Source organism: Ursus arctos, unplaced genomic scaffold (genome assembly GCF_023065955.2).
Source record: "Ursus arctos isolate Adak ecotype North America unplaced genomic scaffold, UrsArc2.0 scaffold_11, whole genome shotgun sequence".
NCBI lineage: Eukaryota > Metazoa > Chordata > Mammalia > Carnivora > Ursidae > Ursus > Ursus arctos.
Window position 1 is genome coordinate 45,448,607 of NW_026622775.1, and position 72,089 is coordinate 45,520,695.

Sequence of the window (72,089 nt, forward strand, 5' to 3'; positions counted from 1 at the left end):
CAGAGAATCTAGCGCAAGTTCTCTATATTGTTACTCACCTGCTGGAGAGATGATTTCTGACATTATCTTTGGAAAGACTGCTGCCAACTATAGTTGCTTGCTCAGTCTAATCACTACAGATAAGCCGGAGTCCAAAAGTTTCTGGGTTTTACTCCTGTCAACCATATAACCGTATTTGTCAACCATAAAATAGTTCAAGTAGGCAAATAGTATTATTACAATGGTGAATGACAAACATATCTCAGAATGCTACATATCATCTGAAATAATGTTGCTTGCCCTTAGAATTCATGTAGAAGTAAATACAAAACTTGAAGTTGGGTATGAGTATGTATTTTGAAGGAAATGAAACAGAAAACATTACTTCTGCAGAAACATTGAGAATATTCTTTCTTTGTTGCTAGAAACCATGCCTTGTTTGTCTTTGCCTCTTCAGAAATGAGCAGAGTAATTCCAACTTGAGAGATGACCAATAAGTGTTATATGGACCAACTTAAGTGATCACATTAAGGGAGATGAATCACATTCCAATGGTTGGTATCTTTCCCACAGTAGATTAACCAGTAAAGCTTATTACTTTACTGGTCCTTGATTGTGGTTTTATGTTGAGGCCACCTGGGAAACTGAAAAAATGTTGAGCCCCAACTCCACAAAAGGTGGGAGTTGGGCTTTAAAAGCTTCCCAACTGATACTAATGAACAGTATGGGTTGAAAAAGATTTTTTGTTTAGTTTAATTATGGTAATAAGTCAACGTTTAAACATATTTCAGAGTCAAACTTAATCTTGACTCTAATTTATAACCTTAAAATATGCCAAAGAAGATTATAACTGGACTGATGAAAACACCTTATCACTAATAAAAATAGAAAGATTAAACTCTACTAATATTTAAAACAAGCAGAAGACAATCAAAGACAAAAATCTGTGAATTCTATTTCATTGAGGTTTCATGTACCCAAAGATATGCCTGAGAGACTAGGAAGTCCTATGGACACAATCAAATTTTCACAGCATATAATGTGAGTTGTAAGAGAGAAATCACTCTTAAGAATGAAACAGAGAACTGGACTTCACAACAGGACTTTGGCAGAAGGGAAGAAAGAATATGCATATGTATGAAGCTGGTATTTGAATAATAACTGCACTTGTTAATAACTACTGTCATGTATATATGTATATATGTACACACACATTCATATAAGTCATATATATGTATATATATATATATATATATATATATATATACATATATATACATATATATATATCATGCATACATGCCTACTACAAGTCACACTATTCCCAGGACTGCAAGGGTGTTTTCCTTCTTATTTCAGAGAACTACTGGATCATTTTAGTGTCGGGATTGGAAAGGATCGAACTCCTCGATAGCCATGATAATTGGTAGGAATCAATACTATTAAGAGGCCAATTTTGGAGAAAGCAATAGAACTTAAAATGGTTTGTTTGTTTAAGTGAGATTCTTTCCTCCGTTCCTGCTTATCAAAATCCTTTCTATTCATCAAGGACAATTGTGGAAATAAAAAAAAATCTCAGATATGTTAATAAAACTTTAGTTAAAACTTTAATTGAAAATATAGAGCTCGGTGGGCCTGAGTAGCTCAATGGCTTAACACCCAACTCTTGGTTTCAGCCCAGGTCATGATCTCATGGGTTGTGGGATGCCCTACTTGGGGCTCCACACTCAGCAGGGAATCTGCTTAAAGATTCTCTCCATCTGCCCCTCTCACAACTCATGCTCTCCTCTTTCTTTCTCTCTCTGAAATAAATTAATTAATTTAAAAAATGAAAATATAGGCCTCAATTCTAAATACAGTTAATGGTAATATCTGAGTTAAAAAAAAATTGTTGATATTGACTGCAAGAACTAAGGTATCCATTATCCTTTACTTGTAAAGCAAAGAGAAGTTAGAAAATATTTACTTACTACTTATAAAATTTACGTAAAGACTATAATTATACTGTATCTATTCATTACAAAGTTGAGCTTCTGGTGGCCCCTTAAAAAAAAGATTTTTTATAATTTGCATAGATATCTCTGAAGAGTCTTCTACTCTAGACTGTTTACTTATTACTTTGAGATTATATTTTATATAGAAAAGTATATTTTTGGTAGAAAGTTGTATTTGTTCACTTAAAATCAAAGTAATATACCCCCTAAATCTAACTTAAAACCTTGAATATATATGTGCATGCAATAAATATTTGCTGATTGATTTAGATGAAAAATAAGGACATTTTATGGCAAGTTGAAATTTGAGGCGGCTTGGTAGCTCAGGAATATAATTCCCATATGAGAGATTGTGTGTGTGTGTGTGTGTGTGTGTGTGTGCATTTACAGATTTGGGATTCAAAAAAAGTTCTTAGCTTTGGAAGTAAGAAATCATATAGATGATAAATTTTTATTTTCTGGGTCTATTATGAGCAAAGTAAACAGATACAGAACAAAAAACCTCATAGAGCATGACTGTGGTATCTACTGAAACACTTTATGAAGACCACTCAATAGGAAAATTTAAGGAAATTTACCAGATATAGACCTGAGGATTCTGGAAATAAAAATAAAGGTTAAAATTGTTATTTACAATCACTAATCTTTTCATCATTTGTAAAAAGGAAAATTTCTTCTTAAAATATGGTCAATCAGCTTCCTTTCTAACAGACTCTGCAGTCCTTGGTGCCAGTTGGAGTACTGCATTACAAATAGAAGCTCCATTACGTCATGGAGAGAAGGGAGTTTGATGAACAATTGTGAGAATTGTAGAGTGGATTTCTCCGTTCTCCAGACTCAGGAAATAAATTTGACATTTAAGTAAATGTACATAATCCTAATTTTAGAATTTTATTATCAGTGCAACGTGATGTAAGATGTTATATCTTTACAAATAAAAATGAATGAAAATATTTAAAAAGGAGACAATAGTTGAATTCTTTCTATGTGTAGGAAGAGACAGATTAGAAGTCACAAGGGTCTATTTAAAACCCTGCATGGTGTTTTCATTTTCAGAGAAACAAACTAATGCAAGATAAATCCTCTTTCAAGTCTGATGAAAAATATCATTGCTCTATTTGCATTTTAGATTATAGATGGAAAAGGAAATGATATATTTGCCTAAGATTTTCCAAAGAGTAAATGTAGAGCCAGGAATAAAATGTCTTTTATTCATGATTCCAAATCTCTTACTTCCTCTGCTTGACAAGATGACAACATCCTTCTGCAGAAAAACATACTCCAATTATATAACCATCGTTGAATCAGATAAGCAATGGTCTAAGAATTCATTATACTACAAACTAAAAGTAGCATTATTCCAAAACCTGTGTTCTTCATTTTTTAGAAATAACATTGGCAAAAAGTTACAGAATCATACACCAAATTAGACTTTTCTAAATAATCAAATGATTCCAGATGCAGTAACCACTGCCTTGATTAAAGAGCACACTCTAAACTTCAAATTTCACTGCTCTTAAATAACCTTCCTGGCAGTAAACATTATGCAAATACAGGCAATGAGGGAAAACCACTTCTGAAAACTGCAGTGTGCATTTAAGTAAACAGCTATTGAACACAGAAATGTGCTTTCTGATTCTACTAAATGATTTCTTTCGAGAAACTCCAAAGTCAGGATGCTGATACACTTAAGAACATTGACTGCAATTCAAAATAAACTGAGGTAGCAAATGGAATTTTTACAGATTTGTACATATTTTAATTGAATAATTCACTGTCATTTTAAAATATATTTTTTTTACTTGCTTCATTTTCTGAAAAATTTTGTAATTCTAGAGAATGATTTCGTTCTTCTTGTTTTCTTGTGCAGTAAGCTCATGTCTAGGGCATTCCTTGTCACTGGGGTGGGAAGATAGACTCCCCCACTGGGGAAGCTGAAGGAGCTACTACTCAGAAAGTTGGAGCCCCATGGGAAGAATCTCCTATATTGACCTTAAAAATCACATAGGAGATGCTATTATCACCATGAGTGTGCTCACCCAGTTCCCTCAACTCACCAGTCCTGGCTCAAAGAGCTATGTTTGGCTTTTGAATGAGTGCTCCATAGAGGGAAATCTTTGCATGTGGAAAAAAAATTCCTTTCCTTCTTTGTGAGGCTAGAAAAATTCATGGTCTCCCTCAGAATGCAACTGCAACATCAGTGTCATATAATTCTGGAAGTAGTGGTTACTGTAGTGACCTACCTAAAACCATTCATATTTGGAAAAAAAAAAAAATCTCAATCAGCATATTGTTAAAAACCTGACTTGAAAATTTTAGAACAACTGGATATAAAGTTTCCATATTTCTTTTCAGACCTCAGTGTATCACCTCCATCTCCCTACAGGTCTGTATCCCACTTGGGGGAACATTGTTCCAAATATCTCCATAAGGCTAGATATGCTACATGTGACTTCTTCTGACTAAATTATTCTGTCTTTGGAGACTACCCCAAAGGCATACATGAGACAAATACAGGCATTTTCAAGTATGGGCACTGGGTAACATAACACAATTTGAAAATCAGTGTTTTACCTTAGGCCACTGATCCAAGAAGTGGTCTCTGTTCTTATTTCCACAGAACTCAGAGCAGTGTATCATCTATGGTAGACACTATAACCATAGAACACAACCTTATTTCTTCATTTCACTCATTTCATCTCACTCGTTTCCCTTTATTTCTTTTATCCATTGCTTCATTTTTGGGTGGAAGACAAAGTCATGTTTACTGAGTTTTCATTTTTTTTATATGGTATTTGACAACAGCAAAGGAAATATATTCTGATCCTTACATCTGTTATAGTGTAAACTCAAATAGATTTAGGTTTTAATGACCTTGTCTTTATTTTTTTAAGGATATCCAATGTCTTTATTTTATTTATTTGTTTGTTTATTTATTTATTTATTTATTTATTTCTGAGAGAGAGAGAGCACGTGCGAGCGTGCGCTGTGGGGGGATTGGAGGATCTTCACAGGGAAAGAGATAGAGAATCTTATACTAAGTGTGGAGCGTGACACAGGGCTGGATTTCCCAACCCTGAGATTGTGACTTCAGCCCAAATCAAGAGTCAGAAGCTAAATGCACTGAGCCACTCAGATGCCACAACCTTGTCTTCAGAATGTAGATTTCATATTCTTTATTCTTAAAGTTAGTATCTCGTTTTTTTGATTTTTTAAAACATTTGAATACTGAGAAAAATCTTCCAGTGATTTTTTTTTTTAACTTCATTCTGTTGAGGCCTACTTTATACAAAATAAAATACATTCATTTTAAGTGTACGGATGGATGGGTTTAACACTGAATACACCACAATCAAGATGCAGAACACTTCTCTTATCCTCTTTGGTGGTAAATATCCTCACCCTATAACCCTGGCTCCAGGTTAGCACCACCGTTCTGTCACTATAGATTACTTTTCCATGTTATAGAATTTCATACAAAAGAACTTATAAACTATGCGTACTCGTGTCAGCCTCTTTTTTCTTGGCATAACATTTTTAAGTTGCGTATATTGTTGTGTTTATCAATAGTTATTCTCTTTTTATTTGTGAGTAGTATTTCACTACATAATCACCATTTGTTTATCCATCGTCTGTATAATAATTTATCCATTCACTTATTGATGGATATTTGGCTTGTTTTTATTTTGGGGTTAATATGAATAAAATGGTTAATCCATTCAACTGTTGCTTTCCAGTTCTGGATAAAACATGTGTGCAAACATATGTTATCATTTCACTTGTGTATAAACCTAGGAGTGGAATGGTTAGATTGCATGTTAAGCATACGTTGCCAAATTGGATTCCATAGTGGTTTTACTGCATTCTCTTCCACCAGCAATGCATGAGAATTGCAGTTGTTCCATGTCTTCTCCAATACATGGTATTGCCAGTCTTTCTCATTACAACCATTCGACTGGCTGTGTATTGGTATCCTATAATGGTTGTACTTTATATTCTTAATATATAATGACGTTGAGCACCAATTATGTGTGTAATAGCATATACATTATTCTTCCTAGAAAGTTAGTAAATACAACCTAAGAATATTAACATAGGGCAAGGAAATTAATCATAGGTAGCAATGCCAAAAAATATTTTGACTTTTCACTATTTTTCCATGATGCAACATCATACAGAATATATTAATTATATCGTACTAATAAATCATTTAGAGGTTTACCATTTGGATAATTTATGCCTTTCTAATAATTTTATATAGTTGTCATATTTATTGGCACAAAGTCGTTCATAGCATTACCTACTGTCTTGCTGATATCTGTAAAATCTGAAGCTCCCTCTTTCATTCCTAACATTAATAATTTGTCTTTATTCTTTTGTTTTTTATCAGTCTAGCCAGAAGTTTATTGATTTTGACCTTTTAAAAAATTGGTTTTATCGGTTTTTCTCTATGAATTACTTGTCTTCTAGGGACACCTGGGTGGCTCAGTCAGTTAAGTGTCTGCCTCCGGCTGGGGTTATGCTCCCAGAATCCCAGGATCGAGTCCCGTGTCTAGATCCCTGCTTGGTGGAGAGCCTGCTCTCCCTCTGCCCCTCACCCCACTCGTTGTTCTCTCTCTCACTCTCAAATAAAACAGTAAAATTAAAAAGAAATTACTTGTGTTCTATTTCATTGATTTCCACACTTATTTTTATTATTATTTTGATTATTTTCTTCTTTCTATTAACTTTGAATTTCTTATTTCTTTTCCTCAATTCTTTAGGTGTTAGTATCGATTATTTTAGACCTTTTTTTTCTAAGTGTTTTGTTAGCTGTATCTCACAAATTTTGACATGTTATATTTTTATTTTTATTCAAATGGGGATATTTTTTAATATCTTTGTGACTCCCCCTTAACTTGTGGTTATTTATAAGTGTGTTGATTAATGTCCTTGCTTGGGGAAATTTTGTAGATAGATTTCTGCAGTCAATTAAAAATTTAATTCTATTAAATGCAAATATGATCTTTATAGTTTCAGTTCTTAGTTTTATTAAGACATGTCTTGGTGAATGGTCAATAGCTATTGAGAATATTTATTCTGCTATTGCTGAATAGAAAATTCCACAAATATCAATTAACTCCTGTTGGTTAGTACCATTAATTAAGTCTTCTTTACAGTTACAGAAAAAGAATTCTAGGTTCCACATATAATTCTAGGTTTTTCTATTTTGCTCTTCAGTTCAGTGAGCTTTTGCTTTGTGCATTTTGAAGTTCTCTTATTCGAAATATGCACACTTAGGATTGTAATACTTTAATTAATTTCCTGCTTTATCCCTTGAAATATCCTTTTCCAGGTATAATTCCTTGTCCTAAAGTTTACTTTCTCTGGTATCAGTATAGGTATGTCTGCTTTCTTATTATTAGTGATATATGATGTATAGATATATATTTATATTTATTGTGTTTTTTTTTTAGATTTTAGATATTGCGTATTTATTTATTTATTTGAGAGAGACAGAGAGGAGGCAAGTAGAAAGAGGGGAGGGACAGAAGGAAAGGGAGAGAGAGAGAAGGAGATAAGCAGACTCCCTGCTGAGCATGGAGCTGCATGTCAGGACCCTGAGATCATAACGTGGGCTGAAATCAAGAATCAGACACTTAACCTAAACTGAGCCACCCAGGTGCCCCTATTTATTGTGTATTTATTATAAAATTTAAATGTGTCTTGACATTTGAAATACATTTCTTATAGGAAGGATATGATTGGGTCTTGCTATTTTATGTCTGATAATCTCTCCCTTTTACTTGGAGTCTTTATATCATTTTCCTTAAGCTGATTATAGATATCATTAGGTTAAAAGCTATCATTTTGTTGTTTGTTTTGTATTTGTACCTCTGCTATTTTTCCTCTTCTATGCTTGACTTCTTATTGTTTTTTTCATGTTTCTTTTCATTTTTTCTGTTGCTTTATAGCAATGGCTTTCTCTTTTATTTTTTGCTGATATTGTAGGGTTTTTTGTATGTGTCTTTAACTGGTTGCACTCTGCCTTCAGATAATGTTATACTACTTCACATAAAATGTAAAAAAAAATTACAATAATATAATTACACCCTCTCATTCTTTCTACTTTAGTTTTTATACATGTGATTTATAAGATATGCTGCATATATATGACAAACTCCACAACATATTTTCATTATTTTTGTTTTAAAAGTCATATATGTTTATAGATATTTAAAATAAAAAGAGCATATTGACTCAGCATTGTATTTACTCATATATTTACTATTCCCAACATCATTACTTTGAGTAAAACCAAGTTTCCCTCTGTCATCGTTGTTCTTTCACCTGAAGAACTCCCTTAAACACTTCCTGTAGTGCAAGTCAGGTAGTGATAAAGTCTGTTTTTGTTTGTTTAAAAAATCTTCATTTTACCTTTCTTTTTGAGGTACATTTTTGCTGGGTATAGAATTCTGCATTGACAAATTTTTCTTAGCACTTTGAAGATGTTAGTCCATTTTTTCTGGCCTCTGTGATCTTTGTCCCTCTAAATAATTTGACTTTTGCTCTGACTTGTGTAAGGGATTTTCATTTATTGCTGGTATTTAACAATTTGAATATGATGTGGCTAGGCAGCATTTTTTTCCTTGGTGTTTAGCCCAATCAGGACTCATTCCCGAACTTCCAGGATGTGATATATATCCGTTATTTACCAAATTTGGTAAAATTTTGGCCATTGTTCCCTTAATTTTTATCTGCTTCCCAATACTCTTCCTGGAACTCCAATTACACATTTGTTAGACAGTTTGGTATCACTGATACCTGAGACACTGAGGCAGTATAACAGGTCCCAAGGGCACTGTTTATATATTTTTTAGTCTTTTTACATTTTTCCCTGCATGGCGGGGGGTGATGTCAGAGAAATTTTACTTCCATGTCTTCAAGTTCAAGTTCACAGATCTTCTCACTGCAGTGCCATGTCTGCTGTTGAAGCTATCTAATGAAGTTTTAATGTCATATAGCGTATAAGATATACAAAGCTCCAGATGTTCCATTTGGCCCTTTTATGTAGATCTCTGATTCTGTCGTTATGATGTTCATGTTTTCCTTTAAACACTTGAGCTTTTTTTTTTTTTTTAATTGTTTTAAAGTCCTATCTAGTAATTCTATGATTGCTGTCACTGTTGGGTCTGTTTCTGTTCACTGAAATTTCTTCCTTTTATGGATCACATTTTCCTATGTTTTCAAATAGTTAGAAATTCCTAATCAGAAGTTGGATATTGTGAAATTTACACGGTTGACTGCTAGCTTTTGTTGACTTCCTTTAAGGAAAATTGGACTTTAATCTGCTGATGTGTAAGTTATTGCTAATCAGTTTGATCCTTTCAAGGCTTGTTTTAAGCTCTGCTAACAGTCTATAGTAGCTTTTACTCTAAGGCTAGCTTACCCCTTGTATTAATTATCTGTGCTTCGGTATTTATTATGGTAGCTTCCCACTACCAGGTAGTTATCTATTCTCTATAAAGAATTGTCTCAAAGCACTACAGCTTTAAAGAATACACATTCATTACCCTGCAGTGTCCACTGGATGGGCATCCCAGCACAAGTTCCTGGCTTACTGCCTCTCATAAGGCTATAATTCAAGTTTCAGCCAGGGGTGCAGTCATCTCAAAACTTGTCTGTGGGAAAACCCTCTTCTCAGCTCTCTCAAGTGGTTGTTCACAAGATTTAGTTGCTCATGAGGTATTGGCTGGAGCTCTCTCTTATTTCCTTGCCACATGGTCTTATCCATAACACAGCTCACAATGGCAACTGGCTTCCATTCGAGTAAGCCAGAAAGAAAGCAAGAGAGAAGGCAAGTAAGATTTAAGCCAGTATTTTTTTTTTCTAATTTAATCTAAGAAGTAACATCTCACCAGTTTTTGCTCTATTCTATTAATTATAGGCAACTCACTATGTCCTGCTCACACTTAAGAAAAGAAGATCATGAATCCCTGGAAGAGTGGATCATGGGGAGTATCTTAGAATATTAGCACATCCCTGCTGTTAAGGCATAACTTGTTACATATATCCAGAATGTCCCCAGTGTTCAATGAAGACTCTGAAGTCTGAGTGGTCGACTTCACCACCTCCCAGACCTGAATGAGCTCTGGGAATTGTTTAGTTTACAGGTTCTTGAACACTGCCTGAACTCATGGAGTTCATCCTTACATAAGTTTTGTTTAGTATTTAACAACAGGCTCAAGGGGACACTTTTATGGATTTTGGGAGCTCTATCTCTGCATAGCTCCCTTTTCTCCGATACTATGCTCTCTAAATTACAGCCACCTCAGCCTCCCCAAGCTCCGCCCTCTGTGTCTTTTACTCAGTATTACTGTTATGCTTTGTTTTGTTTTTCCTTTCTGCACTGTGGTCTGGACCATGCCTCTAGGCAGAAAGTTGGGGCAATTATAGGACTCATCATGTTTGTTTCCTTTATCTTAGGAACCATAGTTCATGCTACCTGTTGTTTCATATTTGGGCATAGATGTGTCATCTACTATGCTTAATTGTGTAGAAATTCATCGGAGAATGGCAAGCCTGGTCCCAATTACTCCATCATGTTCAGAGGCAGAAATCTTCCAAGAATCTTTGTATCAGCTTTATTCTTCCTCAGATGTTGTGTATAGTATTGTTAAAATATCTGTTCCTATACAAATGTTAGCCTTGCATAAGCAAATACTAAAATAAGGCTTGGAAGTAGAAAAGAAACTAAATTAACAGGAGTTACAAGTACCCTACCAAAGTGATTTCTATAAAGTTCCTTAATACAACAATATTTTTTAAATACAATTTATAAAACCTTTCAGGAGTACATTTTATCTATTTTTAAAAGTAACTATGAATGTCAATTTAACCATAATATAATTCATTAAAAATACTTACCCATGAAATATTTAATAGGGCTTCAAATTGTTAATGTTGCCCATGTTTGTACATTTTAAATCCTAAAAATGTCTTCTACAGGAATTTTTTCCCCATGCTTCACTTTATGGTAATATATTTTCAAAGGTTACAAGTGAAAAGTTCATCAGATTAATAATAGCTGATGCTGTACTCTGTTAAACTCCCCAGCATTTTCCTTTTACTGTCATTCGTTTATCACATGGCTACCTATAATGCCCTAGATTTGAAACTAATTAACAAAAGAGCAAAATTTCCTTTGCATTTATTTGTTCCTTGCCTTTGTGTCTAGGAGAACATTTATAGCCCTCTTTCCCCCTAGCTCCCTCCTGAGGCTGTTCCTGGGAATGAGCAACCATTGCAAAGGGTTATCTAGTTACTCTAATTTCTACACTGCTCATTGCACAGAGACAATGTTTCTTCTAGGTACAGGTTTGATGTGTACACAAATTCAGCCTGATTGTGTGTGCAGCGGGAGGAACAGTTACTCAAAAACTGATAGAAAAATAAAATTTCATATCCACCCCTTCTTCCCCTTACTATAATTCAGGCTAAGCCTGCACAAAAGTTCTAAAAAGTACAGAGGTTATTCAGAACCACCAAGCTGCATTCAATAAGACTTCTTAAGATATAGTTCACATATTTCTAATGTTAAGATTGCATATTAGACAGTTTACAGGACTTTTTAACATTGTTTTGTGTCCCTTTAAAAAGTGAGTAAAAAAGATGAGTGTTAAGAAAGAAGATATTTTGGGGTGCCTGGGTGGCACAGCGGTTAAGCATCTGCCTTCGGCTCAGGGCGTGGTCCCGGCGTTATGGGATTGAGCCCCACATCAGGCTCCTCTGCTATGAGTCTGCTTCTTCCTCTCCCACTCCCCTTGCTTGTGTTCCCTCTCTCGCTGGCTGTCTCTATCTCTGTCGAATAAATAAATAAAATCTTTAAAAAAAAAAAAAGAAAGAAGATACTCTATGTGTCATAATATTTGTAAATAATATTTGTTTTGGGAAATAGTATTTGTATTGGGCTATTGATAATATTGATAATAGCCCAATACAACCTCTCTTTTTCATTTATCTGGCTCCTTTCTCTCTGTCCTATATCCTCTTTCCATTGTCTGTTTTTTGACCCATGCTCTGCTGATCAGAAGAGTGTTCTAAAATTTAACTTTTTGTTAAGAAGGCTAATTTTCAGTTTTGGATCTGAGCTAAAAATAGTTTCCAAATTGCCCTGAAATTATGACTGTCAGGATATTTCTAATGTAATATTTGTAAGCATGCTTCTGGTCTAGCAATGCTAACTAAAGGTTTAACTGCATAATCCGTTTGGACTCAACGTCTAAAAGACAACTGTGGTCTGTTGGCATAATCTAAAAAAGAAGACACAATGTCCAATTAGTGGTGAAAATGTTAGCAAAATTTCTTCACTGATTAAAAGTGAGTACTGTAAGTACTATGTTTGAAAACTTGTTTTGGTTAATAAATTCTGATTCCATTATTAATAAAGATCATATCTGTAGTAAATGAGTTGAGTTCAACTAGGAAATCTACAAAGCTAAATAGACCCTGTTTATCTTCTATATTTTTTTGCAACTTGCAAATGGAAATGTTTGCATATTTTACATATTTCGACATTTTACAATTCTAAAGTGGAATATTAAAAAAGAATCTGCAGCACAGAATTGGGCAACTGTGTTTGACAGTATCTAATCCTGCCTGTTCTGGGAGTTACTGAACTCCTGGCTAACTGTGGAGGAAGCAGACAGCTGCTTCTGTTGTTTCTCTTTCCACAGCACAGCAATGAATTTAAACATGAAGGTGGCATTTGAATACTAAGGCATATACATTCTTCTCCTGGCTAAAAGTGAAGTACTAGCAAATATATAATGTTGTCAGATTCAATCAATTTTAATTTAATTAACATATCATTATTCAAAATGGGAAGTACTTGTTTTCAAAGATAGAGTTAAATCTTCCCTAACAAATAATTTTTAATCAAATTTAGGCTAAAACAATTTCTATTTCTACACAAAAACCTGGAATTGTAAGGGTTACATTTGCTATTTGTTTTAGACAATTTTTAAAACAAACATTGACAAAATATTTTGGTGTCATAAATTCTGCTGAATTTCCAAATTTACCCAGAAGTTCTAAAAGTAAAGTTCTAAAAATGTATCAATTGCTCAAATGAAGAATAAAATTACCTGGGGAAATCTCAAAATGGGAATCTAGAGAGGCTAATTTCATTATGAGGAGTTTCTTATTCATCAATTTTAGACAGATTCTTAGCAAGAAAAAAATGCAACAGAATGCAGTTTACAAAAATTCATTTTTAATACTGTTTTGGTAAATAAAATTTTGGAAAGTTATCTCCTTCTTAAATATCTACAGGTGGCATTAAATATAAGCTATTTATAATGAAACATGGGATCTCTTTTTTTTGTACTGGTATAGTGATACCCATGTAATAATTTAGTCTGCTTTTCTATATTTCTAAGGATATTTGCCAGTGATTCCAAATTATGAAGAAGAAAAATTCAGACAGAACCCACAAGGGATCCCAACCAAAAGAAAAATATAATTTTCATTTGACAGAGTTCTCTCTGTACAAGATGAGAAATTACAATTATTTTTTTACCTGAGTTAACCAATGTTTTTCATTTGGGTTTCTGATATGAGTTCTTGTATTAAGCAAAACTAAACAGCAGACCAGAAAAGCCTTCAAAAATCAATGTCTAATTCATGCTGTTGTGAGAGAGCTCATGCCTGCTAGAGTGAGCCTCTATGAATGACCCTGGACTGTTCTTTTTTTTTTCTTTTTTTAAGTTTTATTTATTTATTTGAGAGAGAGAGAGAGAGAGAACAAAAGCAGGGGGAGTGGTGGGCAGAGGGAGAAGCAGGCTCCCTGCTGAGCAAGGAGCCTGATGTGGGACTCGATCCCAGGACTCCAGGATCATGACCAGAGCAGAAGGCAAACATATAACCGACTGAGCTACTCAGGTGGAGACACTTAACTGCTTGAGCCACCAGACACTTAATGGACTGACCCTGGACTGTTCTGTTCCTCTTTGCAATAAACTCTATTTATACTTTCCATCTTGTAGAACTTCATGATTGGATGTACTTGGGCTTTTTCAACATTTGCGATTAGACTGTGCACAGCTAGCCCCACATTCATGAATAATTAGCCAATGTTATTCTAGCTTTCTAGTAGAGTGACTTGAGGTTGACTAGTTTGTTTATTTAATAATTTGTTTTTTATTTATTTGTACCCTGCTTTCTTACATAAAAAGGTTGTAAGGTGACTTGTAAAGATGCATACAATACACATACATAAAGATGTGTGTAAAGATGCATACAAGATAAAATATATTAAAAAGGAGAATGGTGACAAAAGGGGACAGGTGGAGGCAAAAACAGGAAAACAGTTTGGAGCCAGGAGTATAGTATGGAAAAATAAATCCAGAAAATAGTTTAATTTAGTACAGGTGAGTCACAATTATGGTTCTAGGTTTATTTAATAAGCAGTTTAGGAAAGGAAGAGGGTAAATTACAGAATTTCCAGGAGCAAAACAAACAAATGGGACAGCTGTGGCTAATTTGAACATCTACTATAAAGGCAACGTGCTTCGGAGGCAGCAATCTGGGTTCAAATTCTGCTTTGTCATTCACCAGTGAGGTAACTTTGGACATGTCAGTTTACCTACCTGTGCCTCTGATTCTTCATCTATCGAGTAGAAATAATAGCAATGAAACTATTAGTGAGTTGCTCTGAGAAGGAAATGAGTTAATCTACAACAAGTGCTTTCCACAGTGACTGACCTATAACACTTACTCAATACATAATGAATGGGATGAATTACAACAAAAAATAATTTTCAAATCCAAAAACATGGGAATATCATTATAAAAAGGATTTATCAGTATTTGTAAGACTACATTCAAAAGTGATCTTTAAGGATTATAAAGCAAAAGTATTGGACCATGAGGTAAAAAACCTAGTTCTTTTCCTGTTGCTTCTAGCATCTGATTGACAATGAATCATTTGTTTAATATCTCAGAGTTTTAGTTTTCTCATCCCCAAATATCAACTGCACAATCTCAGGATTTGTTCCAGCTCTAGAATTATCTTGTTCAGACAAAGCTTTTTTTGTTGCTGTTGTTGGAGATAGTTTAACAGGGATAATATTGATTAAAATCAAGCTAAAAGAAAGAAAATGAAGCTCACTCTCAACATATTATTGAGATAGGGAACTTGAAGTTCAGTGTTCACACAAGCAGCAACCTGCTGGAAACCAAGGGAAGGAAACGAAGAAAATTATAGCACAAGCCCAACTGGAGACACTGGCCTCACTTATGACAAACTTATCCATCATTTCAGCTGGTATTGTTATTTTCCTATTTAGAGCAAGCTCGTCTAGGATTATTATAAGACTCTACACAAGTTTTATTCATGACTAACTGTCAGAGCAAAGTAGATCCAGTACAACGATGTGACTCAAATATGAAAGACTTAGCTTATGATGTTAGGAAGGCAAGGATTATTTAGCTTCTTCAGAACTGCTTGGGGCTTCTTAAATACAGTTGACAAGAGGGTACCAAAACATGTTTCTAGGGGCACCTGGGTGGCACAGCGGTTAAGCGTCTGCCTTCGGCTCAGGGCGTGATCCCGGCGTTATGGGATCGAGCCCCACGTCAGGCTCCTCCGCTATGAGCCTGCTTCTACCTCTCCCACTCCCCCTGCTTGTGTTCCCTCTCTCACTGGCTGTCTCTATCTCTGTCAAATAAATAAATAAAATCTTAAAAAAAAAAAACATGTTTCTGATGATATTATATTTTTGGGGCTTGTTGTAACAGTCATTTGCAGAAGGAAAATATTCATTGATATCTAACAAAACATACATCCATATAGAAGATCCTAAATTTTACATATTCACCGAGTACTTCATTGCATTAGCATTCCCATCATGTGTTTTAGCCTAATGAAAACGATTTGAGGTTATCATCAAACTATTTTTTAAAGATTTATTTATTTATTTTAGAGACAGAGAGAGCGAGCATGAGCAGAGGGAGGGGCAAAGGCAGAGAGAGAGATAATCCTCAAGCAGACCACCCCCATGAGCACAGAGCCTGAGACGGTGTTCAGTCCCAGGACGCTGAGATCCTGACCTGAGCTGAAATCAAGAGTTAGATGCTCACGCAACTGAGCCACCCAGGCGCTCCATCATCTAACTATTTTTTAAATATTCTTTAGCCAGAACATTTCAAATCATCTCCTCTTTCTCATTACCTCCTTTCAATGGTTTAATCAGTACCCTGTCACATTGAACAGAATGAAGGCAGGTTTGGCTTGTTTCTTCCAGGAGACCTCTTGTGGGATTGAAAGCCAGATGCCTGCAATGGGATTGTTGTGCTTGGCCATTGATGGATGTGGCAGACTCAGGAAAAATGAATGGAGACCAAGTCAACAAGGAGTTGCCAACTAACCCTGACCGTCTACAGAGTAGATGCACAAGTCCACCTGCCAGGGCATTAGCAGCAAATGTATAGGAGATGCCCAGTGATAAGATACAATGACAGGCATCCACCTGCTTAAACGTAGATTGAAGGATCCCTCCTCAACACCAATGAGGATGCAGGAGTTACCCAAATCCAGATATCATCTTAGAAAGTAGAGGAGGAGGAAAACAATTGGAGAGGGAGCTTGATTTTTAATTGACTAAATATTTATCCAAAAAGAGACCATATAATTTGGAAGAATCCAAAACATTTTTCTGTAGAAAACTTTAGCAACATGTTCATTTTCAACCTGCCACAAGTTATTTTTTAAATTATATCCAGTATATACTTATTATTAAACTAGAGAGAAGTACTATTCCAATTTCAAGGAGTATAAAGGCATTATTGTCAATGAGTCCAGTGAGACGATAGTTACAGTGTCATACTATCTTGTCTTAGTCAGCTCGAGCTGACATATAAAATACCATAGACTATATGGCTTAAACAACAGAAATTTATTTTCTCACAGTTGAGGAGGCTGGGAAGTCCAGATTCAGGGTTCCAGTGTAATCTATCTCTGGTAACGACCCTCTTCCTGGCCTGTAGATAGCCACTTTCTTGCTAAGTCCTTACAAGATGCAGAGAAAGAGAGACAGCAAGTTCCTTGGTGCATCTTTTTACAAGGGCACTAATCCCATCATAAAGGCCCCACCCTCACAGCCCCATCTAAACCTAATTATCCCCCAAAGGTCCTATCTTCAAAAATCATCACATCAGGGATTCGGTCCTCAACATATAAATTTGGAGAGGACATAATTCAGTCAAAGCATAGCCTAACCAAAAAGATACCAAAATTGCTGCATTTCTGTATTGTCAGTAAAAATAAGGAAGGAAGGAGACTAATCATTTACAAAGGAAGATTAAAAGCAGCTACGTATTAGATTATCCTGAAGTATAGACACACAATTACTTCAGTCTGTCTGCTATGTGAATCCCCATGTGAAGTTTGACAAGGGACCGCTGAAGTCAGCCAGTGTACAAGAACCAGTTCTGCTCACCCAAGTTAAAGCCCACAGCCTCTTTAAGCCATCTCAGGAGCATGCTGTGACCCAATTTATAAAGTACAGCATTAGTTCCAGCAGTATCAAAATGATGCTTGGCCAGTCTCCAGATTCTCAAAGAAGATATAGAGGAGTTTTAACAGTGCCATTTTAGGAACTTTGTCCTGTGTCTTGAATAGACAAGGAAAAACACGTTGGAAAGCAATCAAGAACTCCTGTGAGTCATACTGCACTATCATTTTATATAATTTTTTTCTTACTTGTTGACATGATATTTGTGGAATACCAGGCATGGTTTTTATATAACATCTATTTAAAAAGAAATTATCCTAGGGGTAGCCTAGTCAAATGATGACAGTTACTTTGCAGAGTCACTGTCATATAGTGGAAAAATCACTCAGCTAAGAATCTGTATTCTAGAGTCTAATCCCTCAGCTGTCACTAAATACCTGTGTGACAATGATCAGTCACTTAATCTCTAGTTTTGCCACCTGTTAAATGGAGGCCATAGTAACCCCTTTACTTTCTTCTCTACTTGTCTTATGTAAATACTCAATAAGATAATGTCAGGCAAAACAACAACAACAACAACAACAACAACAACAACAACAGCAACAACAACAACTTTAAAGCCAGGAGATAGTATATAGGTGCAAAGCATCTTGTTTTCTTTTATTTTTTTCTCTCTCTCCTTCTCTTCTTATTATGCCACCTTGAAATGCTCTGATTGCTCTCAAACTAGGACAAGGATGAGTAAAATACAAATAAAAGTTAGAAAAAGAATGTGGATATGTGAAAGCCTAGCTGCGTATGTATTAAATGGTTTGAGGTACTGTAGTTTTACTGTTTTAAGATTTGCTAGAATGAATGTGTAACTCCTAGAGACTCTATCTTGTATCTCTGCCCTCTAAAATGCCAGACTATTTCATGAAGGGCACTCCATCCTGGTTAGTAATATTTCTGTCTGAACTATTTTGCAATCTCCAGTGGGCCTCTTTTCACAAATAAGAAAACCCAATTCTAGAGTGGATGCCTTAGATATCTTGAAATTAGCATGCTTAAAACTTAAAGTTTGTTTTGTCCCTAGCTCTCTCTTCCTCCAGTGGCTGCAGCTTTAATCGTTAGAGCATGAGCAAATCCACTATCCCTTATCCCAAAACCTCTTGACCAGACATGCTTTATAATTCAGTTTATTTTAGATTTATAGGCAGGTAATACTGCATAAATTGTGTAATGTTGTAACATTCTACCCCCTTCACCTCAAGAAGTCAATGCAGCACCTCTCAGCCAAGTACACTAGTATTTTGGCAGTAAAGCAAATGAGTATTCACAAGTACGATAAATAAAGACTGGAAAAGGTCTCACATCAGTTCAGGTTAGTATTTGCAGCCAAGTTCAAGTCGGGCCAGATGTTGCAGCCAACTACGTTTGAGAAGCTTTGGTTTTCAGGGTTGTTTGGCTTTTAGAACTACAGATAAGAGAATATATAGATCTGTAGAAGGAAAGACCCGAGGCTCCCTTTTTACACTCAGCCTTAAATCCAGAAAAATTGCCAACTTTTCCAAGGTGGAAAAAACAGATCAACTCTCAGTTTCCATAACTGCTTCTCAAGTCTGTGTTTGATGTTAATTTGTTGTTAATGTCAAGATTGGTCATGGATTTCTTAAATATACTTTTATTTAATTTGGAAAGGACCTTAGAAATCACATGATATACCCTTTTATTTTCTTAATAATAAACTTGGCTCAGAGAATTCTCATGAAACTTTGTGCATGGTGAATCAAAGCATAAATGTTGGAGTCCATTAGATGGATCTGTCTTCAAATCCTTCCTCTGCTTCTTGCTGGTAGTATAAAATGGAATAAGTACTCCATTTTCTTAGCCTCAGTGTTCTCATCTGTAATGTAAGGGTTATAATACCTCCATCACAGGCTTTCACATTTGTTACTGAATGTTTATTGAGTGCCTGCTTAGCAGGCACTGGCCTAGGCAGTGGGACTACATCAGGATTATTTTAGCATTAAGTGTGACAGTATGTAAAAAACTTAGCACAGTGGCTGAAACCTTATAGATAGTAATTACTATGATCAGTTATTTTTATCATCCAATGGTAGAGTCATTGAAAAAAATCTCAGCACTCCAGGATCACAATTCATTTATTCTTTAAGAAAAATGGGGAGTAGGGTGCCTGGGTGGCTCAGTCTGTTCAGCTTCCAACTCTTAATTTCGGCTCAGGTCATGATCTCCGGGCTGTGAGATCAAGCCCTGTGTCAGGCTCTGCACTGAGCGTGGAGTCCGGTTGAGATTCTCTCTGTCCTTCTCCTCTGCCCTTCCCCCCACTCACACTCTCTAAATAAATAAATAAAATCTTGAAAAAAAGAAAAAAGAAAAATGGGGGGAGATGGATATAGACGTGGACATTGTGGTTTGTTCCTGTCCAAATTCCTAGGGGTAATATTGGATTTGGAATATTACAATATTTGTGTTTCAATATTAGTGATTTCCTGGTTCATGTTAGAGATTACTCAGCTTTATGGTGCCATTAAAACATCCCATTCTTGGGAAATGTCTTTCTAAAGGGGTAGAATCTCAGACATTGCCTATGTTCTGGCTACGCATGTTTATTGGTTTGTCAGGGATCATTCTTTTATTTCTTAGGTACTTGAAATACAATTTTATAGCTAAATGGTAACATAGCTATTTCTAATAATAACCAATGTTCCACTATTTTTATTATTGCCATGATGCAATCGCATTTTCTTAAGAAAAGAAAAGAACATAATGCAAACATTTTGAGCTAATGAAAAAGGTTGTTAGAATACCACTGCCAATATTCATAGCCAGCAGCTTACATGTTTTGTTGAGTTAAGTGCTATCTGAAGATGACTCGGCAAGATATGATTGTTGTTTTGTATGAAATTGAATGCTTGTTCCTTATTTTTTTTGCCTCTTAATGAATTTTATAATTGTTAAACTTTTCTGGGCAAGTCTGTTACTTTAGCTTTCAGTTTAATTTTAAAGAAAGCATGAGGGACCAAAAATATTTTTTACCCCAGAAGATATAGTGTATGCACTTTGCTTTTCACTGGAACTTTTCTGTAATTGAATGCTAGTTGCGGAGTTTTTGAAGTATGTGGGAGCAAACTGGCCGTCATCTTAGAAATGTTGCCTGCTTTCACTCAAATCATAGAAATGACTAAACTGGAAGCATTTCATTCCAATATAGAATAATGATATATTTAACATTTTGGATGGAGAGAATGAAATACCTGTGAGTCATAGGATTCTGGCTCATTACGGTGAAACAGCGCTCAACAAATTGATTTGAATGTGTGCTTGTGTGTGTATGTGTGTGTGTGTTTAGTAAAAAAAAAGATGTAAACCAGTTAATGTTTTAAAAATTATTCAGATTCCTACTAAGGACATACATTATAATATGACTGATACATAAGTTCCATTCAGTTTATTGAGTCATATTTATAGAAGCTCCACTTTTTATATATTTTTAGGATTTTAAAATTTTTGAGGCATTTTGGTGGGATGGAAAAGACACAAGTATTTTGAAGGGAGTGAATCCTTTTTATTTTCAAAATCCTGTAACAAGGTGTTTGTTCTAAGATGAGTTTTGTTTTAGAATTGGGCAAATGACATATTTTCCAGGGAATTTTCCAGCTATTTCTGAAGATTGTAGAAATTATCACACCAGGTTTCCAAAATTTTGACAGCACAGGTTTGAAAGATGGAAGGTTATAAAAACAGTTTGCAAAGGGGCTTTCAGTGCAGAATGGTAAACTGGAAAAAAATAAAATAAAATGTAAACAAAAATGCTTTTCCTTGGCCTTGTCTTTGAAAAACAACATTCTGCATTGACATGATAAAACACTGGGAACTAGAAGTTCTACAGGCAGAAGGAATAGCAGCAGCTGACTATAGTACTCACTCCTCTGGCCCTCTACATGAGTTTGCAAACAGCATAATTTTAATTATGGCTACCAATTCCATGTTGCTTAATGTAAAGGGAGTCTAGACAGGGAAATGTGGTCTAAGTCAAACAAAGCAAGTGAAAACCTCAGAAAACCACTGAGATGATTATTTTTTAAGGAACATATATAATTCCTAAAAATAAGTTTGATAAATATTAATATTTAAAAAAGACTATAAGCTTCTCATTGCAATTTCCCAAATTGAACATATGCCTTACCTTTTATGATATAAAAAATGTCATAAAAATTTGGAGTGTAATATCAATTCCTTGTTTTCCAGTTTCATAATGGCGGTACTGGGGGTGGAAAGGGAAGGTAGATAGGTGATATAAACCTAACTTTTTCATACTAAACAGTATTGTTTATTCATCCAGATAAAATTCACCAAGTGATTTTTTTTTATTTGTATCACAATTTTTTACTTTTTCTTCTTGGTGACTTAGAATACTTTGAGTATGAAAAATTGAGCTATCTTAGGATTACTCTCCAATTTAGATATTATTATATTTAATATAGTTGCATAAAGCTGTATAAATAGCTCTTTAGTTATTCTTGAAAGCCAAGAAAAGTTTGAACTAGAAAAAAATGTCAACACTGTTATACTCACATATTGTAGTCTCTGAGAATACAATTTATGCTTATATGAGACTACCTCAATGTACAATTTCATTTTGTCAAACAGACCCACAAACTATTCTGTTGATGTATATTTATTTTTCATTTTTGGTATTGTAAACTCATATCAGACACACTTAAAAACAACATAACAGAAAAAATTGTTTTCCCCTTTTTAAAGAATAACTTAGAACATTAACAGGGTTCACTGGGAAGCCAGAGTGAACCCCACCCATTAATAATACAAACATCCCAAGGTGCATAACTACCAGCACACCCAGGATATTACAAATGACAAAAGCAAAAATATTATTTTCTAAAGATGTAAAAGGAAAGTAGGTCTGAGAGAAGGAGGGCAGAATCATCTTTCATGCCTGCTTGGCGGTACTTAGCAGGCCAAAGAAAAATAGAACAATCTGTCTCCAGTGCTCAGAAACCTTCACAAAGACCTAGTTAGAACCTAGGTGACAGCACTGAAGGCAAGTAACAGATTAAGAAACAGAAATATAACGGCCATTTTTGCTGCAGTATTTTATTTTCCCTTGAGAAGTTACACCAATGGATTGAAGAGAATGGTGCTCCACTTTTCATATAGTCTAAGAGACTGGTCTTAAAGTTAGGAAGTTAGTCGAGGCAGCCACTTGACAATTATTAATGCCACTGAAAACAGAAGTGTAATCAAAAGTCCTGAAATTTTTTAAAAATATCATTGTACTTGGCTAAGAATGAGTTAATACACTTAAAGAGATAAAAATTACTTTCTAGGTGCTCACTACATATAAAAAGAAGACAAACATTAAGCAATGATTCAGAGGGAGCTTAGAAGTCTACACTACCTCCTTTTCCTGAGCCCTTGATATTGAGCACTACTGGAAAATGGTCAGCTGAGTTTTACTACCCTTTTACTCCTTGATGGTTGAAGAAGGCCTCCACTCTCTTAAAGAGCCCAACTATGAGATTCAGTCAAATGTTGTGCTTCTAAGGATGCTTCTTCTTCTTAAAAAGTAGAAATAATTTGTCTAAAATGTCAGCCAAAGATGTAATTTGATGTGGTGATAATTGCAGTAATAGTGATAGACTTGCCACCAAACTAAAGAAGATTGTAGAATAAAGACTAAGAAGATTGTTCTAGATGATTTCGATAAACAAAATTTTTGTATGTTGGCTATGGATATAGTTTGGAATAGAAGTTTTCAATTTTCGTGGAACATTAAAAGTACCTGAGAAGATTTTTAATACAAATACTAGGTCACATACGAGATTTTCTAAATATGGGAACCTGGAGGCTACATTTATTAAAAGTCCTCCAGGTGGTTGTGATACGCATTCTGCTTTGAGAGCAATCGGTCTATACTGAGAATCCTTATTCTACTTAATGCTAGATATGTATTTTTTTGTTCTTAACCTAATCAAAAGTGTAAAAACTGCCATTTATATGATAAGTCTTATATTTGACAAATATCTAATAGTTCTTCCAATCTTAAAGTTTTAGTTATATTTGTGTGTAGACCTGACTTGTTTAGGATTTCTTCCATTAATAGCTGATAAACATGTTTAAATTAAAAAAAAATAATAATAACTCCACCTTACAAGTAACCTATTAATTGTGAATAGAAACAAGTCATTTTTTTCCACTTAGAAAATATGAAAGAAATGATTATGTTTAGTGTGTTTCAAGGTTCAGGAAAGTATCACTAAGTTAAAAATGCACTTGTGAAAAAAGGGTATGCCTAGTATGGAATGATATTTATTAATGAAAGCTAGTCCATTCTTTGACCAGAGACCCATTTCATCACAAGATTTCAAGGGCTCTACTTGTCAGGCTTTTCTGTTACTCTAAGATCCCATTCCTACTGAATACTGAAGTCTACTCAGGCACCATCCCTCTCCACACTGAATCAGAACTTCAGCACATCCTTGCTTCCTTGATTGCTTCCAAACAGTCTTTACATAAGCAGATTTAGTTAAAATTTCTGGAAAAGAGAGGGCATTACAATACTGCACCACAAAATAAACAAACATGAATTTTAAAAGACCTGTTTCTATGCATGGGTGAATACTATATATGTATGTGTGCATAAAATATACTTTTTTTTCCTTTTTTCTTATTTTGGGATTATAACAATATATTCACAAGGTGATAGTTACCTTTAATTTTAAAATGAAGTGGAACAACACATATTAGGAACTATCTCTACCTTGAGTAGGGAAATAATAGCCTGACACAATTTTTTAAAAATATACCATTACTAAAACTTCCTGTCCTTCAGTTTTCTGGTCTGTAAAATAAGTGCAATGCTAGTACCTACCTTCTGGAGCTCCTGGACAATTAAAGGTCAAGCACTTAAAATAGTGTTTCACAAATATACTCAATAAGAATTAGTGATTATTACTCTCCATCTTTTATTTCAAACTCCATGATTATAAAGAATGTCCCAGAACCCACTAGCTCTACACTAACCATGAATTCATCTAAATCATTTACTTTGTTTTTCCTCACCAATTTGGATTTTAAATTATTTTCTAATATAAATTTGTCAACAGGGAGAGATTTCCTGAGAAGCAAATATAAGAACAGTCAATCCTCATTATTTTGGGACTCAATTAACTGTGAATCACCTACTCGTTAAAATTTATTTGTAACCCCCATACACAATGGTGTTTTCACAGTCATTTGTGGACATGTGCAGAGTCGCAATATTTTTGAGTCACTGACCTTTTCAACTGAGACCTAACAAGGCAATGCTCCGCCTTCTTGTTTCAGCTCTCACCCTGTAAGCCAGTGTTCTTTTCGTGGTCTACTTATTGCCATGTTTTTCTCATTTTCATGCTTTTTGTGGGTGATTGAGCTGTTTAAAATGGCCCCCAAGCATAGTGCTGAAGTTCTGTCTTGTGGTCCTTAGCACAAAAAGGCTATGATGTGCCTTATGGAGAAAATGTGTTAGATAAGCTTCACTCAAGCATGAGTTACAGTGCTGTTGACTGCAAGTTCAATGATAATGAATCAACAGTATGCCACAACCAGAAAAAGAAAGAGGAAATTTGCCAACCTGTACATGAGGCCACTCAAGAAAAGTGCTGAAGTAACATCTGTAGTGTGTGATGAAGTTATGGATAAGATGGAAAAGTGGCTCAATCAGTAGGTTAATGAAATGAAAACAGATATATATAAATATATAAACATATATATTTATATATAATTTTTAAGTACAATAAATAGCATTGTGGTGAGATGCAAATACTGACCCATGCTCAACAAAATATTAAACCCTTCTTGGCTACTGCTGGCAGGCTCTCATGTTTCATTGAAGAATTCTGCAAGTCGGGAGCCTCTGGGAAATTTTTAAAAATTACTTGCTAAGTGAAAAAGTGTTATGTGGGAGAGTAAGTTTTCAATACTGATGAAACTGGGGTCTGGCTTGTTTTACAAGGACACTGGCAAACGAACCTATATAATGCAATGGCCTCCATCGTCCCTGGCTTTAAATCATTCAAAAGCCATATAGTAAATTATTAATGAGAAATGTATATTAAAAGAGTTGTCTTTAAACAGAAACTAAAATAAAACAAGGTTAGGTATTGGCTGATGAAAATGTTGTGACCAGAGGCTTACTGGAAACTAACTCGGCATTTCTCCCTAGGAGAAAATGTTCTATATTTCCCAATTTAGTGTTTCGAGGTGAACTTACAGAACGTAATTGCCACAAATTACTGTTGACCATATCTGTCTTTTTTTACTTTAGATTAGGATGTGTCATTCTGTTCTTTTACTTTAGATTAGGATGTGTTATTGTTTTTATTTTTACATGTTTTTTTCTCCTACCTTCATACTTTCCCATTTCAGAATGTATCATTCATCATTACTGCTAAGGTTAAATATTCTACTGGCCTCTTTTATTTATTTATTTTTAATTTTCATAATATTTTTTTAGAGAGAGAGCGAATGCACACAATTTGGGGGAGGGGGAGAGGGAGGGGGAGAAAATCTTAAGCCAACTCCACACTGAGCACAGAGCCGACATGGGGCTCCATCTCACCATCTTGAGATCATGACCTGAGCTAAGATCAAGAGTCCGCCACTCAAATCACCAAGCCACCCAGGTGGCCCCTGACTGGCTCTTTTTAATTTCAGTTATTCATGCTTGTTTGTGTTCCCTATAAGACTCTCAAATCATCATTTCCAACGTTCATCACTATTCTAAGTTTCAAGTTTTCTTTCTTTGTAATCATCCTTCAACATAAAATACTTTCTTCTGCATTTCTTTAATGGAGGTCTGCTGGTGACAAATTCCTTAGTTTTTTTTTTTTTTTTTTCATCTGAAAGTATTGTTATACCTTCACTCTTGAAAGATATTTTTGCAGGATGTAGAATTCTGATTAAACAGTTATCTTGTTTCAGTATTTTAGTTTTTCCTGCTATTCTCTGGCCTCCATTGTTTCTGACACAAAGTCAAAGTTATTTCAAATAACTGTTCCTTTGAGTGCAATTTATCATTTTCTAGGGTCATTATGACAATTTTCTCTTTATCTTTGGTTTTCAATAATTTCAAATGATGTGTTTTTTTTGCTATTACCATAATTGTAATTTGCTGAAATTCTTGAATATAAACATTTGTATTTTTTTTTATCAAATTAGAGAGCTTTTCAACGTTATTTTTTCAAACACTCTTTTTCACTCTTTGTCCTTTTTCTGGAATCCTAATTACACACATGCCAGAGATTATGATATTGTCACATCAGTCCCTTAGGTTGTTTTCATATCACACATTAATTCATACCGTATTTCATTTCGTATCTTAAATTTTTCCTCTTTTCTATTCACTACATCTATTCGTCTATCTTTAACTTCAGTAAGATTTTTTTGTCTCATTTCCAAATTGCTGATAAACCCAGCTAGTGTGTGTATGTGTTTGTATATATACATATGTTCAGATATACCCTTAGTTCTAGAATTTTCATTTTGTTCTTTTTAAAAATTTCTATTTCTTTGCTGAGATTTCATATTTTCTCATTTGTTATGAGCATATTTTACTTTATGTCCTTGAATGTAGTTAGTTATGACAGCTGTTTTAACTTTCTTGTCTGTTAATTCCAACATCTGGGTTAGTCACCTTTTCTTTTGATATTAGATCATATTTTCCAGTTTCTTTATATGTTTAGTGATTTTTATGCTAAGACCTTACCGATGATATGTTTTAGAAGTCCTGAATTATTTTTTGTCCTTCTAAAGAGCAATGATTTTTTAGTATTAGCAAATAGTTAACTTAGCTGTTCTCAAATCTCAAACTATGATGTCTCAGTTCGGTTCTTTTTACTCCTAGGTGATCTTCTTATTAAAAGCACTGTACAACTATAGAGTCAGCATTTGTGCACAGAAACTTGGGGTCTCTCTTCTCTTTCCTGAGATATTCCTCTTCACTTTCTAGGTATAATAGCTGCCTTTCACTCTCAACTCTGTTTTTTTTCCCTATCTGGGTTCTAGTTACTCTTCATGGTACTGACTGCTGTCTAGTCTCAAGACACAATTCCTCAAAAAAATCCAGAAAACTCACAATGTCCCATTCCTTGATTCCAAGTTTTGACCACATCCCCACTCTCCGGTATCTAGTTGCTTTTGGTTGCTTTTCAGCATTTCAGACAATTATCCTTCGTGTATGTTGTCCACAGCCTAATGATGTGATTCGTGGGAGGGTTGTCTCAATGGAAGCTACTCAGCCGTAACCATAAGAAAAATTCCATATCCATGTTAATTAATTTTTAAGTCTATATAAGTATATGTCAGCTTCTCTGCACACAAGCAACCACAAAAATACCAGTGGCATGCAGCAATAAACTCTTACTGCTTATTTACAAGGTTTCATGTTATCTAGAACAGCTCCACTTTTGGGATGCAAGTCAAACTCAGGTCTGTTCCCAATGTTTCATTCTGGGCTTAGACTGTAGGAGTAGCAGCTGTCTAAAGTATGTTCTTCTCCCAATGCCAAGGTTGGAAATATTCAAATGAGCAAACAGAAAAATGCAGCGTTTCTTAAGGCCTAGACTTAAAAATGGCCCTCAGCCTCATCACCCCATCCATATTCTATTGATCAAGGCAAATCACATATGAAGTTCAATACCAATGGGGAGGAAGATCTATCCTTTAAATAGAGGAAGTAAAAGCTTATATTTACCAAACAATAACCACATTTACCAAATTAGTAACAAAGCCTTCAACTAAGCTGTAAGATGAGTAAGGGAATTTTATTCTTGAGGTTGGTTAAATCTAATGAGAAAGATACATATAAGTTTTCTGTATTGTGGGAATTATATGATAACATTTTGGATGATCCTGAATCCTTTCTATTTCTATGAATATTCCTTCTTTCCTTCCCTGTCTGATAAAAAAAAAAATCAATGTTCTATTACAAAAAAAAAAAAAAAAAGGATGAAAAACAAAAACTATAGGCCAATATTCCTCTTGAGTATACACACATAGATTCTTTAAAAACTATTTACAAGATTATAGTCACATACAGTAAGGGTAATATACAGTTATGATGCCAGATTTACCTCAGATATTCCAGGGTGACTTAACACATCCAGAAAAATTAATCAATGTCATTTATTCTAATAACCGAATAGAGCAGGGGAAAAACACTTGATAATGTAAATAAATGTAAAAAAATGTTTTACAGAAGTCATTACTCAAGATAAAAACCCAGAACAAACTAGACAGAGAAGGATTTCCCTAAGATGACTAATGAGGAAAATTACAGCTACCATGGTACATAATGATAGAAGACTGAGTGCTTTCACCCTGAGACTGGAACAAGGCTAAGTTGACCACACTTGCCACCATTTTTGATCATATATTGGAGTTCTTAGCCAGTGCAGTGAGGCAAGCAAAAAGACAAAAATTTTACAGATTGGAAGGAAAAAGCAAAATGGTCATTTTTCATAAATGCACAATTGTATTATATAAAAAATCCTAAGACATCCATGAAAAAGTACTAAAAATAATAAATGTATTTAGCAAGACTATAATGTAAAAAATTAATATATAGAAATTTTTATATGAGAGCAACAAAAGTTCTAACTAAAATAAAAAAATCCAATTCAATTAAAAATAACAACCAAAAATACGAAATGCTTAGGGATATTTTAACAAAATAAGTACAAAACTACAAAATTATGCTGAAAGAAATAAAAGAGGATCTTAAGTAAATGAAGATATAAACCATGATCATGAATAAAAATCTTCAATATTGTTAGGATACCAGTTTATCCTAAGTTAATCTACAGACGCAACACAAATCCAATATAGCAAATATCTTTGTGAATTTTGACTCTTATTATAAAACTCACATGAAAATGCAAATGACCTAGAACGGCCAAAGCAATCTTGAAAAGGAAAAATAAAGATGGAAAAATTGATTTACTTTATTTCAAATCTTTCTGTAAAGTTATAATAATCAAGATAGCATAAACAAAGAGACAGACATATAGCTCAATAGAACAGAACTGGAAGTCCAGAAATAAACATATACACATTATGGCCTATTGAATTCTGAGAAATGGGTGAAGGTAATTCAGAGATGAAAGGAAATAATTTCAAGAAATGAGGCTTCAAAAGGAGGTTGGAAGATGGTGGCAGAGTAGGAGGTCCTTAGTCTCACCTTGACCCACAAATCCAACTAGATAACTATCAAGTCATCCTAAAAATCCCAGAAATTGACCTGAAGACTGGCAGAACAAACTTCACAACTAAAGGTAGAGAAGAGGCCACACTGAAGAAAGTAGGAGGTGCGGGGAGATGCAGGGGTGGGAGAGATAACAGATCTTGACCACTGCAGTGGGGAGGGAGCCGCAGTCTCAGAGAAAAGGTGAGTAACAGACTAGCACACGGGGGAGTGCACAGGGAGATGAACTTGCTTGGAAAGTGAGAGCGGCTGAATTTCATGAGTTCTTGCCACCAGTGGGGTTTGAAAGCTGGAGTTTTAAAAGATCAGTGGGCTTGTCTGGGATAGAGCCTGGAGGGCACTGTGCTGCTCTTGGAGAGAAGGCGGACAAATAACCCGTGGACGTAAAGCATGGAAACAGTGATCTGAATTGCATCTGGAATGTGCAGTGCTGAGGTTATTTGCTCATCTCAGAGCGCATCCCACAGAGAAGGCATTTATGGAGAGACCCCTTCGGGAACCAAGGAACTGGCCGGCACCATTTCCCTCACCCGCCCCTCAGCATAAGCACAGTGCCACCTGCAGGAACCAGCACAGCACTCCCTAGACAGTCCTTACGGCTACCTAACGTGCTTACAACAAGCCTCCCCCCATAGTTAAAACATAGTTTAACACCTAGTTAAAACACACCACATTCAGGCCACGCACCAAACACTGCCCACAACAGTCAAAGAAAACCTCTGCAGGTGACTGGCCTGAAGGATACAGCCTCAACAAAGTAAGCTTAGAGGGAACATATCTCAACAGGATGAAGGTGATATACGAAAAACCCACAGCCAACATCATCCTTAATGGGGAAAAACTGTCCCTGTCTTGTTCCTAAACTGACAGTTTTTTCCTCTAAGGTTAGGAACAAGACAGGGATGTCCACTCTCTCATGATACTCTATATAGAAAACCCAAATGACTCCACCAAAAAACTGCTGGAATTGATAAATGAATTCAGTAAAGTTGCAGGATACAAAATCAATGTATGGAAATCTCTTGCATTTCTATACACCAATAATGAAGCAGTAGAAAGAGAAATTATTAAAACAATCCCATTTACAATTGCACCCAAAATGATAAGATATCCAAGAATAAATCTAACCCAAGTGGTGAAAGACGTGTACTCTGAAAACTAAAAACACTGATGAAAGAAATTGAAGATGACAGGAAGAAATGGAAAGACATTCCATGCTCATGGATTGGAAGGACAAATATTGTTAAAAGTCTATACTACCCAAAACAATCTACAAATGTAATAGCCAAATTATGGAAGCAGCCCAAATGTCCACATATTGATGGATGGATAAAAAAGAGGTGCTTTATATATACAATGGAATCTTATTCAGCCACAAAAAAGAATGAAATCTTGCCATTTGCAATGACATGGGTGGAGCTAAAGAGTATAATGCTAAGTAAAATAAGTCAGAGAAAGACAAACACCATATGATTTCAGTCATATGAATTTAAGAAACAAAGCAAATGAGCAAAGAGGGGAAAAGAGAGGGAGAGAGAGACAAATCAAGAAACAGACTCTTAACTAGAGAAATCTGATGGTTACTAGAAGGGAGGTGGGTGGTGGGGATGGGTGGGGCGGTGAAATAGGAGATGGGGACTAAGGACAGCACTTGTCCTGATGAGCATCGGGTGATGTACAGAATTGTTGGATCACTATATTGTACACATGGAACTAATATAACAGTGTATTTTAACTAACTGGAATTAAAATAAAAACTTAAAAGCCAAAGAAAATAAAATAAAATTAAAAAAGAAAAATGTATTTTTCCAAGCAAATAAAAAGAAAAAAGAAATGAGGCTTCAACAACGGACACCTGCACCATAAAAAATAAAACTTAAATTCATTCACATCATACCCGAAAATTATTTTGAAATAAGCCTAGAACTAAATGTTGAAAGTTAAATTATCAAATTTCTAGGGGAAAAAAAAGATGAGAACATTTTCAAAGTAATAGATAACCAAAAATTTCTTAGATGGGATATCAGAAGCATGAAACAAAAAAGAAAAATAATAATAAACTGAACTCTATCAATATAAAAAATTACCCTTCTAAAGTTAAGCGAAGTGAAGTTACATGCAAACCACAAACACATATATATGTATAGATTTACATATAGATAGAGTTGTATCTAGAATGCATAAAGAACCTTAGAACTCAATGAGTAATACAATTTTAAAATTTAGTAAAAATTTAAGAATAATTCTTTTTTAAGTTTTTTTTAAATTCCAATTAGTTAATAAAAAGTGTGATATTAGTTTCAAGAATAATTCTTAAGATATATGAAATGTTAATGAACATCATTAGTTGGAAAAGTAAAGTAAAACTTCAATGAAATGCAACTATATGCATACAAATGACTACAATGACAAATGATGAGAATGAGTGTTGTCAGTAATGTGGAAAAACTACATAGCTGGCGGGGAAATATAATGACCCAACCATTTTGCAAAAACAGTTGGGCAGTTTCTCATAAAGACAAACACACATTTACATATGACCCAGAAATTTCACTCCTTGAGATTTACCCAAGAGAAATGAAAACTTATGTCCTCACAAAGACATATAAAAATACTCATAGCAGGACCCCTGGGTGCTCAGTCAGTTAAACACCCAACTCTTGATTTTGGCTCAGGTCATGAGCTCACATTTGTGAGATCAAGCCCCATGTCAGGCTCTGCACTAAGCATGGAGCCTGCTTAAGATTCTCTCTCTCCCTCTACCCACCACCCAAACCTCGCTCATGCAGATGCTCTCTCTCTTTCTCTCAAAATAAAATAAAATAAAATAAAATAAAATAAAATAAAATAATATATATATACACATATCTCCTCATAGTAACTTTATTTATAATAGTTAAAAACTGAAAGCAATTCAAATGTTGATTAGCAGGGAAATGGATATTATTATATGCAGCACAATGGAATACTTCTCAGCAACAAAAAGGAACCAAGGAAACATATAACAATATTGGGCATCAAGAAGTCAAAAATGTTATGCTGAGGAAAAGGGGCTAGGCATCACGGAGTATATACTTCATGATTCTATTTATATGAAATTCTGAAAAGTTCAAAATAATCTATGTTCATACCATTAACGGGTCTGAGGGAACTTTTAAAGGTGATGCAATTATTATTTCTCTTGATCGGGAGCGTGATTTTACAAGTGTATACACGTGTCAGAACTCATTGAATTGCACACTGTAACTGGATATTGATTATTCTAACGCTGACAAAAGGAGACTAAAAATCGGAAGCTTCATTTGTTACTACATTTCATATCTTGAACTAACATTTGGTAATAATTAATAAACTCACTTGTCAGGCATTGTTATAAATGCTTTACAAGTATGAATGTTTAATAAAGCTGGTATAGAGTTTTATTGCTTGAGATCATACTGCCCAGTGATTTCCTAAGTATTCTTTCAGGTCATCACAACACTGCAATGCAGGCTGGGCAAATGTATTGTCCCCCTCATTTTAAAAGTTAAAAACCTGAAACATGTTGAGGTTAAGTAATTATTAAGCAAAGTCTCCCAACTACTAAGGAGTGGATTTGGAAATCTAATCCAATCATTCTTTCTGCTAATCATGCTAAATAATTCACTGGCAATTTGTTTGAATTGAATAAATTGTATATTTCTGAGTCATTTTCAAATTTGGAAATTGATGTTATTTTTCCTTGCACTTTTAGAGGAAGAGGTTTGCATAGTTGACTCATCACTACTTAACTTTTTCTCATTTTACTGCAGCTATTGTAAACATCTAGTCCATTTGCAACCCACATATGGCAAGAACACTACCTCCCACGGACTGTGTTTATCTTGGGTGGTTAATGATCCTGAATCCACCATCTACCAAGGTTATAGCTCAAGGAACCTTTCCAAAGCACTCATTAAAGAGTTTTTTTTTTTTTTCCTTCTCAGAAGCAAGTTCCATATGAATTCTTGCTTTCTGACTCGTCTGCCAAGTCCGGCACATTGCATTATGTCCCAAAGGCACCAGAGGACTGAGCCAACCTGTCAAATTCCTGCCATAAATTTAGCTTAAACTATGAGATTATTTCTCCTGGGAAGGATGTTTCACACCCCTCAAGCAATCCCCTGGACATTTTAAATATTTTCTCCTTATATGAGTGCTTTTTATTTAAGACCAAGCAAAAATATTATTCTGAACTAGATATTTTCTTTATCATTGTGCATTTGTCCTTAGTAACAAGTAGAGATGATTTAAATGTGTGCACATGCACGTGTGGTTGAAAGAAACAGGACTGGAGGAGAAGGAAAGAGAGAGAGCCAAAAGGGAGGGAGAAAGGGGGAGGGGGAGGAGGAGAGGGAGGAAGAAAAGAAGAGGTACAGGAATATGGAGAAGGAGAAGGAGAGGAAGAAGGACAAGATTGGGGAGAGGGAAGGAGGAAGGAAAGAGAAGGGGCTGTTAAAATATATATATGTCTATTATCTAGCTTTCTGTGGAGTGATTTTTTGTGTCAATTAAGAATGTTTACAGAATATTTTGTTTTTCTTCTGAGACACTTCTGGTGGAGTCTAAAAAGTAATTTACTTCAGGCATAACCTATATCGTGCCTACTAATTATATGATTTATGGATAGCTACATTTCCAATATAGAGAGTTTTTATGGAATACGTAACTGTAAGAAAATGTTCCTATAATGTGATAGGCAGAAAATGTCCCCCGCTCCAAGATGTCCATGTCTTAATCCCTAGAACCCATGAATATGTTAGTTTACATGGCAAAAAGGACTTTACAGTTGTGATGAAATTAAGAATCTTGAGATGGAGAGATAATCCAGAATTATCCAGAAGGGCCTAAAGAAATCTCAGGGGTCCTTACAAATTGAAAGGGAAGCAGGAGGTCAGAGGGAAATGTAAAGATGCTATGCACTGCTGGTTTTGGGGATTGCTTTTGTTCATTTCCTTTTTACTCTAACTCCAGCATAGTTAACATACAGTATTATAACAGATTCTCCACTAGAAGCTCCAGAAAGAACGCAGCTCTGCCAACACCTTGGGTTTAACCTGGTGAAACCCACTTCAGACTTGGCACTCTAGAACTGTAAGATAATAAATTTGCTTTTTTTTTTTAAGCTAACAAATTTGTAGTAGTTCATTACAGCCATAATAGGAAACAAATAGACATAAGAATAGACGGGCAAAGTTTTTTTTTTTTTTTTTTTTTCAGTAAACTGTAGCCTTTATTTACTTAAACACTTATTTGCTTCTAGGAAGTAAGTGCTTTCCTAATTTCAAGCAACTACGAGAGAACCACTGTGTTCTTCTACGCTCACTTGCCAAAAGGTCAAACTAGAAGTCACCTATATGTCTATGAATTAAATTAAAAGGGAAACTCAACAGAAGATGAAATTCTGAACTGTGTTTAAATCTCTCTTAGAGAAATAGACATTGCGGGTAGAAATACCCAGATGCTGTATAAAAATGCCTGTAAACACTAGCAAAAAACCACTGAGCTGCTTTACCAAATATCACTACCGAGGAAATGTCTGAAAAATATCACAAAGTATAAAATCATATATTAATACAAATGCCAGATTTTAAATAAAGACCTTTAGTTTTCCTCATGGTGTAGTTTTATTGTTTCTTCCACAATATTCAAATGTGCAAGAAATTTCACAAGAAGACAAGTCAGCAAGCTCCTAAAAAGGCAGCAAATTCTTCACAAGTCAACCAACTCTTGAACCCACAAAAAGACAGGAAGCAAGTGTAAGATTATAAAATGTTAAAGATAAAATTCCATCACAATGTACTTTTTTCTAGCTCTACCGCAAATTTAACACAACTATCGACGTTAATTGCACTTTGTCATATGATTTGAGCTTGCTTTAAGCTCATGCACTGAAAAGAAGACTCCTTTCATGCACAGAATCTGTTGCATGCCTGGCTTCCTTAAAATTGCAGTTGAACATTTCCAGCGCCAAAAAAATTCGGCAAAGCTACAGCAAAACCCAAGTTAGTACGCTTTTGCTTGATGCTTCTGAGTAATAATGTGAAGTCATCAAGCTGATACTTAGAAATGATAGAAAGACACTATTTTGATAATTCACTTTAGTTTTAACACCAAACATTGCAGAAAGCATCCATGTTTCTGTTACCATTTTCTATTTTAACTTAATCATGATAATCAAACTTTAGGGGTCCCAAGGTAACTGCCCCAATTCTATTTCAAGATTTTCTATGTGTCTTCCATTTGTGTGACCATATTTATGCCATTTACCTTCCGTTTTATAAGGTTGTGGCTGAGGGTGCTTTTTCTTTTGTTTTTCCATGCCTGGAGTTTTCAATATTTACCATACATTGCTTTTTATATGGCCGACTCAGTCCATATGGAGGGGAAAGAGTGTGATCAAAGAAGTGTCTATATATATGTATCCATCCAACTTATCAAATACCCCATCAGTATCTACTTGATAGCCCTTCGTATCTTTAAGCTCACCCTTAACATCATTACCAAAGTCAGTGAAGAGCTTCTGAACATGTGTAAAAACACTATTCAGGAAAAATTTATTGGTGAATTGATCGAGTTCTCTTCAATGATGAAAACTATCCAGTTTTTCCAATAAATACATTTCAATTAACTGTTTAAATTCATCTGTCTTTACAGGATTCAACACTTTCATATTAAAAAGATTAACGGATTCCTGTTGAACACATTCAAATACACCAGAACAAGACTTTCTGAAAGAATCGTAATTGTCACTACAGTCATGCTCAGCACTGCATTTCTGTGAATTTGTATTTTTTCTAAATTCTTCAGTGAATTGGCTTTTCTTTCCTTCCCTTTCTTTGCATAGTAGGGCCTCTATTATTCTGGGTTTGGGTACGTGCCTTACACTGTGGATGCAAATATTCACTAAAGACTGTTGTTGGTTTTTTAGCTGTTTCTACTTTTGTGTCCCCAAATCTTTTATTGCCCTCTTCATCAAAGATATTCTTGGTGTATCTTTGAAATGCCTGAAAATGGATTTAACTGACTCTGAAATTTTTTTCAGATTTTATTTCACAGTTTTCTTTAGCCTGTTTAATTTTTCCTTTATGATGCCTCACAAACTCCTTCGTGGAATTCTTCATGGCATCCAGTGTTTCCTTCACTGAACCCCAAAATATTTCCTTTGACTTATTTTTAGCCCTGTGGTGGCTTCTGCTCCTTTTCTTTTTTCCATCAGTTTCTTGCTTTACATTTTGATCTTCTGCTTCAATATACAGTCTTTCCCACAAATCAGAATGCTGTTGTTCGAAGCTTAGCTTCTGCTCCAGCTCAGTGAGACTTTCCTGTAAGATTTCTATTTCCTTTTTTTTTTTTTTTTCCAGTCAATACATTGGGAGAGTCTGGGTTGCCATATGACTCACTAGAGCTCTACTGCTGGAGTTCCACCTTTAAAGCCATGGTTACCAGTCGTTCTCTCTCTAGTTCCCTCCTTAGCATCTTTGCTTCGCCAAAAGAATCTTTCTCTGATTAAGGAAGTTGTGTGTCTTCAGCTTTTCTTCTAGATCCTGCTTAAGTTTCTGATTTTCTGTAACTAATGCAGTACCTGTCCCTTTATCTTTTGATATTCTAATCTGTTCTCTCAGTTTCCTTAACTCTTCCTGTAATGAAGATAAGCCTTTTTCTTCCTTTTCCAGATATACGTTTAAATTCTGATTTTCTGTATCAAGATTCTTTTTCTGAGTTTCAAAGGACATCTTCTCTTCTTCAGTAAGGGCCCAACATCTTGCAAGATTTCCCCTCAATGACTTATAATCTATAAAAGATTCTTGTTCCTGTTGACATTGAAAAAGATAATCCTTCATATCATTCAGTTCATCTTCATGTATCTTTCTGACTGTTGACACTTCTGAATCTGAATTGTGCCATAGAAATGTCCAAATACCATGCCAATTGCAGTCACCAAAACAAGTATAACACACTTATTGAGAACACTGCTGAACTGGCATTTACATAACTCCCTAGAGCTTTGGTTTCTTGTTCGCGGAGTAGCCATTTCTCAGAGCCTGAACTAGAAAGTCTTCTTTCCAGTATATTCTGGAGAAAGCTCACAGCTGTCACTGGCTGTACCATGTTCAGAATTCACCAGCTCTTTATCAGACCCCTCATGATTGATAACAGTCCAACCACAAGATGAATCACTGTCACTGGAATTTTCAGACATTTTTCAGGTCTGAATGGGCAGCACCACTTCCACCTGAGTCTGTTGGCTGTCACGGTGGCAGTGGTCACAGCCTGTAGAAAGTACTCCAACCTTTATATTTCACATCCTGTTCTAAGCCCTAGCTGTCTCTGTTTTGTGGTCTTCATGGCTTGGAATTCTAATTAGTGGAAGACAGTATTGGTGGTATTGGTTTTTAAGGTGACAACACTGAGTTGTTTCCAGGAGAGCAGCAACACCAGCATCAGAGAATATTACCCCTCCTGAAATGTCTGAAATTTGAGAGTATCTTCCCAGAGTGTCCTTCTATAGTATCTGAAACCTCAGGGTCAACAAGTGTTCCCAACATAAAGTAAGAGTTTAATAAATACATGTTGAATCAATAGTTAGAGAAAATGGTTGCCCATGAATAATTTGTACTAAAGGGACTTGATAAATAAAATCATCTCCTCTACTAGCTGGTCAGTGTCTGAATGTCATCTTGTATTCCTGTGGGTAAGGCAGAGTGCACTTTTGAAGAAATTAGAGTTTTTATAAGAGGCAATTTAGACCGATATGGTTTTTTTAAATTTTTTAAGATTTTATTTATTTATTTATTTATTTGAGAGAGAGAGAACAGAGCGAGAATGAGAGCATGAGTGGGGGCAGGGGGCAGAGGGAGAAGGAGAAGGGACCAGGGTACCCAATGCGGGGTTCAATCCCAGGACCCTGGGATCATGATCTGAGCTGAAAGCAGATGTTTAACTGACTGAGCCACCCAGGCGCCCCCAAACCCATAGGTTTTAGAGGCAAATAGTATAAGAATGAAGGGACATATGAGAGATACACAGAGTATGGTGACCGAGGGTGCAGGCTCTGACATCAAACAGCATTGACTCCAATACAGAATCTCTTACTTATAAGCTATGTAGTTTCTGGGAAGTTACTTAACATTTGTGTATCAGTTTCATCTTATGTCAAATGAAGAAATAAGTGTACTTACCAAATAAGCTTACTGTGAGGAATGAATGATTCCATACAAGCAATGTGCATAGAAACATAGCAAATATGTACTGAACCCAAAAAGGAGCTCTAGGTAAACCCCATGAGGTGAAATGTAGTGTTTGGGACATCAGTGAAAGCGATGTGATTTTTATTGAAGTGTTGTAATTATTTTAGAAAAAGGGTTCATGAGATACTGAAGATAAACTTCCCTATTAAAACACTTCCCTAGAGCTAGAGCTGGGCATTAAAACAACCTGACATTAACACTTTGCCAGTTCAGGAATATTTTTCTTCTTTACCATCTCTTCGTACACACATTGGCTTTTGATGAATTTTCACCATTTTAAAGTCATAGGCTTACGTTACTGACCTCATTAGCAAGGGGCAAAGAAAAGCTGCATAGTCAGTTGATAATAAAAATTACTGTGGCCTCTAATGATCAATTAATTGAAATAATAGCTGCGAAGTGCTTAAAGTAAGCAAGCATAAAATAATGGCTGTTGTTAAATGGACACTGTATATTACATCAAGTCAGGGTAATGCTGCTCCTGGAAATTTGTGTGTAGGTTGCTGTGGCCACTGGACACAGTCACAGTTTGTAGACAGCACCACTCCAAGAGGCATACTATTTATTAAATGACTGTTCACATTATAGCTGTCATTGATAAAATGCCATTATTACTCTTAAAATCCTTCTAACTCTATTTTTTTAAAAAAAGTATTGATGTATAAGGTACGTACAATAAAATGTACAGATGTCAAGTGTTCATTTTGATAGGCTTTGACAGTTGTATACATCTTATAACCACCATCCAAAACAAGATATAGAACTTTTCTGTCATCTCCTGCTCATTATCAGAAAGTCAGAACCTACCTTACCACCACCTTGGTAACAAAATTAACCACTTTCTGATTTTTATGACCTTAAAATTATTTTGTTCATTCTTGAATGTCATACACTTGGAATCATAGAAATGTATTCTTTTGTGTCTGGTTCCTTTGTGCAACATAACATTTATGAGATTCATCTGAACTGTGAGTATATCAGTAGAACATTCTTTTTTCATTGCCCAGTAGTATTCATTGTGTGAATCCAATAGGATTTGTTATCCATTTCTTCTTCATAGTAATTTGGTTTCTGTCATGGGGTTATTATGAATAAGGTTGCTGTGCATATTCTTGTCAAAGATTTTATGTTGACATATATTTTCATTTCTTTTCAGTAAATACCTGCAAGATGGATTGTAGGCCTAAACACAAAAGCTAAAATTATCAATCATCTAAAAGAAGTGATAAGAGAATATCTTCAAGCCATTCAGGGAAGCAAAGATTTCTTAGATAGATGCATAAGTCACTAATCAGAAAAGAACAAAATTTATCAAAAGAAATATTCTCTGTCTCAAGATGTCATTTAAAAAAAATGAATGGGCAAACCAAGGAGTAAGATATTTGCAATTTGTATAACCAACAAAGAATTTTTGTCCAGAAAATATACAGAGCTAATACAAATCAACAGTAGAAGGACAAAGGGCTGATAAAAGGGGGACAAAATACTTGATTGGACAATTGGCCACATCGATATCCATTAGAGGACTGATATTATCTCATTTCAGGACTTATTTTACCCTGAAGTAGTCTCACAGTGTGATATTGTCAAAAAGATATAAAAAATAAGTGTATGAAACAGAACAGATAGCCCAGGAAGAAACTGAGATATATGTTTAACTAATTCCCCTTTTAAACCATTCTGCTCATGCTTGCTGCCCCATTGTCTCTTTAATACCCCAGTGTTCTCATTGTTCTTCTGTTTCTCTGAATTCCTCTCATAATATCATAAAATCACTCCCAAATTTCCACTTGCTTGTGGCTCTCCTCTTTTTCACTAGAGCATGTGTTATCAACCACATATTAAAAATATTGTTTTCTCAACAAAACAACATAATATGCCATAGTTGACTGGTAACTTACTTAATCTTTTTTTTTTAAGATTTTATTTATTTATTCATGAGAAACAGAGAAAGAGACGGAGGCAGAGGGAGAAGCAGGCTCCTCACTGAGCAGGGAGCCAGATGCAGTACTTGATCCCAGGACCCTGGAATCATGACCTGAGCCAAAGGCGATGCTTAACCGGCTGAGCCACCTGGGCGTCTGTAACTTACTTAATCTTATTTGTACACCAACAATTTATTTGTTAACACAAATTTATTTCTCTTGGTTGGTTAGGAAATGTGCTAAAGTGAAACAAACATTGCAAGAAAGTAAGGTTAACATGAAAAAAGAGTCAGAAATTGTCTCGTGGCTCTTCTTATGTCACACCATATAGGAGACCCTAATGCCACATCTGTGTAAAAAGGCTCCTATTTCTTGACAATTCAGCTCTCAGACATCTCCCTGAAAGTGATATGAGATACACTACTTTATCTCAAACTAGAACCCATATAGACCAGTCTTTTTTAATGTTAGATTTATTTAAATGGCCTCCTTTTCTGGTCTCTTCAGTAATGTGGTGTGGTCAGCTGTTAATGGTACTTTTAATTATATGATCTACACTTGAGTATTAAAAATGGAAGTAAGCCATAGTAATCAGTAGTAACAGAAAAAGAATGATAATCCAAGACTATAAGGTTCTTAAGTCTAATTCCTCACAGTCTTTTTTTTTTTTTTTTTGGAAGTATTATAAATCTTGATTTGGGGAAGTATTTTCAGTTCTACAGACTACTTCCAATAATATGAATCAAAGAGAGAAAACATCACTACTGGGAGGTTTAAAATGATTTTATTTGTTAAACTAAAGGAATCCCCAACTGGGGGCTTTTTGTGAATTTCTGAAAATCATAAAATGATAGGTCTATTAGAAGTCCGCTTTTATATTTGAAAATTTATTACCATCATCCAGAAGCCTGAAATTAATAAATTAAAAGAAAATTGTACCCAAATGAAAAAAAAAAAAGAAAAAAAACAGAAGGAAAGAACTCAGTTTGTTAGTTTTTCAGAGACAGATACTTACCTCCAACAGCATTGACGTTAAGAAGCAGGTATAGCAGGTAGGGGCACCTGAGTGGCTCAGCTGGTTAAGCGTCAGACTCTTGGTTTCCAATCAGGTCATAGTCTCATGGTCTCAGGGTCATGATATCAGATTCATTAGATCAAACCCCACCTCGAGCCCCACCTTGAGACCCCTCACTCAGCGTGGAGTCTGCTTGAGATTCTCTCCCTCCCTCTCTCTCCCCTGCCCTTCCCTTCCCTGTGCTCACTCGCTCTCTCACTCTCTCTCTCCCTAAAATAAATAAATGCATATATAAAATCTTTAAAATAAAAGAAGCAGCTATGCCAGGTAGGAGAGATTTTTCTTCTTAAACACTGCATTTAAAAATTAGCCAAGAAGTGAACATAATAACAGAGGCAAATCACAAAATTGGAAATGATAATGTTCAGGCTTCTAGAATAGGAGGAAATAAGAGTTTCCACTGCATGCACTAGCCTGACAATCACATCCATTCTGGTGTGTGTCAGGGCCAGGATTTGGGGGGACCTCCCAATAGCCGCCCTCTCCCGTTCAAATTGCAAAATGGAGAAAATAGCAAGAGAAAAGATTTCTGGTTTATTTTGGTAATTTTCTAACACAGGAAGAAAAGTACCACTGATAGCCGAGAACATAGCATAATCTGCCAGGTACTTTTACACACTACCTTACCTTCAAACACTACGTTAGTTTCAAACCTTCTCCGGAGGTATTTTTATGGATTGGTTTCATGATTTTTATTTGTTTACTTATTATTTGTTTGCTTATTACAAACAAAGACTTTAAATTTGAGAGAGGTTGAGGAATAGTCTTCAAGTCATAGTCAGCACTGAAATTTGAGCCCAAATTTGAGCTGGGCTAACTCAAAACTCCAATTGTTCCCACTATCAAGGCAGTATTGTTCTCTGGTTAAGGACACGGACTTGGTAGCAGGATTACTGAGTGAAAACCCTGACCCTGTCATTCATTCGTTCATTGTTTAAGTTTGAAAAGTCATTTGATCTTCCTAAAAACTATATTTCTCATATATAACATGGGAATAATAAAGAACCTGTCTCAAAAGAAAATGGTGAGGATTAAACATGTTAATATATGTTGGTATACTTGGTAAGAGCTTCCTGCACATAATATGGGCTCAATAAATGCCCACTATTATTGCCACACTATATAAATTTTGTTATGTATGCTAGTGAGTATGTATTCACTTCGCATGTTTTAATAACTTTTCTGAATATCTTTTAAGTGAATTAAAATGTAATCTGTGAAATGTAATTTCTCTTGAGAGAGAAACTTTATGTACTTATTTACATTACACACTAAGATTGTTTTGGAGAGAAAAACATATATATGCTCATGGTATAGTGGATAATACAATCATAATTGTTTTGGCTGGATAAGCAATAGAACTGAATCATGCCCATTACCCAATTAACCATGATCTACAACCATCAAAACTATAGTTGCTATCTTCGCATAATGGTTCTTTTTTTTCTTTTTTTTTTTATTAGGACATAAGGAGTAACTGTAGATGACACTGTCTGACAATTAAAATGTAAATGATCACAGTACTTGAAGATGTCTACCCGCTAATTAGAAAAGTGATTGACAAAGTAAATTTGCAAGTTTGTCAGTATTAGAAATCAGTATTTTGCTATTGCATATTAACGTTTAGAGATTAATTTTCTCTCAAAAATTATTAGTGCTTCATCACCTGTTTCATGGGAACGAATTTTAGAACACAAACCCTCAACAATTATTTCTGATTATGAAGAACCTATCCCTAAATCATGGCTTCAGATTTTTCACTCAGAGCAACGTAAACTCTTAGGGAAACTTATTTCCAACAATGTTAGGACTGCGTCACTCACGTTTCTGTCTTTCCCTTTTCTGTTTCTATAAATGGTTCTTCTTTTTCCCTAACTATTCCAGAGCATGAAAACACCAGGGACATCTTAGACTTCTTGGATTTTCTTTTATCCATTGCAGTTTCTCATGAGGTTCTGAGTATATAGCTGCTAGGAATGTACATGTGATAATTTCCTCAAATCACTATACTTTGGTTTTATCTTTGGCTTCACCATTTTTCCCTTTGAAAAGTTTCACTTTTCTCCACATTCTCCCTGCCTTTAGCTCAATTCTTCTTTGAGTTTCTCAATTTTTTCTCCTACCAGGCCAAAATACAAACCTATGATTCTTAATCCTGTCCTTAAAAGGCTCTTTAAAATGAGAGAATACATTAGGCATATTCATTCATTCATTTATTCATTCACTCATCATCCATTCATTCATAAGACATGAATGTTAGCTATTTTCCAAGGCTGTATTTCAGATTCTGAGAACACTTTAGTAAATAAAACAAACTAAGGTTCTGTTCTCATGTTGTAAGGAAGACATACAGATACATCAACCAACTAAATGAGGGACATAGTAGAGACCAGTAGATAGGCGAAGAATGGCCAGGATGGCTTCTTTGAAAGCCTTTGAAAAGGTGGTGTTAGAGCAGAAGTCTAAAAATGAAAAGTGCCAACTCTGAGTATATCTGTATGTGGGGCAGAAGGAACATCAAATGAAGAACCCTAAGGTGGGGATAAATGGCATTTTTGGAAAGACAAAAAGAAAATCAAAAAGTCCAGAAAGTGGTTCGCAAGTGTGAAAGAATGTGCGAGTTCAGAGTTCTTTATTGCAGAGTTGAGAATCCATTCTAAATAACATTTAATACATTATTAAAGAATATTAGATGAGATCTGGCGTGTTCAGGGTATGGCCGTAGACTGGATATTAAGCAGCTAACATGATCTCTAAGAAGGTTGGAGAACCAGTGCCAGCAGCTTAGACCAGCAACCACAACGTGGGGGTTGCTACAGTGAGAACATCACTGCCACTGTCGCTGAGCACAAGAATTACAGCTCACACCTCTGAGGTTGTGTATGGGGTCCCCAAACTCTTCCTAACTTCTGAATGACAGAACCATGTAGACAAAAGGAATGCTGAGAGACCATGCTCTAGCTTCTAACTTGAGAACAAGGGACTGATCATGCCACATCGGAAGGGGGTTCAAAAGATGACAGTTCATCAAACACATGATAAGTGCCCACCATATCATAGAGAAAAGCTTGGAGTTTTAAATATTAATACAATTTCCAGTGTGTTCTATGTGATTTTCATAGTCTCCAAATTCTGTATCATGGAAATAAAGAAATTGAAAAATATGAAATGTGTCTGAGCTCCCTAGCATCCCAGAATTAGTGTGAGAGAACAAGAGTTGTGGTGATCAGGGACACTGATATGTGGCTTAATTTATGGAGTGCCTCGGAAGGGCTCGTAGTCAGCAGGACCAGCTCTGCCAACATGAGCAAGGGCTGCTTGCCACTATGTGGAATCTCATTAGTATGATCAAATGCAAGTGACACCTATCCCTTGAGAATAAGTACATCACTTCTGTAGGTCTCTGAGGTGGAGATAATTGACCACCAAAAATGAGCATGAATTATGAAGAGTTTGACAGAACATGAATGATTCTCACAAACGTCATTCAAATCTCACACTCCTTGAGTTACACTGCCACACTAACAAAGCCAAAATCATTTTTATTAAGGAACTTGAAAATTGAGACATTTAGAATCCATCAAATATACCAAAAAAGGTTTTCTCCTTGTAAATTGAAAATGCATTATATTTGCAAATTAACTGGTGTTCAGGAACCATCTTTTCTTTATGTGACTAGGCAAGGGCTTACCAGATACTTGTGACCAGATAATGTAATGAAGCAAAGCTCTGTATCTTTTTAGGACTTCATTTAATGCCTTAGATTATAAAATGAAACTTTTTTAAGCTCCAGTTTGCATATGGTTGGAAAATAGTTAAACTCCATTCATCCCACATAAATGTCTACCTGTTACAACAAAAACCCACTTTACTGTGTCAAGACAGTGGGAAGGATATACTGGCCATGTATCAGAATAACCTGGGGAAATGTGCTAAAATAAAGATTCAGGGTTTCACTGCAAGATTCTTATTCATGATTATCTCTCAAGGGTTCAGAGAGCCAATACACCTATCTAATGCACTCATCAGGACTTGATTATTATTGCAGTCTGTTCCCAAGCAGATCTCTTTGTGAATTCACATGATTTTCATCTCATCAGAGAGATACAGAGAAAGAATTTTTACAGAAATAGGACCCAAACATTCTGCAAAAGCCATTAAATAGTTACTAGATAAAGGACATGATGAAAATATATCTCCCCAGGAAAATCCATTAAAAGTAGTCCCTTTCCTCCCCCATGGTCTACACTCTTCTGAATACCTCAGCACAGAATTTGCTTGTCCCTCTCCCTTTGCTCCTCCCCCCACTTTCTCTCTCTTTCAAAAAAATAAATAAATAAAATCTTAAAAAAAAGATGAATACAAAACCAAAACTGATTAAGAAAAAAAAAAGACAAATTTGCAAATAACATACGATATGCAAAATACCATGTAATTGTAGAGCATTTTACAGATCATAAGAGATTATTGTGAACAACCTCATAGCAATGAATTAGAAACTTTAAAATGAATATACCTTTTACATAAAAATATGAAGTCCAGCTCAAGAAAATACAGAGTATATCTAAGATCATTTGAGATTAGATTTTCAGCCAAAAATAGAACAAATCCCCTAAACAGGGCTCAAGCAAAATCAAACTGTACTGCTCTCTAATGTAAAAGTTCAAGCAGTTCAGGGCTGCCGAGCAGCTATGCCCCAGATCACTTCTCTGTCATTCTAATGTTTGGTCCTTATCTATGTGATCTAACATCATGTTGGATGTGGCCATCACAGAAAAACAAAGACAATTTTAGTAAAGAAAATTACATGCCAATATTATCCATGAACTTAAATGCAAATATCTTAAATTAAAGTATTAAAAACTTGAGAAGGGAAATATTTTACACATATAGAGAATATCCATGCTTGGAATATAACAAAAGCGGCACTAAAATCAGTGGATAAAAGAGGTATTATGCCATAAGTGGCCAGAGACAAATGATTATCTGTTTTTAAAACAGGTAAAACCAGATCATTTTTTCATTAACTTATACAAAATAATACTTTCTAGTTAGATTAAAGTTTGTAAAGTCAAACTTTAAAATGCTTAGAATAAAAAACATGTCTGTGTAAATTTAGGAGAGAAAATTATTTCCTTATTAAAACACATAATCTACAAATTATAAACTACATTATTTGGCAATAAAAATGTCTGTATTACAGAAGATATCCAAAACAAAGTATAATGTTAAGCCACAGATTTGGAGGAGATATTTGCAAAAACAACAACAACAACAATAAAAAATAACAACAACTAACAAAAGAATAATATCCAGAGTATAAGGAATTTCTTCAAATCAGTCCAAAAAAAGGGGGTGGGGGGAAGACTTGAGTAAACATCTTACAGAAAAAACTATAGTCAATAAACATAAAAACATACCAATTGCATTGGAAAAATACAAATTAAAACAAAAGTGTGATTGAAAAAAAACCTTCAAATACTGAACTCTGATACCAAGTACTAGTGGGAACACACGTTGCATATGAAAGTATAAAGTGGTGTAAGTATTTTAAGAGACATTGTCACAACCTAGAACGTTGAAGATGCACACACTTTAAAACTTAGCAATTCTACTTGAATGTGTACACCATAGAGAAAACATCCTGCTTGTGTTGTCTACCAGACATGTACAAAAAGTTTATTGAAGCTTTGTAAAAATAAGAAATGTAAACACCAATAAATTAAATATTCATTTGGAATAACATATAACCATTAAAATGAATGAACAACATCAGTATTCATCAACATAAATATTTTATAAATTGTAGTATTCTTAAAAAGGTATGTCTTAAGGATTAGTCTGACCCAATCTTCATCACATACCTCAAAGGTTGTCTGCAGTCTGTCTGGGCTGCCGTAACAAAATGCCACAAACTGAATACCTTATAAACAATAGGCATTTAATTCTCACACATTTAATTCTGGAGATTGAGAAATCTAAGGTCATGGAACCCACAGATTTGGTGTCTGATGAGGACTCCCTTCCTAGATGGCTATCGTATTACTATAAACTCACATGGGAAAAGGGGTTAAGGATTCTGTAGGACCTCTTTTATAAAGGGCACTAATCCCATTCATGAGGGCCCCACCACTGTGACCTATCTAGCTCCCAAAGGCCCCACTTCCTAACACCATTACACTGAGCAATAGATCTCAATATATGAGTTTTGAGTGAACACATTTAGTCATTCAGCATAGGGGGAGATATAGATAGTGTAAAGTCCAGATACAACTGGTGCAGTTCTCCAGGCAAAGTCAAGAGTTGTTTATCCATCTTCAATGGTATCTAAAACCTGAAAGAAGAGCAATAGATCTTTAGACAATTTTAAAGAAGTGCACATAATAAAAATCAATATGAATGCAGGAAAGCAGCTCTTAAGGTATTAGACCTATGAATAGACAAAAGCATGTGTGTGTGCGTGTGTGTGTGTATAGATACGTATATGTACACACACACACACATACATGTATATAGATATATAACTGAATATAAAGGATATAAAAGGAAAACAGTCTATAATGCATAATACAATGTTCATTATAACTGGAGACATTTAGAATACTAAAGATAATCGTTCATGCTGGTGACCCCAATGAAACATGCTTTTGGTTGAGTACAAATTTCTTCAATGAAGGAAGCAGAAAATACAAACGGAATGTGGATATTCAATAGAAATTAATAGTATAGAAAATATGGCAATAAATACAGAAAATTGACAAACTTTGAGAAGTATGAAGTCCAAATTAGTTAACTTGCAACTGGAAAAGAATTTTAATCGTTTCCCCATTTGAAATATAGTCATCTGTTGGAATGACACAGTCAGACAGTAATACAAATGATAGAAAGATACCAACATATACAGTTCTGGGCAAATGATATGACAATTTATTAAGAGTTTTATATAAAGCAAGAGAAAACACAAAAAGAGGAATGGCTTCCCAAGTCTCCACAAATTTCTAACAACCTCCGTATATCCCTTAGTGATTTGGATCCTACCGAGCAAATAGCCAATAAAAAATAACCATCGCACATTTCTGGTGTTTATTGTGAAACTGCATGAAGAGACTGTCAGTACCCAGGAGAAACACTTAACAGGTCCAGACTTCAGGGTGGTCTGGTCTTAACTGCATCTGAGTGCTTTAACCACTAATGCCTCCCTTTCTTTTTTCTTACTAACTTAGCAGGTAAAATATTTTATTCAATCTCTTAGGCTCATAATAGCTATTTGATATACCCAATTAAGGGAAGATGTTTCATCAATTAATACAAATGAAAGTATTTCAACTTCCCAAATTTTTCTTATTTTTTACTACCTGTGATACAGCCTGCTATATAAATCTGTTAGAATACAAAGCAATGTGTGTCTAATTCATGCTATTTCCACCGAATTTATAATTCCTCATTTTCTTTTTCAGTTTTATGCCTCTCATGGCATTTTAAAAATGTCTCCAAAGTATTCTGGTGTAGTATAATTATGTAAGTATTATTTAACTTCTAACTAGTTGTGCATAGAAGAAATTCCCAATTGCAAGTAATGATCAGGATTTTGCTAAATAGAATAGAATCCATTCCAGCTATGAGAAGGAAATAGTAAATGGGTGTAGATTCTTCAGAAGTGCTACAGATCCAGACTCTAAAATGAATTATCAAGAATACCATGCGTCTACTGGGTATTTACCCCAAAGATACAGATGTAGTGAAGAGAAGGGCACCCCAATGTTCATAGCAGCTCTGTCCACAATAGCTAAATCATGGAAGGAGCAGAGATGCCCTTCAACAGATGACTGGATTAAGAAGTTGTGGTCCATATATACAATGGAATATTACTCAGCCATCAGAAAGAACGAGTTCTCAACATTTGCTGCAACATGGACATCACTGGAGGAGATAATGCTAAGTGAAATAAGTCAAGCAGAGAAAGACAATTATCATATGGTTTCTCTCATCTATGGAACATAAGAAGTAGGAAGATCAGTAGAAGAAGAAAGGGATAAAGAAAGGGGGGGTAATCAGAGGGGGGAGTGAAGCATGAAAGACTATGGACTCTGGGAAACAAACTGAGGGCTTTGGAGGGGAGAAGGGTGGGGGAATGGGATAGGCTGGTGATGGGTCGTAAGGAGGGCATGTATTGCATGGTGCACTGGGTGTTATACGCAACTAATGAATCATCAAACTTTACATCAAAAACCAGGGATGTACTGTATGGTGACTAACATAATTAAAAAAAAAAAAAAAAAAGAATACCATGCATGTCAAAGTCTGCTGCCAAGAGAGCAGCTACTTGTGACAGCTATTGAATTAGGAAGCTGTGGGCTTCAGAACTGCACTGTTCCTGCCTTGATCCAAAGGCTGCTGGATTAGGAAGCTGCTGGCTAAAGTTGGAAGTTGGCTGTGTACCTGCCTCCTCCTGGACACTGATACCTCCACCGTGGCTCACAGCAGCAAAACAGATCTACAAATTCTGTCTTTCCTCGTATGACTCAGGTCCAAATCCAAATCGATTGAATATACAACAGAGTAGTAGAATCTAAGCCTCAGAAAGAACTTTAGCTACAAGGGGGCCCATGACAGGTAGTTTTAAGCTTTCTAGTCTCTGCAGGGAAAGGTTTTGGAGCATAGATAGTAGGGGTTTTGAATGTCCATCGAAACCAAACCAACAACAATAGCCTCACAAGCAAAGAACAGGCAGAACCTCACATGGCGTCACAAATGATTACACAATAAATATGAAAATGGGAATACTGACAAATATATTTATTTATAAATAAGGACATTATCATTTGTAATCTTGTACAATACAGCTTAGTATTGAATACCACTTTTTTAAAAGCTTTTGCATGAAACATATGTTTATTTTTTTGATAACTGAAGTATTAAAAGTCCATTAAGGTTGTTAAAAAGTGTAACCAATAATCAGATAGAGCAAAGGTAAAAAATTTAATGTATACATATAAATATATATAAATATATAATGTTACATATACATATATAACATATTTTTCTTAGCTATCTTTAAAAACCACCGAGACTATTAAACATTCTAGAAAAAATGAAAACAATTTATTGTGGGATTTTAGCATCTACAGTAGTAAAATACATGCCAACAAAAACAAGCGTAGTGGTTGAGCAGTAAATGTAATTGTATAAGGTTTTTACATTGTACTCCAGAGCAACCAGTAGAAGCTAATACAGAGAGGCATAGTCAAAAACACCAATGCAGGAAATAAAATAGAATATTTTTATCTTCTAAAAATTTACTGAAATAAAGCAGAAATTGAGAAACATAAAGAAAAATAACAAATGGGCTAACTATAAAATACCTATCATGATGGAATACTTAAACTCGACCATATCAAAAACTACATTAAAGATAAATGGACTGACCATTTAAAAGCGAAAGATTCTCAAACTGGATTATAGAAAAAACAAGATTTCATTTACACAATTTGCAAGAATCTACTTTTTTAATTAAAAAGATATGTACACCCTGAAACTAAAGGTATGGGAAAAAACAAACAAATGTAAATTCTTAGTTTAAGAAAATGAATGATGTATTAATAAAAGGCAAAACAGACTTCAAGACAAAGAAATAAAAGAAGGAATGTTATAGTGATAAAAAATCAATTCATTAAGAATACGTAACAATGTTAAATATGTATATGCCAACTAATAGAGCTCCAAGTTACATGCAACAAAGATTGAAAAAACTTCAGGGAGCAATTCGAAAGAACCCACAATGATAATAGAACATTTTCACATTTCTCCCTCAGAAATTGATAGCAAAATCAGACAAACTGCAGTAAAGATTAAGAAAAAAATGAATAGTAGGATCCAACTTACATCTGTAGAATATTACATCTAAAAATCTGGGAACTATTTTTTTTGAGTTTACATAGAACATTTACCAATATAAATCAGAAATTGGACCATAACATACATCTCAATAAAATTAAAATGGACTGAACTTACACAGATTATGTTCTGTGTCCATAAGAGAATTAAATTAGAAATAGATAGCAGGAAGATATCTAAAAGAAATTCCCCCCAAACTGGAAGTTAATAACACATTTCAAATCCACAGGTTAAAAAAAGAAAGAAAGAAATTACAAGTAAAATTTGAAAATATTTTGAACTGGATGGTAACGAAGGAACAACATAATATTGTAGAATGTAGCCAATGCTGTTTTTACAGTGAAATGTATAGTTTTATATTGCCAATATTAGAAAATGTATTTTAAAACAGTAAAATCAATGATTTAAGGTTCCGTCTTAAGAAGATAAAGCAGAATAAATAAGATCATAAAATAAATGTGACATGAATGAAATAGAAAGTAGACAAAAAACAGGAAAAACTAACAAAGATAAAAGCTGGCTCTTTGAAAAGATTAAAAAATACTGATAAACTCTTAGCAAGACTAGTCGACAGTGAGACAGATATTAAAAAGTTAAGAGATATTTTGAGCAATGTTATGGTAATAAAATTAGCGACTTAAATAAAATGGACAATTTTCTTGAAAAACATTAATTTAAAAAGCTGCCAAAAATTTTAAAAATCGAAATAATTCTGCATTTATTATAATTTGTGAATATAAACTAAAATGCTTTCCAACAAAGAACAATGCAGACAGTAATAGCTATATCAGTGAATTATACAAATATTTAAGGAGAAATAGTGTCCACTTTCTTTAAATAAAGAGAGAAGTACTTTTATTAGCACTCATCATCCCAATACAAAAATCAGAGAAAAACATTGCTTAAAAACAACTAAACAACTCATGAACATAAATGGAGAAACTCTAATGAGTAAAATAAAGCAAAATAATAAAAAGCATAACATTGGGGGATTAAAACTCTTGGTATTTGCAACAATAAATAGCGTACATAGAAAATTCAAAACAATCTACAAGTTATTATTACTAATTGAAGATAGTATGACCAAAGGAAAAAATGCCATTACATAAAACCATTTGAATTTCTCTTTAACCCACAATTAAAAAATAAAATTCAAATGGTGCCCAAATGGCTCAGTTGGTTAAGCATCTGACTCTTGATTTTGGCTCAGGTCATGATCTCAGGGTCATGGTCTCAGGGTCATGAGATCAAGCCCCATGTCAGGCTCTGCACTGGGCATGGAGCCTGCTTGGGATTCTCTCCCTTCCAATCTCTCTGCCCCTCCCCCGCTCACACATGCTTGCTCGCTCTCTCTCAAAAAAATAAAGTTAAATATGGGGCGCCTAGGTGGCGCAGTCGTTAAGCATCTGCCTTCGGCTCAGGGCGTGATCCCGGCATTATGGGATCGAGCCCCACATCAGGCTCCTCCACTATGAGCCTGCTTCTTCCTCTCCCACTCTCCCTGCTTGTGTTCCCTCTCTCGCTGGCTATCTCTATCTCTGTCAAATAAATAAATAAAATCTTAATAAATAAATAAATAAATAAGATTCAAAAATTAATTTATTCAGGGCTCTCCAGAGAAACAAAACCAACTATATATATATATATATATATATATATATACACACACACACACACACAAACACAGATACATATACACACACAAATATATGTATATATACACATGTATATACATGTATGTATATATATGCATGTTTATGTTTATGTATGTGTATATGTATTGGTGTGTGTATATGTGTGTATGACAGAGAGAGATTTATTTTGAGGAACTGGCTCACATAATGTGAGGGCTCTTACATCTGGAATCCACAGGGCAGACCAGCAGGCTAGAGTGTCAGGCAAGATTTATATGCCGCAATATTAAGGCAAAATTCCTTCTTCTTTGGAAAATCTCAGACTTTGCTCTTAAGACCCTCATATAAGTTGGATAAGGCCCACTTACATTAAGGAGAATACTCTCACTTTTAAAGTTAACTGATTTTAAAATGTTAATCATACCCACAAATACCTCTCAGCAGTATCTCGACCAGTGTTTGACCAAATAATTGGTCAGTGTAGCCTAGGCAAGTTGACACAAATGAACTATCACTGACGTCAAATCTTCCCCAAATGATCTACAGATTAGTATCAATCTCAACCAAAAGCCTAATGAATGGTTTTTTTTTTTTAATAATTGACAAACCTAGTCTAAAACGATTTTTTTTTAATGGAAGAGATGGGGTTTGAACAGCCAAAACAATTTGAATAATGAAAAGAAATTTGAAAAGAAAAACAAAGATCAAATGTAAAGGTTTTGCAATACCTTATTTCAAGACTTACTACTATACCTGTATAGTGAAGACAGACGGTTTAATTGGCATAAACATAGATAAATAGATCAATGTAAGGAAGTCCAAAAATACACCCTGGACAATTGATTTAAGTCCATTCATCAGATAAAGGAATCTTTTTAACAGATGTTCTTAGAACACCTGAATATTGATGGCGGCAGGGAGGATGAAACTTAATTCTCACCTTATTCATGCACAAAAATTAGATCAAGACGGATCTTGGACCTAAGCATAAAGCTGTAAATCTTCTAGAAGAAAACAGGTAACTTTCACAACCTAAGGGAAGATAGAGAGTTCTAAGACCGACAACACAACAACAACAAAACACAAATTTCAGAAGAAAAAAAATTGATAGATTACAAATGTTTAAAATATAAAAATTTCTGCACTTCTCATGAAGAGAAAATACGCAAGCCACAACCTACGAAAGTATTTATAGTACATATGCCTCACAAAGCACTTATTTCCAGAACATATAAAAAGCACAAATTAATAACTTAAACATTAATGTGACAAAAAGGAAACAAAATACTTAACCACTTTTTAAGAGAATATCTATGAATGGACAATAAACATATGAAAAGGTTTTTAATGCTATTAGTTCCCAGAAAATATACAAATTGTAACCACAATGAGATACAATTAACATACCAACTAGATTGACTAAAATCTAAAGGGTTATATATGTATGATAGGATATTATTCAGTAATAAAAAGAATGATAAGCACAATGACTTGCTAGAAACAAAAAGCTAGACACAAAAGAGTACTTCCTATGTGATTTTATTTATATAAAACTTATAAAACAAACAAATTATTTTAACAGGAGAGAAGTTGAATAATGGATGAAGGAGCACTGGAGAATAATTGACTGGTAAGGGGCATCAAGGAACTTTTTGAAGGGAAAGTTGCTGCGAGTGGTGGTTATCGGGTCTATGCTATTACAAAACTCCTTGTGCTGACCAGTTCAGATTTGTGCAATTGTTTTGCTAAATTTATCTCAACAAAAATAATCAGAGAATTCTAAAAATTTCATGTGAAGTTTAAAATGGCACAATTTATATAGCTCACGATATGTTCTAAACTTTCATGGATGACATTAGACCAACTCACAAAACAAACCTGCACTTTTGGATTACAGCAATTTTACTTGTACTTTTATCACACATTCAGTTAGAAATGCTCCCGCCACCCCCAGAAAGTTGCAAAGGACTTCCATGGAAAAGACATGAGAGATGTGAACAAGACACAGGGAGCACCAGGAAGAAGGTTGTGTGTTACGATTATAGAAATAACTGATGTTGTCTTTCAGATTTAAAAAAGAAAGCAGCCTCTCATGAGAAATCTTTGCCATCAAAATAATTGTATTTCTCATGCATAAGCTTATCCTGAGGTATTTAAAACAACCACAGTAAAGGCTTATTTATGTTTCCAAATAAGCAGGGGCACACAACTCACTTTGGCTGTGAGAATTAGCGTTCTAAGGTGTATCAGCCAATATCATTTTTGGGGTTGGTTTATTCCAAGCCTTTGAGATTAGAAGTTTGCAAAGAAAGTGCTGACACAGACTTGGTTCTGGCAGTCAGATTGCTTGCATTATAATTAGATAAGAATTTAATGATATTAACTGAAGCTGAGCAGAAACACCACACAGATAAATTAGACAAGTAGGATTTATGAGGCTTCATTTCTGATGCAAAAACTACACCATCGTTCAGTAATATGCCCAGTCCTTCAAAATCAGCATAACCACATAGACTTCATATCCATCTGGGGCAAGAATTTGAAAATGAACCTTTAACATCCTAGCAATAACCATTGCTTTGTAACAGGATACAGATTTAAAATGAGTTTGCTTTTCTGTCTTCTCATAAACCACCTCGGGACTGTGCTGAGAATCAGGAAGCTTGTCAAATGAAACACCAGTAAGTCCCTCTCCAGTGGGATAAAAATAGAACAAGACCGACAAACCTCATCTGCAAGAAAATTAGTGCAGCCGTAGGTAGCGGTAAGAAGTAAGTATTAATTGTCAAATATGCAGAAGAGTAAGAGAAACTGAAGTGGGAGTAGTTTTATGGATTCAAAATAGCTAAGTTCACTGACATGATGAGAGTGCATTTCAGATGAAGAGGGAATTATTCCAGGTTAATATTTTTTTTACCTTTTAATCAAAATAAATGTCTATTAGAAAATATGACTGATTAATCCTGAATCAATTATAAAATGTAGTTAATTCTTTTTGGCATTAATGAAAGGGAAATTATGTCTTATTTTAAAAAAATAATGTGTGCAGAGCCTCTTAGAACAGTACTGGCAAGCATTAATATTTCATAAACCCTAAGAAACTAACAAAAAAAAGTTACATCAAGTAGACAGAGGGAAAGGATTTAACGTAATTGTAAGTGATCTTTTTGTTTGTTTGGACTTTAAGCCTCCTTCACGGTCCCTCTGGCAGTAGGATATCATCCACCTTGGTAGAGAGAGAAGGAATGTTCTGGTTAGTGTGCCTCCGGGAAACACTTTCTCGTACTCAACTTTATTTTTCAAACACAAAGGCATTTGAAAAATAGTTTAACTGTGTAGGAATGAATGACCTCCTCTGCAGTATTATTGGCACCTTATCTTCCTCTAAATTGTTTTTGAGATTTTTTAAAAGGGGAAGAGGTAGCTGAAAGTCAGATATGTTTCTTTTTAGTGGGTTCTTCTGTTTTGTTCAGTTATACAAATATGCTCAAACTTCATCTAACGGAAACTACAGTTCCCAACTTGGTGTGGTTCAACTTACAATTTTTTGACTTTATGATGGAGCAAAAACAATACACATTCAGTAGAAACTGTGCTTTCAATTTTGGACTTTGATGTTTTCCCAGGCTTGCGATATGCAGGACAATACTGTCTTATGATCCCAGGGAGTGACAGCTCCCAGTCAGCCACGTGACCACGAGGGTAAACAATCAATACACTTAAAACCACTCTGCACCCACACAACCATTCCGTTTCTCACCTTCAGTACAGTATTTAATCAATTACATAAGATATTCAGCTCTTTAACTCTATTCAATAGGGTTTGTCGTAGATGACTTTGACCAACTAAAACTTACATTAGAGACTAATGAAAGTGTTCTGAATGCATTTAAGGTACGTTAGGCTAAACTATGATGTTTGGTAGGTTAAGTGTATTAAATGCATTTTTGACTCATGATATTTCAATTTACAATGGGTTTATCAGGACTTTACCCCACTGTAAGTCAAGGAACATTTGTACTTAAATAGTATCTATAATATGCCAATATAAAATCCATCTGTATAGCAAACATTTTTCATAAAAATAAATGCCTTGCAATGATATATAATTTTTTTTGTTCTAACATTATCTATGCTTCTGAAAAATCCGAAAAGTTTGGCTCTAATCTATTAGCAATATTATTGCTATTAGTTGGCAATATTGTTGTCTACAAAGTGAAAGTTTAACAACAACAACAAAAACAAACCACATTATTTTTTTCTGTGAAAATTACTTCATCAATGTACTAAGTAGCTATTTTTATAAAAACCTTGCCCATGGCAAATATTTATTGTTCTTCAAATTATTAATGTAACAGATGTTTATTAACTAACTAGTATATACCCCAAATTGTTAAAGGAACAAAGCCCATGCCACGCAGGAGCTCACAGTTTAATCATAAAGTCACAAGACAAGATATAAACTGAACACTAGAGCAACACGAAAAAAAAGGTGAAGTCAAAATACGGAAGCAGAGACAAGAGTTCTGGCATATGCTAGATGATGCAGGCAGTACAAATCTATATTGTTTTCTCTTTTGTCTGTTTTTCCCTAGAAGAGAAGAGTTTGCTGAGGCGATGGAGGGAGTGGGGAGAGGGATAATTCAAGCCGAAGGAACAGCATGTGATAAACGAGATAGCCAAGAAAGAGACTGATACAAGGCACATATTGCTGACTAATGACTCAAGCAGGGTTGTGCCATGGGTACCGGTATAGTGGTGAATGTGTCTGCCATGGTGGAGAGGATTAAAAGGGTTTCATGTGCTATATTTAAGACACTGAGTTTTATCTAGAAACACATAGGATGGACCATTGATAAGAGGAGAATGGTGTAGTGGAATCTTTAAGAAGAGGGAGTCCTAAGAAGTGGTAGAGTGGTCAACAGACTCAAATCTTACAAAGAGGTCAAGCTCGAGTAAAGATAGGACTAAGAAGGGTTTTTGTTTTGTGTTGTGTTGTGTTGTGTTGTGTTGTTTTTCATGTGCAATTAGGTAACTGGTAGACTTTTTTTTTTAACTACAAAGTGAACTACAAGCTGGTGGTTTCTACTCTGATTCAACCATAGGGATGTCAGAGAAACCAAAGGGAAGTAATGAAGCATAGAACTCTCAGCCACATACCCAACGCGCGCACACACACACACACACACACACACACACAATGAACTTAGAGGAAACTCTCTTGAGGAGCCAGAAAGTGGTGGTATTCCTCTCCTGTATGGGGCAAGGATGGAATGCTAGAAGCAGAAAAAAAGCAGGCTCTTTAGAAAAGAAATAGATAGGGAAAGATTTCTAGAATGCCACATTGCTCCACTCAGATCATTGTCTGTCCTGAGCCAGTGGGCTTAGACTGTACAATATCTGAGCTTTCCTCTGGCTCCTTTTCCTTCCCCCATGGTTATTTCATTTCAAAGAGGCAAAACCATCAGGAAGGGTGAAATCATCTGGTTTGTGTATCTCTGTGTATAGTGGTCAGGGAGCAGGAAAGAAGATAAATACATGTTAACAACAGAAGCTCTATGCTTAGAGGTATACCCTATTCCCACTCCTTAAGTCATCTGGAGACTCATTTACTGGGGCTCAGGCTTTAAAAGTTTACCACTTCCACAATGCAACTGTGAAAGTTGCTAGCCTCAAGGATATTAGGTTTCCATGCACCTCCTCTCAGGCTTTCAGGACCATCCAAATAATCGAAACTATGTATCTCCCTCAGTCTCTTCTGAACCACAGTGCCTCATTTTCCCTCTTAGTTTCTTGACTATCTGAAAATAACCCATTAGTCAATTTTCTTGTCTGTTGACCATATGTTCTCTCTCCCACACTTCATTGCCATGTAACAGCTGGGCTTTTTATGTGATGTTTAATAGTTCAACCTCAGAGTCCAGAGCACGAGAATAACTCATCAGTTATTTTACATGGATGTGTAAATTAATGGAATTCAAAGTCTTTGGAAAATGTTGGGGAATGACCCGGAGGGCAACAGATGACAACAATGGAAAAGACAAGGCGATGATGTAGCTGGTTATCTTTAACCAAAAGGGCAGAGAATCTTACACAGAGACCTACAAAATCAATGTTTTAGACCTATCTTAATTGCATTAAAATTATTCATAGCAAACTCCAGCCCCTAGATGCATAAGAAGTAGCAATAAGGCAAACAGGTAGAAGAAATTTTTTGAAGGGGTAAAGAGTATAGGAATATTTATTGGAAATGTAAGCTAATGAGGAAGCATTGACAAGGAGGAGTGAGGAGTTAGTGCTGGGAGAATGGTGGGTAAGAAAGCTTAAAAATATAATTCAAGACACTACAGAGGTGTGGAGAAGCTTGCATTTTGGTTATAGCTTAAGGATGACAAGAACCATTCAATCAATATAGAAACTTTTATTGAGTACCTAGAAACAACAGATTCAGTTTTAAGCAAAACTTGATATATTTCCAACTTCCGTGGGCTTGACAATCCAGTGGGATGGAGAAGTTATTCCAGTGTCACATTAATCATTGTGTAAGTACAAGCTGAGATTAACTGCCACACCAAATGAGGAGAAAAACAACACAAAAAAATGTGATTCCATGAAAGCACAGTGAGGAAGATATTTTGACGTCAGAGCTGACGGGTAAGTAGGAGTTACCTACAGGGGTGAGAGGAAGAGAAAAGCAACAGGCAGAGAAACAATGTGCTCAGTGATACTGTTCTATAACAAGAAAATTGTAACATTCCAGGAGTGAAAATATGGACAAATACCTGGGATGGAAAGAATGAGTAGTTAGAATCATATGATACAGGACCTACACAGTAAGCATGGACCAGGCCATAAAGAGATATCTGCTTTAATTATATTTAAAATTGTGGATTTTTTACCCTGCCATGAAGTAAAGAGTTTTATGACCAAAGGTGGTAAAAATGTGTATTTTGAAAATGTACCCTGGCTGAAATATGTAAAAGAATTGGAAGGTGGGCAGCATGGCTGCAGGGCTACCTGTTAGGAGGCCAAAGTTGTCGTTCAGGAGAAAGGAAATGAAGGCTTGGACCAGGGCGCAGTTGGTGAAATTACAGAGAATGGCAGATTCAAAAATTTATTCAGGAGAGAAAAAAAACCACACAGGATGTGAGACAAAGGGATGCACCAAAAATAACTCCTGTGTCTGGCTTGCCTAACTGAATGGCTTTTGTTGTGATTGTCTGAGGTAGAAAACCAGAGTCAAGGACCAGATGCAGGAAGACAGAGTAATGGCTGGGCCGTGGGCATGCTGAATTTGACATCCCTTTCAAACATCCATGCGGAAATGTTGCACATGTCACTGAAGTCTGAGGTAGGGAGAATACAGAGGAAGAAAAATAGAGAGAGTGCAGAACACGGCTTTGAGAAATTTCAATACCTGAGTACCAGAGGAGCATTCCCTGTCAAAAGAGACAAGACACCCGGTTAAATAGGAGAAAACCAGGGGAGATAGTGTTGGGAAAAGGGAAGGGAGTTTCAATAAAGAATGAGTTACCAACAGGGTCCCATGCCACTGAGAGGTCAAATAAAATGAGTTCTGGAAAAATTTCCGGTGCATTTAACCACTTAGGGACTGGTGCTATTAGAAGTCATAATGAAGCGGATTGAGGAGGAGTGGGAAATAGAAAAATAGAAACTACACATCAAATTGGGGGGTTGGGGATATAAGGAGAGAAATAAGAAGTAGCTGAAATGAAAGGATTTTTTAAAGATGTGAGAAATTTAAGCATGTTTAAATGTCTGAGGAAAAAAATCCAATGAGGTAGAATAGAAAAACTTAGGGAAAGGAGAGAGAATTAGTAGTGAGAGGTGAGAAGGGACATTCCAAAGCACAGGTTAGCTGAGGGGGGCGGGGAGGTTGCTACATGTGGAAGGGATGCTTTTCCACATACACAGGGGAGTTGTTAGGGTTCATGTAAAGGTTTGCTAGCAGGTAGTTGAGGAAAATTTATATTGAATAAAAGCCCAAGTCAAATGCTAGGGATGAACAAGGAGGTGGTGATGCTGCTGCAAGAACCTGACCGCAGCCTAGTGTGTTCTAGACTGCTCCTTCCGAAACACCGGAACGACCCTCCGTTAATGCCGCTCAGCACAACAGCCAGCAGTACTAAGGGACGGTCCTTCCCACGTTTCGAACAGCAAGCGGCTGTAGGAGGAATACACTAAACATTTAGCCCACATTTCACATACACACACTTTACAAGAAACAAGATCCTGAGAAAAAAAATAACATTTCACAAGCATGGCTCCTATAATCCAGATTTAGAAAACAATCCAATTTTTTGGATTTATTCCCTCTATTTATCCTCATCTACACACTTCCTGCAACACAATAGCTCAACCTTAAACAGCCGTATAATTAATAAATTAAATAATTTATATAAAATAATTAAATAAGTCTAACAATATTGCCCAGACCCCTGGAAGCAATCCATTATATCGTACAAAATCTACTAATTTAATCGATAAAATTCTATAATAGTATAGTTTTCAAAATTTGAAGTGATTCAGGCATTTGAGATAATTTAATTTTATTTCCATTTGTTTAACTTAAAATATTGGTCGTGTTTTCACTGCATAAATTTATTGCCAGCCCCATTCGTAGCTACGTGTAGTTGGTGATAAGGTGCAACTGGGCATATTTTAAAAACAGTCAGTAAATACCTATCTAAAAAATATTATTGACTATTCAGGTAGGTTATCTCCAGAATAAAACAAAGACCTTTTTTTTAGAAATGTAATAAAATGTTTTAAAAGATTTTAAAAACAATGTGAAGATAGAAAAATTGAAGGACAGATTTCACTGATTTGGGAATAAAGTAAATGTTAATGGATGACCGACAGAAGGGAAATATCAAAACTTGTGTTTGCTGCGGTTCTTTTAAGCAAATGTTAAACACTTTTCAAATCAGAAAGGTGGAGTAAACAACATATGGAGGGACTTGAAGCCCAGGAAAGACAATGGGATAGTAAGTGAGCACCTGGCTAGTCCAAATGAATTAAAGTCTAATCCCAGATGGAAAACACCTGAAGGTAGAAAGGGAAAATATTTTTGTTATTATTTTTATCCTCACAACCACTCTCTTAAAAAAGATAAAGTAGGAACAGTTTCCCTTTTTCCATTTCTTATTGTCGATCCCCACCTGTCCTTGATTGTGCTGTTCCCAAAACCACAGGCTCTCAGTGCTGGCAAGGGTCCTGCCGGTCATTTTTACGAATCCTCCTGTTTTACAGACAATGCAGCTGGCATCCTGAGACATAAGAGAGTTGCTCAAGGACACTAGTTGATGTGAATCACAGTCATCAAAGAACCCAGCTGTCCTGACATTCAGTGAAGAACACTTTTTTTTTTTTTTTTTTTTTTTTTTTTAGAGAGGGAAGTGTGGGGAGAGACAGAGAGAGGGAGACAATCTTTCCCAGGCTCCACCCTGAGCCCGAGGCAGAACTCGATCTCACTATCCTGAGATCCTAACCTGAGCTGAGTTCAAGAGTTGAACACTTAACCAACGGAGCCACTCAGGAGCCCCAAATGAAGAACACTTTTAACTGCAGCTCGTTATTTATTTCTGAAAACTGTTCTGATCGTGATAAAACCAAAGTATTCCATTTTCATTCTTCAATTTCTGTAACAATTTGATATAACGTAAATGAAAACATTTTCCCATAAAACTGAAGCCTAGCAACATTGCCTATATCTAATGTTGATCATAAGTAAAAACTTAGTTTGGTTAGTAAATATGTAACATAAAAACAACAATCAGTAGATTTTGATGTGGATTCAGTAAAAGCTTTACTTAAAGAAATCACTATGTCATTTTGCTTACATAAAATCAACTAAACTCCATGTCAAAATTATTAAATATATTAATTGCTATATTAATTTTCTATCGTTGCTACACAGATTACACAAATTGAGTGGCCTTAATCAACACATTTATTTTTTTCACAATTCTGTATACCATAGTCTGTGTTGGTTCCATTGGTTCTTGTGCTTGGGGTTGAATTCCAAGGCCAGAATCAAAGTGTTGCCCTGCTGGATTCTTCCCAAGAGGCTCCATAGAAGAATCTGTTCCTTTTGTCATTTAGGTTGTTAGGAAAATCTGATTCTTTCTGTTGTTGAACTGAGGCCTCCATTTCCCCACTAGCTGTGAGAGTTAGGGACCACCCCCCTTGTTCCCAGAAGTAGCCTCTCCCCTATACTTACAAGTGAACCCCTACATCTCAGCCTGAAATGGCATGTCAAATCCTTTTTATGCTCAGAATCTCTCTGATACCCCTTCTGACATATCTCTCTTCTGCCTTCTTCCAGCTAAAGAGTGTTCTCTGCTTCTATAGGCTCATGTGATTAGAATGAGCCAATCCCAATGATCCAGGATAATTTCCCTACTTGAACGTACACAAGCCCAATTATATCTTCAAAGTTCCTTGTGCTATGTAAGTTAACATATTCACAGGTAACAGAGATTAGTGCATCAACATCTTCAGAGGACCATTATTTCAGCTAACCACATTTACCTAATTCTAGGAGGAAATGTACTTGTCCTTCCAAAACTCCATTGTTGTGTAAGATCATATATATTGAAACCTAAAGCCTGGTTCCTGGTCTCGCCTTACCCCAACTTTATTCTCTGCCTTTTCAGTACTTGCTTGGGGACTTTGCCAATTCTAGACATTAGTCACAAGAAAACTCTGAAAATGTGTGGTGACTCTCCTAGAACATAAGCTTCAATAAAATAGGGAACAATCACACTATGATTAGGTGAAACTGAACCACACTGTGCAACTGACACCAGTAAAACTGGCTATTGACGCCTGGTCAACATAAAAGGAAATCCAGTAAAGTATCATAGAGCTTGGACTTTTTCTGTGCTTTTGCAGTGAAAAAAGAGTGAAGATGCTCAAAATATGCTCCTCATATCTGCAAATGACTGAAAATCGGGCATGAAAAAAATGAGAACAATCCAGATTGAAGCATGGCTCAATAGGCTAGCATACTGAACAAAAACCAAATTAAATTCATGAGGAATGAACATAAGGCCACTCTAATAATACAAGATGGAGAGGATATAATGTGATAGCAAAACTTGTGAAAAATTTCAGAGAATTTTAGTCTGCTCCGTTATCTTAACCTTAAAAACCTTCAAAAATGGTTTCCCATGAAAATCTGCAATGGCTCCTCAACATATTTCTCTTTAAATGAAACCAAAAGAGATAAGGAATGTGTTACTTTATATTTCTGGAGGGGTGGGGGTAATGGACTCAAAGCATTTGCTTTTCTAAGGGGTTTATTATGTGTCTTATAATAATTAGAGAGAATTGAGTGGAGAGCTGTTCTTCACACCCTCTCTAATTACCACTACTTGAAGCAAATTAGAATGAATCCAACTGTTTCTTACCTTGTCAAAGGCAATATCGAGGACAGGAATAATTAATTTTCAGACAGAACGGATTTCTACAGCTTTCATGTGGGTTGAATGCAAATTATATCTAAAAATATGTCCTATAACTTTTCTATCAAAAATGCTGTTTTTCGTGACACTGGAGACAAGATCAAATATATACAGATATGTGATTTTATATGCTTTCCTGTGCTTCTGTAAACTAGAAACATAAATGATGAATTAGTATGCGAACACATACACAAAACTATAGCTTCTTTTGGTTAACATTTTTCATGGCAGGTATGACCTACTTAAAAAATACATGCTCATTATAGAAAATCCACATTTATAAAAATGTATTAAGTGGTGATTATTTAGATTATAAGATTTTTTTTGCTTTACAAAATGATGCTTAAGAAAATATTCCTACAAAATCAGCTTCTGTAATGAATATAAAGCATAATTTGGCTTATTTAAATTTAATTCATTCCATTTTAAGGAAAGAATCTACTTTTTAAAATGATCTATATTTCTTTGGGCTTACTGTTCAAATACAGATCTAACAAAATAACAGAAAATTTGTGATTAATTGCATTTAAGAATGTATATTCATATTTACCTCCAGACATACTTGAAAAATAATTCAAAATTTAGACTTATTTCCCTAGAACAGTGGTTCAACATATTGACAAGTTATACCTTCATTTATACGTGGTCAAGTCTCTTGCCTAATTCCCCTCAATGGCTATTCTAAAGTTTAGCTGCTTCCCTTAAATCCTGACCACCTCCCCAACCTGTTTATTTCTCCTCATTTACATGCATTCTTTATATATATATATATAAATATAAATTCTCAGTTCCTGGCCCAGATCCACTGAATTAAATGCCTGATGACAAGCTCCCAGAATCTACATTTTAAAATATGTTCAGATGATTCTGATAGTGAACAGGCGTAGGAACAATTGACAGGTATATCACTAATTCTAAGAGCCTCCTTTTCATTACTTCTCTCTCCTGAACTCCACATCTGTATATTCGATTGCCCTTTAAATTGATATTTATAGTTTATATAGAGTTGATAATAAAACATCCCTCAAGACTTGAAAACAAGGAAGTAAGACCACTAAGAACTACAGTAACTGCATCAGTTTATATTGGGACCAGACCTGTAATTTCCCGGAAAAGGAAAGTAGATACTTGAACAATCACCACTACCTAATTTAATGATATTTAAAAGCAAGATGAAGAATGGAAGCTGGAAAATATATGGAACCACAGTTTAGAAAAGTACAATTGTCATCTTGGCCATGACTAGTGAAAAGAAGCAGAATCTTGATACGAGAGTATACTCGTTACTGGAACGATCTTTTTCTCTTGTGAGATGAAATGTTTGAATGTACATCACGATGATCTGTATGAAACGACACTGAAGACCTTGAACCTCATTTGTTCTAATTCCATGTTCATTAGAAAATGAACCTACAAATTGGGATTATTCACGGTTATTATATGCTAGGAGGAGGAAAGAGTAAATAAAGAAGTAAACAAATAAATGAATAAAATAATTTTGTTTTACGTGCTATGATGCAAGCCAACCAACACACTATTATGTCCCAGTGACTAAAGCAGACCAACCAGTCTGTCATAAAAGGCAAAACTGAGCTGATATTTTCATGGTAGGTAGTAACTGATCAAGAAAATAATGAGAGGCAAAGCATTCTGAGTAAAGAAATCAGCAAGTGGAAAGGCCTTAATGGAACAATGAGCTTGCTATGTGGAAAAACAGAGAAACCTAAAGAAGCCGAGTGAACTTGTAGACGAGAGGGAGAGTGGTAGACAAAATATGTAGGGACTGGAATTCATTCTCAGTGGGGAAGCTGAAGGAAGGTTTGGTTCATGTAAATGTTAATGATTAGATCTGTTTTCACATTATATTCGCCTGCTTGCTGAAGAACAGAATGTGTAAGAGTGGGAAGAAGAGCTGGAAGTCCAGGTAGGAGGATATGATGACAATTCAGTTAAGAACTGATGTTTGTTTGAAATTGGGAAGCATCAGTGAAGATACAGAAAAGTGGGCAGATACTGAATCTGTTTTTGAACAGAGCTGAAATGTCCTTGGATTTTGGATACAGTAGGTTAAGAAATATAAGGAATTAAGGATCAGTGCCAGGTTCTGAGTTTGAGCACCTGGGTGAAATGCTGTTGCCTGGAGAAATATGTTGAGGTGATGGTCATCAAGAATTTCATTTTGCCCATCCAATTAGATATCAAGGAGACAACCAGCATATGAGTTTGGAGATCAGTGAAGTTATCAAGGTGGAAGTACATATTTAACAGTTATCAGCTTATAAAGCCAGGTGATAGGTAAAATCGCAGATTGAAAAGCATGGGGAGTCCATAGTCTCTCAGGGTTCATCTCCTCTTCTGATTTCGGGAAACAATCTGAGCGTTTCAGAGGGGAGAAGGGTGGGAGGATGGGGTAGGCCGGTGATGAGTATTAAGGAGGACACTTGTTGCAGTGAGCACTGGGTGTTATACAAAAACAATGAATCATGGAACACTACATCAAAAACTAATGATATGCTGTGACTAACATAACATAGAAAGAAAGAAAGAAAGAAAGAAAGAAAGAAAGAAAGAAAGAAAGAAAGAAAGAAAGAAAGAAAAAAGAAAGAAAGAGGAAGAAAGAAAGAAAGAAAGAAAGAAAGAAAGAAAGAAAGAAAGAAAGAAAGAAAGAAAGAAAGAAAGAAAAGTATGGGGAGAAGAGGAGTAGTACTGAGTCCTGGGGCCCTCCGTCATTTTTCAGAGCCAGTCAAGAATGTTACTTAATATTTTAAGAGGTTAACCCTGTTCTGAAGTTCAGTTCCATTTCAACCCCAATCTCTGTAAAATTAAACACACCTTCATCTGAGTCAAACCCGGGTCATCCTTAGTAATGTCCTCTCCCTGACAATTTACATTTAATATATACCCTAGTCTTATCAAGTTTACCTCCTAAATATCAATTGAATATATTCAGTTCCTCTCTCCTGTCCTCTCCCGGACCTCTTGTTTCACTGCCTCTGTTTTAGGTCCTACCCTCATAATGTAGCATGTGCATTCATCTCAGTGGAGACTGTCTCCAGTATTTGGACTCTAATCCTTCCCTCCTCTGCTGTCATAATGGTGGCTTTTTTTTTTATATAATTTTTATTTTGTTATATTAGTCACTATACAGTACATCCCCAGTTTTTGATGCAATGTTCCATGATTCATTATTTGCGTATAACACCCAGTGCACCATGCAATATGTGCCCCCATAATACCCATCACCGGCCTATCCCAGTACCCCACCCCCCTGTCATAATGGTGTTTTGAAATGTAACTTGGCTTTTACCATTCCTGTGAAAGACTTTAATGGGCCAGTTGCCTTTAGAATGTAAAATTTCAAACTCTCTTGCATAGTTTTATGATCCTTTGTAACTTGAAGAATGACCCTCTTTTCCTGAAGCATCTTATCACATCACACGTAAATCAATAGAACTCAAACTTATATGCCTCTTTCTATTCATTTTCCTCTTCCAGAGCTTCACGGTCTAGCATGATGGTTACTAGCCACACGCGGCTATATAGATTTAACTTGTAAGTTTAAAATTCAGTCCCTCAGTCACACTAGCTGCAATTAAAGTGCTTACTAGCCACATGAGGCTAATGTATGCTTTATTAGATGGTGCAAATACAGGACATTTTCATCATCACAGATGCCATTCTATGGGATGTTAATGATCCAGTGCAACCTTTGGCCATCTTTTCACTAATTCCCTACAAAATAAAGCTAAAATGTCACTGGTAGCAATATTTTACATCTTTCCTACTCTTAACCTCAGAAATACTAAATCAGATGTCTCTCCTTAATGCTACCATAATGTCATGCACACACTGCTTTTACAGCATTTAAATTGCTAACATCTATTAATTAACTTAGCTTACGGGGGTGCCTGGGTAGCGCAGTCGTTAAAGCGCCTGCCTTCGGCTCAGGGCGTGATCCTGGCGTTCGGGTATCGAGCCCCACATCAGGCTCCTCCGCTATGAGCCTGCTTCTTCCTCTCCCACTCCCCCTGTCTGTGTTCCCTCTCTCGCTGGCTGTCTCTCTGTCACATAAATAAATAAAATCTTTAAAAAAAAAATTAACTTAGCTTACTAACTTTTAACTGTTTTAATTCATTTTTTGTGTTTACTTCATAAAAAATAAACTATGATATATGTGAAATTGCCTTGGTATTTGTAATGTTTTCTCTGGACACTAAATGAAGTAGACGTTCAATAAATATTTGTCAAATAAAATTTTAAAAATCAATGAATACATGAAAGAAGGAAAGAATGAATATGGACTTTGGGACTTCTTTATGGTATATTTTTATCAGTGTAAAAAGATATAAAGTAATATATAAAATTTATATAATAAAATTTAAGAAAGATGAAAATAGTTCATTTTTAGTTTTTTTGAAAATTCATTGACGATAACTGAGCATGGAATTTATAATGGTAAAAATAACGCAGACAGAAGTTGAAATATTAAGTATTTATTTAAGAGAACAGAGAAAAGTTCCCAAGAAAAGGTAGTTGAGCATAAATACAGAGATCCACCATTTGAGAATCAGTTAAAAAGAGAGGAATATTAGACACACATTACACATCAGTCTCAAGCAAGTCACATCTTGGTCTAGTGGATTTAAATAACCTGTTTTATTTAGTCTGTTGTAAAAATCCTAATATAACATAAAATAATATAAAAGTAGCCAATACAAAAGCCAAAATTATTCTGAAGATAGTATACTATAAAAGGCATAAACACTAGGAAAGTTTTTGTAACTATTTCAATGTATATTTCAATGAATATATGAAAAAAATTAGCTGGGGTGCCTGGGTGGCTCTGTCAGCTAAGCATCTGACTTAGTCTCAGGTCATGATCTCAGGGTCCTGGGATTGAGCCCTGCCTGGGGCTCCATGCTCAGTGGGGAGTCTCTTTGTCCCTTTTCCTCTACCTCGGCCCCTCCCCCTGCTAGTGCTTTCACACTCTCTCAAATAAATAAAACCTTAAAAAATATATTAGTAAGAATATTTAGTGGATTAGATATTATACATGAAGTATATTATTAAAGTAATTTAAAAAATCTTTTATTTAACAGCCTTTTTAACTTTGGATGGAATATGAAATATCTAGATGTATTATTCCTCTAGGCTCTTCATGTTGACTATACAGCCCAAAATATAACTGGATATCTTGTGGAGCCCTATTAATGTTATTCTTAAATATTAATCTTTAAGCACTTTGCTGAAAGTAACAGAATTCTCAAGAGTTAGTTACTTACACAAGGAAGCCATTTAATAAGCTCATATCACAAAACATCTGGAGATAAGTCATTTAAAGTTTAGTTCATTCACTAAACACAATACTTTTTTTTTATTCCACTCAAAGATTTGGCAATGCCTTCATCAATGCCTCATGTCTGCTGCAATTCTAAACATGTCATTACACAATGCCCCCAAGTAGGAAGGCATAGGACAAAAAAGTTTTCTCTATACGGGACTCCCTTGTATGTAATGACAAATTTTCACAGAAGCAGATTCTTTTTATATTCTATTTGCCAGAGGAGAAACAAAGGCCTGTAAATATTTCCATCATTTAAAAAAATGGAAATGGATTGCTCTGATTGATAGTCTAATCATGATTCATCCTCTGGAATAGGCCATATTGCCATCCAAAGAAAATTAGGGTTCTGACAGCAAGGAAGACAGGGGAAATGACTAGTATGCAGTCCAAGATGTTTGCCATAATCATAAAAATCATAAAAGCAAGCCGTGGCAATTACTGAAACTGATATACAATTATAAGTATAGGTAGTCTGTGAAACAATTCTGAGTATTAAAATTACAAAAGAAATAAAATATCCTGTTTTTTCTCTTGTATTACTAAAGTAATTCTTAGCCTTTCTTCAAAGCACTTATGTCTTCCTGAGGAAATTTTACCACTACGAAATGTCACTTTATACCTGGTAAAGTTCTTCTCTTGAAATCTATTTTATCTGATACTAATATAGCTACCTCGGGTATCTTATGATTGAGGTGCATGGTATATATATTTTCTATCCTGTCATTTCTATTCTATGAATGCTAAGTATACATATTCTTTTTCAGCTTTATGGAGCTATGACTGACAAAAATTGTATTTAACATGGACCACATGATGCTTTGGTATACATATACAAAGGAAGTGAAATGACAGTCAACCTAATTAACATATCCACATTATATTACCTTTGATGTATGTGCATGTGGTGAGAACACACAAGATCTATTCACTTAGCAAATTTCAACTAAATAATAATCATAGTCATCATGTTGGACGTTAGGTCCCCAGAACTTTATTCATCTTGTAACGGAAAGCCTGTACCCTGGTCAAATCCCCTCCTTTCCCCCATGCCCTAACCCCTGATAACCACCATTCTATTTCCTCTTACTATGAGCTCAACTCTTTTAAATCCCACACATAAGCAAGATCACACAGTATTGGTCTTTTCATGTCTGGTTATTTCACTTAGCACAATGTCCTCCAGGTTCATCCATGTTGTCGTAAATGGCAAGATTTCCTTCTTTTTGTGGCTGAATGTTATTCCATTCTATTCATATACCACATTTTTTTAATTCACTCATGACGAACACTCTGGTTGTTTTCATATCTTATGTATCGTGATTACTGCAATAACCCTGGGAGTACAGACAGTTCCCTCTGCAATTCTGATTTTGCTTCCTTTGGACATATACCCAGAAGTGAGATTGCTAAACCATATGGAAGGTTCATTTTTATTTTTTGAGAAACCCCCATACTGTTTCTCACAATGGCTGCACTATGTCAATCGTGTAAAGGTTGCTTTTTCTCAACACCTTTGCTGACACTTTTCATCTATTGATTTTAGAATAAAAGCCATCATAACAGATATGAGGTAATAACTCATTGTGGTTTTGATTTGCACTTACTTGATCAGTGGTGTTGAACACTTTTTCATGTACCTATTGGCCATTGTTATGTCTTCTCTGGAAGAGAGAATGTCTATTCAGATCCTTTACCATTTGTTAATGGAGTTACGTGGTTTGCTATTG

General features: G+C 35.3%; 1 pseudogene; it reads right to left on the reverse strand.

The window, feature by feature from the left end:
* Positions 1–35,934: 35,934 nt before the first annotated feature.
* LOC123001099 (cell cycle progression protein 1-like) lies at positions 35,935–37,862 on the reverse strand (annotated as a pseudogene).
* Between the last annotated feature and the right edge of the window lie 34,227 nt (positions 37,863–72,089).